General features: G+C 42.8%; 1 protein-coding gene across 3 annotated transcripts; it reads right to left on the reverse strand.

The window, feature by feature from the left end:
• Positions 1-31,587: 31,587 nt before the first annotated feature.
• LOC125507942 lies at positions 31,588-50,971 on the reverse strand. Of its 3 annotated transcripts, none has more exons than XM_048672477.1 (36): positions 50,561-50,966; positions 50,314-50,401; positions 47,519-49,743; positions 47,065-47,179; positions 46,011-46,769; positions 45,615-45,915; positions 45,041-45,516; positions 44,334-44,460; positions 44,130-44,254; positions 43,352-44,022; positions 43,117-43,234; positions 42,914-43,030; positions 42,620-42,714; positions 42,056-42,207; positions 41,456-41,511; positions 41,153-41,366; positions 40,240-40,656; positions 39,870-40,147; positions 39,665-39,750; positions 39,499-39,585; positions 37,001-37,262; positions 36,491-36,913; positions 36,293-36,389; positions 34,939-35,249; positions 34,722-34,832; positions 34,440-34,607; positions 34,165-34,293; positions 33,975-34,064; positions 33,773-33,879; positions 33,503-33,651; positions 33,046-33,119; positions 32,880-32,975; positions 32,623-32,745; positions 32,428-32,511; positions 32,204-32,344; positions 31,588-32,085 (listed from the first exon to the last, which is right to left on the reverse strand). In XM_048672477.1, the coding sequence occupies exons 1-36, from the start codon at positions 50,836-50,838 to the stop codon at positions 31,750-31,752; spliced, it is 9,486 nt and encodes a 3,161-aa protein (XP_048528434.1). In that variant the 5' UTR covers positions 50,839-50,966; the 3' UTR covers positions 31,588-31,749. The 3 variants fall into 3 exon arrangements, 2 of the variants coding, with proteins under 2 accessions (XP_048528434.1, XP_048528433.1); XM_048672476.1 differs by having other exon boundaries at positions 41,153-41,372; XR_007283152.1 differs by lacking the exons at positions 31,588-32,085; positions 32,204-32,344; positions 32,428-32,511; ... (7 more) ...; positions 34,440-34,607; positions 34,722-34,832 and having other exon boundaries at positions 34,989-35,249; positions 36,083-36,389; positions 41,153-41,372; positions 50,561-50,971.
• Positions 50,972-72,089: the final 21,118 nt, after the last annotated feature.

Here is a 72,089-nt window from a genome sequence, read left to right on the forward strand (position 1 = left end):
CGAAAAAGTAAATAAGCGAAGAACAATATATGAAAAGCTCGTAGGCAATGGATCGGTGATGGAGAATTATGCCGGATGAGATCTATCATGTAACAGTCATAACATAGGGTGACACAGAACTAGCTCCAGTTCATCAATGTAATGTAGGCATGTATTCCGAATATAGTCATACGTGCTTATGGAAAAGAACTTGCATGACATCTTTTGTCCTACCCTCCCGTGGCAGGGGGTTCCTATTGGAAACTAAGGGATATTAAGGCCTCCTTTTAATAGAGTACAGGACCAAAGCAATAACACATAGTGAATACATGAACTCCTCAAACTACGGTCATCATCGAGAGTGGTCCCGATTATTGTCACTTTGGTGTTGCCGGATCATAACACATAGTAGGTGACTATAGACTTGCAAGATAGGACCAAGAACTCACATATATTCATGAAAACATAATAGGTTCATATCTGAAATCATGGTACTCGGGCCCTAGTGACAAGCATTAAGCATAGCAAAGTCATAGCAACATCAATCTCAGAACATAGTGGATACTATGGATCAAACCCTAACAAAACTAAGTCGATTACATGATAAATCTCGTCCAACCCATCACCGTCCAGCAAGCCTACGATGGAATTACTCACGCATGGCGGTGAGCATCATGAAATTGGTGATGGAGGAAGGTTGATGATGACGATGGCGATGGATTCCCCTCTCTGGAGCCCCGAACGGACTCCAGATCAGCCCTCTCGAGAGAGTTTAGGGCTTGGTGGCGGCTTCGTATCATAAAACGCGATGAATCCTTCTCTCTAATTTTTTTCTCCCCGAACACGAATATATGGTGTTGGAGTTGAGGTCGGTGGAGCGTCAGGGGGCCCACGAGGCAGGGGGCGCGCCCAAGGGGTAGGGCGCGCCCCCCACCCTCGTGGACAGGGTGTGGGCCCCTGACGTGGATCTTTCTTCCAGTATATTTTATATATTCCAAAAATAATCTCCGTTGATTTTCAGGTCATTCCGAGAACTTTTATTTCCGCACAAAAATAACACAAGGGCAATTCTGCTGAAAACAGCGTCAGTCCGGGTTAGTTCCATTCAAATCATGCAGGTTACAGTCCAAAACAAGGGCAAAAGTGTTTGGAAAATTAGATACGATGGAGACGTATCAACTCCCCCAAGCTTAAACCTTTGCTTGTCCTCAAGCAATTCAGTTGATAAACTGAAAGTGATAAAGAAAAACTTTTACAAACTCTGTTTGCTCTTGTTGTTGTAAATATGTAAAGCCAGCATTCAAGTTTTCAGCAAAGATTATGAACTAACCACATTCACAATAACATTTAGGTCTCAGGTTTACTCATATCAATGGCATAATCAACTAGCGAGCAATAATAGTAAATCTTGGATGGCAACACTTTCTCAAAACAATCATAATATGATATAACAAGATGGTATCTTGCTAGCCCTTTCTGAGACCGCAAAACATAAATGTAGAGCACCTTTAAAGATCAAGGACTAACTAGACATTGTAATTCATGGTAAAAGAGATCTAGTCAAGTCATACTCAATGTAAACTAACAGTAATGGATGCAAAGGACAGCGGTGCTCTCCAATTGGTGCTTTTTAATAAGAGGATGATGACTCAACATAAAAGTAAATAGGTAGGCCCTTCATAGAGGGAAGCAGGGATTTGTAGAGGTGCCAAAGCTCGATTTTGAAATAGATATGAATAATATTTTGAGCAGTATACTTTCATTGTCAACATAACAACCGAGAGATCTCGATATCTTCCATGCTACACATATTATAGGCGGTTCCCAAACAGAATGGTAAAGTTTGTACTCCCCCTCCACCAACAAGCATCAATCCATGGCTTGCTCGAAACAACGAGTGCCTCCAACTAACAAGAGTCCCGGGGAAGTTTTGTTTGCAGTTATTTTGATTTGATTTGCATAAAGCATGGGACTGGGCATCCCAGTGACCAGCCATTTTCTCGTGAGTGAGGAGCGGAGTCCACTCCTCTTGAGAATAACCCGCCTAGCATGGAAGATATAGATAGACCTAGTTGATACATGAGCTATTTGAGCATACAAAACAGAATGTTTATTTTAAGGTTTAGAGTTTGGCACATACAAATTTACTTGGAACGACAGGTAGATACAGTATATAGGTAGGTATGGTGGATTCATGTGGAATAACTTTGGGGTTTATGGGATTCGATGCACAAGCAGTATTCCCGCTTAGTACAAGTGAAGGCTAGAAAAGACTGGGAAGCGACCAGCTAGAGAGCGACAACAGTCATGAACATGCATTACAATTAGTCAACACCGAATGCAAGCATGAGTAGGATATAATGCACCATGAACATACATATCGTAGAGGCTATGTTGATTTTGTTTCAACTACATGCGTGAACATGTGCCAAGTCAAGCCACTCGAATCGTTCAAAAGAGGATACCACCCTATCATACCACATCACAACCATTTTAATAGCATGTTGGCACGCAAGGTAAACCATTATAAGCTCCTAGCTAATTAAGCATGGCATAAGCAACTATAATCTCTAATTTTCATTGCAAATATGTTTCTTTCGTAATAGGCTGAATCAGGAACGATGAACTAATCATATTTACAAAAACAAGAGAGGTCGAGTTTATACCAGCTTTTCTCATCTCAATAAGTTCATCATATAATCATCATTATTGCCTTTCACTTGCACGACCGAATGGTGTGGATAATAATAATAGTGCACGTGCATTCGACTAAGCTGGAATCTGCAAGCATTCAATTCAAGAGAGAAGACAAGGTAATTTGGGCTCTTTGTTAGATCAACAATAATGCATATAAGAGCCACTCAACATTTTCATTATGGTCTTCTCCTCTCGACCCCCAAAGAAAAGAAACAAAGCTATTTACACGGGAAAGCTCCCAACAAGCAAAAGAAGAATGAGAAATCTTTTTGGGTTTTCTTTTTAATTACTACTACTATAGGCATGGAAAGTAAACTAGCTAAAAGCTACAACTAATTTTTTGTTTTTCTTAAGGTTTATCAAACACACAAGAAGAAAGCATAAAAAGGGAAATAAACAAGCATGGATATTACAATGAAAAAGTATGAGCACCGACAACTAGCATGAGTGTGTGAACATAAATGTAATGTCGGTGAGAAATACGTACTCCCCCAAGCTTAGGATTTTTGCCTAAGTTGGTCTATTGCCACGGCTGGCCTGGCGGATATCCAAAGTTGTAACTGGGGTCGTACTGAGAAGGAGCCTCGGGTTGCCACTGGTTGGCAATCTCCTCCGGATCCCACTGGTAAACAGACTGTCGTGAAGGATCAAATTGTGGTTCCGGCTCTGGCTCTGTAGCTGATGTGGGGTTTCGGTGGGCGTGAATGGCCTCTGGCGGAATAAGGTACTTGCGTGCAGATAAGTCAAACAAGGAAGGAGCAGGCAAAGTGATAGTCTCAGGGTGATTTTTTTATCAAAAATCAGCTTGTATTTAAGCATCTTTTCCTTATTCTTAACGATAAAATCATGTGCTACCATACTCTTATAGTCTAGAAAAACAGGAGGCAGCAACTTTTCCTCTTTCTCATAATGTCTAATAGGTATGTTAAAATGTGCAGCGAGGCGCGAGGCGAAGATACCTCCCAAGATGGGGCCCTTAGTACGGTTAAGATTTAACCGCTTTGCAACGATAGCACCCATACTAAATGTGTCATCACGGAACAAGGCATGGCACATAATAACAATATCAGGGGCACTAAGGTTGCCACAGTTTCCGTGACCAATCAAGAATCTACTAGCAAATATTGCAAAGTAACGTAGAACGGGAAAATGTATGCTAGTAATCCTTGCACCGGAAACCTTCCTAGTTTCCCCTACAGCAATCATATCAATAAACCCTTCCACATCACTACGATGTGGTTCTTCTATGCTGCCTGTAAAGGGTATCTTACAGACCCGGCAGAAATCAAAAAGGGACATCTCCTTATACTCATCATATAAATAGAAATCCACTGAAGGTGGCGACCTCCTAGCATGGAAATAAAAATTTTGCACAAAAATATTGGTGAGTAAGAGATACTGTTCACGTTGGTCGTGGAGGAAGTCGGTGAGGCCTGCATTTTTAGCCAACTCATAAAAATCATCATAAATCCCGGCTGCTCTCAAGAAATCACCACAAGGCCATTCACACGACCGAACTTCCGTGGTGCGAGGGAGATTATATTTGGGCCTCTTATCATCCTCACTTTGCTTATCCTTCGAGCTTCGGCTTGATGAGCCCCTCAAAATCCTCTTCATCTTTTTCTGAAAATTTCTGAAATTTTTAGCAACTTCAAAATAAAAGTGAACCAAACTCAACAAAATTGATAGCAACTACTCCTACAAGTGCCTAGAGGATATATCATGCATTAAAACTACTTTTGACCATATAAATTTGACATGCAAGCTCAAGAACATGGTCACCTAAGCAGCAAAAAAATGCAATGAATAAAGCACTAGAACAAAAACTATTTGGACCACTGGAGGAGTCACATACCAAAGAACAATCCCCCAAAGCAGTTTTGTGAATGGAGCTTTGAGCTAGGAGATCGAAAATGGCAGCAAGATGAGCTAGAACTCGTGCTTGAGCTGTTGGTGATTTTTTTTGGGAGGAAGAAGGAGTGTGTGGTGGCTGGAATAAGTGGAGGGGACCCACGTGGGGTCCACGAGGTAGGGGGGCCCAGGGGGGTGGGCGTGCCCTCCGCCCTTGTGGGCACGTGGCTGCTCCCCCTGTTGTGTTTTTAGTGCCAGATATTCTCAAATATTCTAGAAAAAATCATATTTAATTTTCAGGGCATTTGGAGAACTTTTATTTTCGGGGTATTTTTTATTGCATGGATAATTCAGAAAACAGACAGAAAATACTATTTTTGCTTTATTTAATATAAATAACATAAAGTAAAAGGAGGGTACAGAAAGTTGTGTTTTCTAACTTCATCCATCTCATGCTCATCAAAATGAATCCACTAACAAGGTTGATCAAGTCTTGTTAACAAACTCATTCTGAATTGCATGAAACCGGAGAAATTTCGAATAACACTAGGTTACCTCAACGGGGATATGCACATCCCCAACAATAAGAATATCATATTTCTTCTTGATAGTAGGAAGAGGAAATTCAAAACCTCCAATAGTAATTGTTGAAATTTTTCCAATAGAATTGATACTTTGGACTTAAGGTTGTTTCCTCGGAAAGTGTACCGTATGCTCATTACCATTAACATGAAAAGTGACATTGCCTTTGGTGCAAGCAATAACAGCCCCTACAGTATTCAAAAAGGGTCTTCCAAGAATAATAGACATACTATCATCCTCGGGAATATCAAGAATAACAAAGTCCGTTAAAATAGTAACGTTTGCAACCACAACAGGCACATCCTCACAAATACCGACAGGTATAGCAGTTGATTTATCAGCCATTTGCAAAGATATTCCAGTAGGTGTCAACTTATTCAAATCAAGTCTATGATATAAAGAGAGAGGCATAACACTAACACCGGCTCCGAGATCACATAAAGCAGTTTTAACATAGTTTCTTTTAATGGAGCATGGTATAGTTGGTACTCCTGGATCTCCAAGTTTCTTTGGTATTCCACCCTTAAAGGTATAATTAGCAAGCATGGTGGAAATTTCAGCTTCCGGTATCTTTCTCTTATTTGTAACTATATCCTTCATATACTTAGCATAAGGATTCATTTTAAGCATATCGGTCAAACGCATACGCAAAAAGATAGGTCTAATCATTTCAGCAAAGCGCTCAAAATCCTCATCATCCTTTTTCTTGGATGGTTTAGGAGGAAAAGGCATGGGTTTCTGAACCCGTGGTTCTCTTTCTTTACCATGCTTCCTAGCAACAAAGTCTCTCTTATCATAACATTGATTCTTTGATTGTGGGTCATCAAGATCAACAGCAGGTTCAATCTCTACATTATTATTATTGCTAGGTTGAGCATCAACATGAACATCATCATTAACATTATCACTAGTTTCAGGTTCATTACCAGATTGTGTTTCAGCATCAGAGATAGAAATATCATTGGGATTCTTAGGTGTCTCTACAACAGGTTCACTAGAAGCATGCAAAGTCCTATCATTTTTCTTTTTCTTCCTCTTAGAAGGACTAGGTGCATCAACATTATTTCTCTGAGAATCCTACTCAATTCTCTTAGGGTGGCCCTCAGGATACAAAGGTTCCTGAGTCACTTTACCTCCTCTAGTTGCAACTCTAACAGCAAAGTCATTATTCTTACTATTAAATTCATTGAGAAAATCATTCTGAGCTTTAAGTACTTGTTCTACTTGAGTGGTAACCATAGAAGCATGTTTACTAATAAGTTTAAGTTCACCCTTAACACTAGCCATATAATCACTCAAGTGTTCAATCATATAAGCATTATGTTTCAATTGTCTACCAACATAAGCATTAAAATTTTCTTGTTTAACAATAAAATTATCAAACTCATCTAAGCATTGGCTAGCAGACTTATTACGAGGAATATCACCTTCATCAAATCTGTAGAGAGAATTTACCTTTACTACATGTGTCGAGTTATCAAGACCATGTGTTTCTTCAATAGGTGATGAATTAAGACCATGTATTTCTTCAACATGAGGTAAATTCTTAACATCTTCAACTTTAATACCTTTTTATTTCATAGATTTCTTTGCCTCTTGCGTATCTTCAGGACTGAGAAATAGAATACCCCTTTTATTTAGAGTTGGCTTAGGAGTTGGTTCAGGAAGTGTCCAATTATTTTCATTAGTCAACATATTATTCAATAGTAATTCAGCTTGATCAATAGTTCTTTCCCCGAAAACACAACCACCACAACTATCCAGGTAATCTCTGGAATCATCGGTTAGTCCATTATAAAAGATATCAAGTATTTCATTTTTCTTGAGAGGATGATCAGGCAAAGCATTAAGTAATCGAAGAAGCCTCCCCCAAACTTGTGGGAGACTCTCTTCTTTGATTTGCACAAAATTATATATTTCCCTTAAAGCAGCTTGTTTCTTATGAGCGGGGAAATATTTAGTAGAGAAGTAATAAATCATATCCTGGGGACTACGCACACAACCAGGATCAAGAGAATTAAACCATATCTTAGCATCACCCTTTAATGAGAACGGAAATAATTTAAGGATATAGTAGTAGCGAGTTTTCTCGTCATTAGTAAACAGGTAGCTATATCATTTAATTTAGTAAGATGTGCCACAACTGTTTCAGATTCATAGCCATAGAAAGGATCAGATTCAACCACAGTAATTATATTGGGATCAACTGAGAAATCATAAACCTTATCAGTAATGAAGATAGGTGAAGTAGCATAAGCAGGATCATATTTCATTCTAGCTTTCAGAGATTTTTCTTTCAGCTTAGCTAATAGTTTCTTAAGATCACTTCTATCATTGCAAGCAAGAAAGTCTCTAGCAGTTTCTTCATCCATAACATAACCCTCAGGTACAATAGGCAATTCATATCTAGGGGGAGAATCTTCATCATCACTTTCATCAATATTATCAGTTTCAATAATTTCATTCTCTCTAGCCCTAGCAAGTTGTTCATCAATAAATTCACCAAGTGGCACAGTAGTATCAAGCATAGAAGTGGTTTCATCATAAGTATCATGCAAAGCAGAAGTGGCATCATCAATAACATGCGACCTATCAGAATCAATAGCATGTGTAGGTGTCGCAAGTTTACTCATAACAGAAGGTGAATCAAGTGCGGAGCTAGATGGCAGTTCCTTACCTCCCCTCGTAGTTGAGGGATAGATCTTGGTTCTTTGATCTTTCAAGTTCTTCATAGTGATCAATAGATATAAATCCCAAGTGACTCAAAGAATAGAGCTATGCTCCCCGGCAACGGCGCCAGAAAATAGTCTTGATAACCCACAAGTATAGGGGATCGCAATAGTTTTCGAGGTTAGAGTATTCAACCCAAATTTATTGATTCGACACAAGGGGAGCCAAAGAATATTCTCAATTATTAGCAGTTGAGTTGTCAATTCAACCGCACCTGGAAACTTAATATCTGCAACAAAGTATTTAGTAGCAAAGTAATATGATAGTAGTGGTAACGATAGCAAAAGTAATATTTTTGGGTTTTGTAGTGATTGTGACAATAGCAACGAAAAAGTAAATACGCGAAGAACAATATATGAAAAGCTCGTAGGCAATGGATCGGTGATGGAGAATTATGCCGGATGCGATTGATCATGTAACAGTCATAACATAGGGTGACACAGAACTAGCTCCAGTTCATCAATGTAATGTAGGCATGTATTCCGAATATAGTCATACATGCTTATGGAAAAGAACTTGCATGACATGTTTTGTCCTACCCTCCCATGGCAGCGGGGTCCTATTGGAAACTAAGGGATATTAGGGCCTCCTTTTAATAGAGTACCGGACCAAAGAATTAACACATAGTGAATACATGAACTCCTCAAACTACGCTCATCACCGGGAGTGGTCCCGATTATTGTCACTTCGGGGTTGCCGGATCATGACACATAGTAGGTGACTATAGACTTGCAAGATAGGATCAAGAACTCACATATATTCATGAAAACATAATAGGTTCAGATATGAAATCATGGCACTCGGGCCCTAGTGACAAGCATTAAGCATAGCAAAGTCATAACAACATCAATCTCAGAACATAGTGGATACTAGGGATCAAACCCTAACAAAACTAACTCGATTACATGATAAATCTCATCCAACCCATAACTGTCCAGCAAGCTGCTACCTCTTGAGCACTTGTGTTGGTTTTCCGTTGAAGAGGAAAGGGTGGTGCAGCAAAGTAGAGTAAGTATTTCCCTCAGTTTTTGAGAACCAAGGTATCAATCCAGTAGGAGGCTACGCGCGGGTCCCTCGCACCTGCACAAAACAAATAAATCCTCGCAACCAATGCGATAAGGGGTTGTCAATCCCTACATGGTCACTTACGAGAGTGAGATCTGATAGATATGATAAGATAATATTTTTGGTATTTTTATGATGAAGATGCAAAGTAAATTAAAAGCAATGAAAATAACTAAGTATTGGAAGATTAATATGATGAAGATAGACCCAGGGGCCATAGGTTTCACTAGTGGCTTCTCTCAAGAGCATACGTATTTTACGGTGGGTGAACAAATTACTGTTGAGCAATTGACAGAATTGAGCATAGTTATGAGAATATCTAGGTATGATCATGTATATAGGCATCACGTCCAAGACAAGTAGACCGACTCCTGCCTGCATCTACTACTATTACTCCACACATCGACCGCTATCCAGCATGCATCTAGAGTATTAAGTTCATAAGAACAGACTAACGCCTTAAGCAAGATGACATGATGTAGAGGGATAAATTCATGCAATATGATAAAAAAACATCTTGTTATCCTCGATGGCAACAATACAATACGTGCCTTGCTGCCCCTACTGTCACTGGGAAAGGACACCGCAAGATTGAACCCAAAGCTAAGCACTTCTCCCATTGCAAGAAAGATCAATCTAGTAGGCCAAACCAAACTGATAATTCGAAGAGACTTGCAAAGATAACCAATCATACATAAAAGAATTGAGAGAAGATTCAAAGATTGTTCATAGATAAACTTGATCATAAACCCACAATTCATGGGTCTCAACAAACACACCGCAAAAGAAGATTACATCGAATAGATCTCCACAAAGAGGGGGAGAACTTTGTATTGAGATCCAAAAAGAGAGAAGAAGCCATCTAGCTAATAACTATGGACCCGTAGGTCTGAGGTAAACTACTCACACTTCATCGGAGAGGCTATGGCGTTGATGTAGAAGCCCTCCGGGATCGATGCCCCCTCCGGCGGAGCTCCGGAACAGGCCCCAAGATGGGATCTCATGGATACAGAAAGTTACGGCGGTGGAATTAGGGTTTTGGCTCCATATCTGATCATTTGGGGGTACGTAGGTATATATAGGAGGAAGAAGTACGTTGGTGGAGCAACAGGGGGCCCACGAGGGTGGAGGGCGCGCCTGGGGGCTAGGCGCGGCCCCCTACCTCGTGGCCTCCCTGTTGGTTGCTTGACATAGGGTCCAAGTCTCCTGGATCATGTTCGGTGAGAAAATCACGTTCCCGAAGGTTTCATTCCGTTTGGACTCCGTTTGATATTCCTTTTCTTCGAAACCCTAAAATAGGCAAAAAAACAAAAATTCTGGGATGGGCCTCCGGTTAATAGGTTAGTCCCAAAAATAATATAAAAGTGGATAATAAAGCCCAATAATGTCCAAAACAGTAGATAATATAGCATGGAGCAATCAAAAATTATAGATATGTTGGAGACGTATCACAAGCCTACGATGGAATTACTCACGCACGGCGGTGAGCATCATGAAATTGGTGACGGAGGAAGGTTGATGATGACGATGGCGACGGATTCCCCTCTCCGGAGCCCTGAACGGACTCCAGATCAGCCCTCCCAAGAGAGTTTAGGGCTTGGCGGCGGCTCCATATCGTAAAACGCAATGAATCCTTCTCTCTGATTTTTTTCGCCTCGAACACGAATATATGGAGTTGGAGTTGAGGTCGGTGGAGTGTCAGGGGGCCCACGAGGCAGGGGGCGCGCCCCCCACCCTCGTGGACAGGGTGTGGGCCCCCTCACGTGGATCTTTCTTCCAGTATTTTTTATATATTCCAAAAGTAATCTCCGTTGATTTTCAGGTCATTCCGAGAACTTTTATTTCTGCACAAAAATAACACCATGGCAGTTCTGCTGAAAACAGCATCAGTCCGGGTTAGTTCCATTCAAATCATGCAAGTTAGAGTCCAAAACAAGGGCAAAAGTGTTTGGAAAAGTAGATATGACGGAGACGTATCACATGTGCAAAACTGGCTTGCACCCATTGTATATGAACGTAGAGCTATCACACCCGATCATCACGTGGTGTCTCAGCATGAAGAACTGTCGCAACGGTGCATACTCACGGAGAACACTTATACCTTGAACTTTTAGTAAGGTATCATCTCATAATGCCAACGTTGTACTAAGCAAAAATAAGATGCATAAAAGATAAACATCCCATGCAATCAAAATATGTGACATGATATGGCCATCATCATCTTGTGCCTTTGATCTCCATGACACCATGATCTCCATCATCTTAATCTTTATCAACGGCAGACTAAGGCATAGCCTAGTGGTGGGAAGGGGCTGATGCCTCCCACCCACCCAGGTTCAAGGCATGGTACTTGCAATTTGGGTTTGTTGCACCAATTATACTGTAAGGGGTTCCCTTACAGTATTTCTATCAAAAAAATCTTTATCAACGTGTCGTCACATAGTCGTCTCGCCAACTATTTCTTTTGTGACTATTGCTATCGCATAGCGATAAAGTAAGCAATTATATGACGCTTGCATCTTATGCAATAAAGAGACAACCATAAGGCTCCTGCCAATTGCCGATAACTTTAACAAAACATGATCATCTCATACAACAATTTATATCACATCACGTCTTGACCTGATCACATCACAACGTGCCCTGCAAAAACAAGTTAGACGTCCTCTACTTTGTTGTTGCAAGTTTTACGTGGCTGCTACGGGCTTCTAGCAAGAACCGTTCTTACCTACGCATCAAAACCATAATGCAGTATAGTGATTGCTTTTTGATCTTCAGAAAGAATCTTGTTCATTGAAACTGATTCAACTAAAGTTGGAGAAACAGACACCCACTAGCCACCTGTGTGCGAAGCACGTCGGTAGAACATGTCTCGCATAAGCGTACGCGTAATGTCGGTCTGAGCCGCTTCATCCAACAATACCGTTGAATCAAGAATCAACTAGTGACGGCAAGCAATATGTATATACCCACGCCCACAACTCCTTTGTGTTCTACTTGTGCATATAACATCTACGCATAGACCTAGCTCAGATGCCACTGTTGGGGAACGCAGTATTTCAAAAATTTCCTACGATCACGCAAGATCTATCTAGGAGATGCATAGCAATGAGAGGGGAGAGTGTGTCTACATACCCTTGTAGAACGAAAGAGGAAGCGTTAAAAACGCGGTTGTTGTAGTCGAACGTCTTCATGATCCAACCAATCAAGTACCGAACACATGACACCTCCGCGATCTGCACACGTTTAGCTCGGTGACGTCCCTCGTACTCTTGATCTAGCTAAGGCTGAGGGAGAGTTTCTTCACAACGACAGCGTGGTAATAGTAATGATGAAGTTACCGGCGTAGGGCTTCGCCTAAGCACTACGACGATATGACCGAGGTGTGAAAATATGGAGGGTGGCACCGCACACGGCTAAAAGATCAACTTGTGTGTCTATGGGGTGCCCCATATAAAGGAGGGGAGGAGGAGGAGGGCTGGCCACAAGGGGCGCGCCCAAAGGGGGGATTCCTACTCCTAGTAGGAGTAGGTTTCCCCCTTTCCTAGTCCAAGTAGGAGAAGAAGGAAGGAGAGGAGAGGGAGAAGGAAAGAGGGGGGTGATGACCCACAAGTATAGGGGATCTATCGTAGTCCTTTCGATAAGTAAGAGTGTCGAACCCAACGAGGAGCAGAAGGAAATGATGAACGGTTTTCAGCAAGGTATTCTCTGCAAGTACTGAAATAAGTGGTAACAGATAGTTTTGTGATGAGATAATTTGTAACGAGCAACAAGTAACAAAAGTAAATAAAGTGCAGCAAGGTGGCCCAATCCTTTTTGTAGCAAAGGACAAGCCTGGACAAACCCTTATATAAGGAAAAGCGCTCCCGAGGACACATGGGAATATCGTCAAGCTAGTTTTCATCACGCTCATATGATTCGCGTTCGGTACTTTGATAATTTGACATGTGGGTGGACCGGTACTTGGGTGTTGTTCTTACTTGAACAAGTATCCCACTTATGATTAACCTCTATTGCAAGCATCCGCAACTACAACAAAAGTATTAAGGTAAACCTAACCATAGCATGAAACATATGGATCCAAATCAGCCCCTTACGAAGCAACGCATAAACTAGGGTTTAAGCTTCTGTCACTCTAGCAACCCACCATCTACTTATTACTTCCCAATGCCTTCCTCTAGGCCCAAATAATGGTGAAGTGTTATGTAGTCGACGTTCACATAACACCAGTAGAGGCTAGACAACATACATCTCATCAAAATATCGAACGAATACCAAATTCACATGACTACTAATAGCAAGACTTCTCCCTTGTCCTCAGGAACAAACATAACTACTCACAAAGCATAAACATGTTCATAATCAGAGGGGTATTAATATGCATATAGGATCTGAACATATGATCTTCCACCAATTAAACCAACTAGCATCAACTACAAGGAGTAATTAACACTACTAGCAACCTAGTAGCACCAATCCCGGACTTGTAGACAAGAATTGGATACAAGAGATGAACTAGGGTTTTGAGATGAGATGGTGCTGATGAAGATGTTGATGGAGATTGCCCTCTCCCGATGAGAGGAGCGTTGGTGATGACGATGGCGATGATTTCCCCCTCCGGGAGGGAAGTTTCCCCGGCAGAACAGCTCTGCCGGAGCTCTAGATTGGATCCGCCAAGGTTCCGCCTCGTGGCGGCGAAGTTTCGTCCCGAAAGGTTGCTTCTTATTTTTTTTCTCGACGAAAGACTTCATATAGAAGAAGATGGTCATCGGAGAGCCACCAGGGGGCCCACGAGGTAGGGGGCGCGCCCTAGGGGGGGGGCCCCCCACCCTCGTGAGAAGGGTGTGGGCCCCCTGGTCTTCATCTTTGGTGAGGATTTTTCATTATTTATTATAAGGTATTCCGTGGAGTTTCAGGACTTTTGGAGTTGTGCAGAATAGGTCTCTAATATTTTCTCCTTTTCCAGCACAAAATTCCAGCTGCCGGCATTCTCCCTCCTTATGTAAACCTTGTAAAATAAGAGAGAATAGCCATAAGTATTGTGACATAATGTGAAATAACAGCCATTAATGCAATAAATATCGATATAAAAGCATGATGCAAAATGGACGTATCAACTCCCCCAAGCTTAGACCTCGCTTGTCCTCAAGCGAAAGCCGATAACAATAAATATGTCCCCATGTTTAGAGGTAGAGGCATCGATGAAAATAAAATACGGACATGACGGCATCATGATTATTCTCATAACAGCAACATATATAGATATTGTCATATGATTACTTATGTTCAAGTGATAATCTATTCACGATGCAAAAGTATGAATCAGAAACCTTATTGAGAACCAACAAACTATGACCTCAGTCATTGAAGCAATTGCAATTTATCATAACATCAGAAAGAGTCTATGTCAGAGCTAAAAAGCAAATCCACATACTCAACTATCATCTAGTCCTTCATAATTGCTAACACTCCCGCAATACTTGTGGTTACGGAGTTTTAATCGGACACAGAGAAAGATAGGGGCTTACAGTTTCGCCCCACAACCTTTTACCTCAAGGGTAATGTCAACAATAATAACTCATGCCCCCTACATCCAATTAGATATATTTATCAGGTTCTTTCCAACATGCTGGGCTTGCCAAAGGATAAAATGAAAAAGGGAGAGGTGAAGATCACCATGACACTTGCATAAGGTAGAAGATAATAATAAAAGATAGGCCCTTCGCGGAGGGAAGCGGAGGTTGCCATGCGCTTTTATGGTTGGATGTACAAAATCTTAATGCGAAAGAACGTCACTTTATATTGCCCCTTGTGATATGAACCTTTATTATGCAGTCCGTCGCTTTTATTACTCCCACATCACAAGATCGTATAAAGCTTATTTATCCCACACCAATCAATCATACATATTTAGAGAGCAATTTTTATTGCTTGCACCGATGACAACTTACTTGAAGGATCTTACTCAATCCATAGGTAGATATGGTGGACTCTCATGGCAAAACTGGTTTAAGGGTATTTGGAAGCACAAGTAGTATCTCTACTTGGTGCTGAGAATTTGGCTAGCATGAGGGAGAAAGGCAAGCTCAACATGTTGGATGATCCACGACAGCATACTTTATCTCAGATATAAGAAAACATAACCCATTACATTGTCTTCCTTGTCCAACATCAACTCTTTAGCATGTCATATTTTGATGAGTGCTCCCAATCATAAAAGATGTCAATAATAGTATATTTATATGTGAAACTTCTCTTTCCTTATTACTTCCTATTAATTGCAATGATGACCAAAGCTATGTTTGCCAACTCCCAACAACTTTTAATCATCACACTCTTTCTATGTGAAGTCATTACTATCAATAAGATCAATATGAACTTTTGTTTCTTTTTATTCTTTTTCTCTTTTCTTTTATTTTATTTGGGATCATGGCAAAAATAAGCAAGCCCTTGACTCAATCACTAATCTTTATTATATAGCTCATGGACTCGATTACATAGAGAGATCATAAAGCAAAACTCAAAACTAGATCATGCCATAAACTTTATTCTACTAGATCAAAATACTACTAATAGGATCGAACTAAGAAAACGGTAAAGATAGGAGTTGTGATTGTGATACGATACCGGGGCACCTCCCCCAAGCTTGGCAGTTGCCAAGGGGAGTGCCCATACCCATGTGATTATATATCCTTGGTTGGTGAAGAAGGTGGACGTGTTGTTGATGATGCAGGCTTTTCATCCATCTTCCAAGGCATAGGTTCACCATCATAGAAGGATGATCGAGTCTCCGGAATCCTCGAATCTGCAGCCAAACTCATTCTTTTGAATCTATATTCATACTCACAGTTTTGGTTTTGCAGGTCATAGATTTGGGCTTGGAGGTGCTCGATCTTCTCATGTAGCTTGAAGATGGCCTCCTCGGTGTTCTTGGCATCCGGCTTGTAGTTGTTAGTGAACTCTGCGAGCACCATGTGGCTAGCATCGATTCCACGCTCCACCATCCCCTGGCACTTGAAAACTTGTTGCTCCATTGCTTCGAACCTCGCCTCCACGCTTCCGGTTCCCTTTGGTCCCTCAGCATCGCGGATGTGCAGCAACCCATCACGCATCTCAATGGTTTGAGGGTGTCGCAGCACCTCCATGAGGTAGGGGTTGATGACCTTCTCGAAGAACTTGTCCTTGGAAGCACTTGGGGACGTCATGATAACCTAGATCTGTCAGAAAAACAGCTCAAAACAAAAACAGGAATTTTTGCGTGATACGGGAGTCAAAACCCCCGGGAGATTATATAATGAATTTTTACCGACTAAAATACTTATCGTGCAAGAAAACGGAGTCCGAAAGGCACACGAGGAGCTCACGAGGTAGGGGGCGCGCCCTCCACCCTCGTGGGGCCCTCGTGTCCTTCCCGGGCTGCTACTTAATTTTCTATTTTTCTAAATATTCCAAAACAGAGAAATATTGCCTTAAAAATTGTTTTGGAGTCGGTTTACTTACCGTACCACATACATATTCCTTTTCGGAGTCTGAAACGTTCTGGAAAGTGTCTTTTATGTACTCCTCCGGGGTTATGGTTTCAATAACATTGGTTTCAACATTTATGGGATTACCTGAGATATAATGTTTGATTCTTTGACAATTTACCACCTTCGGATTTGTGCCTTCGAAGTTGTTGATTTTTATGGCACCGGAACGATAGACCTCCTCGATAACATAGGGGCCTTCCCATTTAGAGAGAAGTTTACCTGCAAAAAATCTTAAACAAGAGTTGTATAGCAATACATAATGAGAAAATTCCTTATTTGACACTATCTTAAAATCTGCTTCCTTATTTGACACTGGAAAAGTTTTTCTTCCCTATTTGACACAAGTTCTAAATTTTATTCCCTATATGACATTTTCGTCCATTTTGAGCCTAAATGACACCTAAAAAGACTCTTTTGCCCCTTATGTGGTATGTGTGTGGGGGGCAATAGCACACACATGCAGCATCAATGCGAAGGCAGGAGCACACACGCAGCAACACATACACATGCACCAACACACACGCACGCAGCACACACCCACATACACACACACATGCATCAGCAGCACACACGCAGGCAGCAGATAGGCACGCAACAGCACACACACGCGCACACGTACACACGCAGTAGCAAACACACACGCAGCAGCACACATGCACACACACATGCAGCAGCAGCACGCATGTGCGCGTGCACCCACACACGCAACAGCACACGCATGCGCGCACACATATCGCATGAGGGGCAAAATCGTCTTTTCAGGTGTCATTTAGGCTCAAAATGGATGGAAGTGTCGTATAGGGAATAAAATTTAGGACTAGTGTCAAATAGGGAAGAAAAACTTTTCAAGTGCCAAATAAGGAACTAGATTTTAAGACAGTGTCAAATAAGGAATTTTCTCATACATAATCACCTACATTAAACTCACGCTTTTGTATCCTTTTGTCATGCCATCTTTTAACCTTTTCTTTAAACAACTTGGCATTTTCATAAGCTTGGGTTCTCCATTCATCAAGTGAGCTAATATCAAATAACCTCTTTTCACTGGCAAGTTTGAAATCATAATTGAGCTCTTTAATAGCCCAATAAGCCTTATGTTCTAGTTCGAGAGGTAAGTGACATGCTTTTCCATATACCATTTTATAAGGAGACATACCCATAGGATTTTTATATGCAGTTCTATAGGCCCATAATGCATCATCAAGTTTCTTGGACCAATTCTTTCTAGACCTATTGACAGTCTTTTGCAAAATTAATTTGAGTTCTCTATTACTCAATTCTACTTGACCACTAGACTGTGGGTGATACGGAGATGCAATTCTATGATTGACGTCATATTTAGCAAGCATTTTACGGAAAGCACCATGAATAAAATGTGAACCACCATCAGTCATTAAATATCTAGGGACTCCAAACCTCGAAAAAATAACTTCTTTAAGCATTTTAATAGAAGTGTTATGATCAGCACTACTAGTTGGAATAGCTTCTACCCACTTAATAACGTAATCAACAACAACTAAAATATGTGTATATCCATTAGAGGCAGGAAAAGGTCCCATATAATCAAAGCCCCAAACATCAAACGGTTCAAAAACAAGTGAATAATTCATAGGTATTTCTTGACATCTACTGATATTACCAGTTCTTTGACATTCATCACAAGATAGGACAAACTTACGGGCATCCTTGAAGAGAGTAGGCCAATAAAAACCGGATTGCAGTACCTTATGTGCAGTTCTATCTCCCGCGTGGTGTCCTCCATAAGTTTCGGAGTGGCACTTGCGTAGGATCTGTTCCTGTTTATGCTTAGGTACACAACATCTAATAACACCATCTACTCCTTCTTTATAAAGATGTGGGTCATCCCAAAAGTAATGTCTCAAATCATAGAAGAACTTTTTCTTTTGTTGGTATGTGAAGCTAGGTGGTATGAATTTAGCAACAATGTAATTAGCATGATCATCATACCAAGAAGTACTACAAGAAGTACTTATGACATTTAATTGTTCATCAGGAAAGCTATCATCAATAGGTAGTGGGTCATAAAGAACATTCTCTAACCTAGATAAGTTGTCTGCAACGGGGTTCTCAGCTCCTTTTCTATCAACAATATGAAAATCAAATTCTTGTAGCAAGAGAACCCATCTAATAAGTCTAGGTTTAGCATCTTTCTTCTCCATAAGATATTTAATAGAAGCATGATCAGTGTGGATAGTTACTTTAGAATCAACAATATAAGGTCTGAACTTATCACAAGCAAATACAACTGCTAAAAGTTCTTTTTCAGTAGTAGCATAATTTCTTTGAGCATTGTCTAGAGTCTTACTAGCATAATGGATAACATTTAATTTATTATCAACTCTTTGCCCTAGGACAACACCTACAACATAATCACTAGCATCACACATAATTTCAAAGGGTAAATTCCAATCAGGTGGCTGAACAATAGGTGCAGAGACTAATGCTTTATTAAGTATTTCAAATGCTTCTACACAATCATCATCAAAGACAAATGGTATATCTTTTTGTAATAAATTAGTCAGAGGCCGAGAAATTTTTGAGAAGTCCTTAATGAACCTCCTATAAAATCCGGCATGACCAAGGAAACTTCTTATACCTTTGATGTCCTTGCGGTGGATCTTTTTTTTTCTCTGCCAGGAACCAGATTTGAACTGGCGTTGTTTATCTACATCTATCCCAATACGCATCTTTTCAATAGCATCAACCTTGGCTTTACCAACTTCAATATCTCTTTCAGAAACTTTATGCCCCAGCACAATACCTTCGTTAACCATAAAGTGGCACTTTTCCCAATTCAAGACAAGATTAGTTTCTTCACATCTCTGCGAAACTCGATCAAGATTGCTCAAGCAATCATCAAAAGAAGATCCATAGACGGAAAAGTCGTCCATGAAAACCTCACAAATCTTTTCACAAAAGTCAGAGAATATAGTCATCATGCATCTTTGAAAGGTAGCAGGTGCATTACATAAACCAAAAGGCATACGTCTATAAGCAAAAGTACCAAAAGGGCATGTAAAAGTAGTCTTTGATTGATCTTTAGCCGACACAGGTATTTGAGAGAAACCAGAATAACCATCTAGAAAGCAGTAATGTGTATGTTTGCATAATCTTTCTAGCATTTGATCGATAAAAGGTAATGGGTAATGATCTTTCTTAGTAGCCTTATTTAATATGCGGAAATCAATTACCATCCTATAACCTGTAATAATTCTTTGTGGAATCAATTCATCTTTATCATTAGGAACAACAGTAATACCTCCCTTCTTAGGGACACAATGAATAGGACTTACCCACTGACTATCAGCAATGGGATAAATTATACCTGCCTCCAGAAGCTTTAGTATTTCTTTTCTTACCACTTCTTTCATTTTAGGATTCAGACGTCATTGAGGATCACGAAGTGGTTTGGCATCTGCTTCCAAACTTATTTTATGTTGACATAGAGTGGGACTAATGCCCTTAAGATCATCAAGAGTATATCCAATAGCAGCACGGTGCTTCTTCAGAGTTTTCAATAATCTTTCTTCTTCATGCTCTGAAAGGTTAGCACTAATAATAACAGGATATATCTTCTTTTCATCAAGATAAGCATATTTAAGATTATCAGGCAACGGTTTAAGCTCAAACACGGGATCACCCTTAGGTGGAGGGGGATCCCCTAGGATTTCAACAGGAAAATTGTGTTTCAGCATAGGTTCCTGTTTAAAGAATACTTCATCTATTTCCCTTCTTTCATTCATAAACATATCATTCTCATGGTCTAGCAAGTATTGTTATAAAGGATCACTAGGAGGTACAGCAATAGAAGCAAGACCAATAATTTCATCCTTACTAGGCAATTCTTCTTCACGGTGTTGTTTACTAAATTTAGAGAAATTAAATTCATGAGTCATATCATCTAAGCCAATAGTAACAACATCCCTTGTGCAATCTATGGTAGCATTAACATTATTTAAGAAGGGTCTACCAAATATAATGGGACAAAAGCTATCTTGTGGGGAACCAAGAACAAGAAAATCAGTAGGATATTTAGTTTTCCCACACAAGACTTCAACATCTCTCACAATTCCCATTGGTGAAATAGTATCTCTATTAGCAAGTTTAATTGTGGCATCAATGTCTTCTAACTCAATAGGTGCAATGTCATGCATAATTTCGTTGTATAAGTCAATAGGTATTGCACTAGCACTAGCACCCATATCACATAAGCCATGATAACAATGATCTCCTATTTTAACAGAAATAACAGGCATACCTACAACAAGTCTAGGTTTATCTGTATCATGGGCTTTAGCAATTCTAGCAGTTTCATCATAGAAATAAATAACATGCCCATCTATATTATCAGACAAGAGATCTTTAACAATAGCAATATTAGGTTCAACTTTAACTTGCTCAGGAGGTGTATATGTTTTAATATTGCTTTTACGAACCACAGTTGAAGCTTTAGCATGATCCTTTATCCTAACAGGGAAAGGTGGTTTCTCAACATAAAGTAGGAACAATAGGATCATTATAAGTGACAGTCTTTTCTTCAACTTTAATAGGTGCAGCTACTTTTACTTCTATGGGAGGATGATATTTAAACCACTTCTCCTTAGGTAGATCAACATAAGTAGCAAAAGATTCACAGAAAGAAGCTACTATCTCAGAATCAAGTCCATATTTAGTGCTAAACTTACGAAAAATATCGGTATCCATAAAAGACTTAACACAATCAAACTTAGGTGTCATACCTGACTCCTTACCATTGTCGAGGTCCCAATCTTCAGAGTTGCATTTAATTCTATCCAATAAATCCCATTTGAATTCAATAGTCTTCATCATAAAAGAGCCAGCACAAGAAGTATCGAGCATGGTGCGATTATTTTCAGAAAGTCGAGCATAAAATTTTAGAAGAATTGTTTCTCTTGGAAGCTCATGATGGGAGCATGAATATAACATTGATTTAAGCCTCCCCCAAGCTTGAGCGATGCTTTCTCCTTCGCGAGGCCAAAAATTATATATATAATTGCGATCACGATGAACAGGATGCATAGGGTAATACTTTTGATGAAACTCCAATTTCAATCTTCTATAGTTCCATGATCTTGTATCATCACATAGCCTATACCATACCAATGCGTCTCCCTTCAAAGATAAAGGGAAGACCTTCTTCTTAGCAACATCATCGGGTATACCTGCAAGCTTAAATAATCCACAAACTTCATCCACATATATTAGGTGTTCATCAGGATGCTTTGTTCCATCTCCTGTAAAAGGATTAGCTAGCAGTTTTTCTATCATACCCGAAGGATACTCATAAGGAATTTCATTTTCATATTCATTTTCAATAGGTTCAGTAGGTTGAGGAGCAACTCTTTGCTCTACTGGTCGGGGTGAAGATACCCCGAACAAGCCCCTCAGAGGATTACTTTCCATAGTAACAAGTGACAGTAAATTTCAGCACACTATATAAATTTTTCCTTACCAAATTCCACCTACCAAAGGCGCTTCACTCCCCGGCAACGGTGCCAGAAAAGAGTCTTGATGACCCACAAGTATAGGGGATCTATCGTAGTCCTTTCGATAAGTAAGAGTGTCGAACCCAACGAGGAGCAGAAGGAAATGATAAACGGTTTTCAGCAAGGTATTCTCTGCAAGTACTGAAATAAGTGGTAACAGATAGTTTTGTGATGAGATAATTTGTAACGAGCAACAAGTAACAAAAGTAAATAAAGTGCAGCAAGGTGGCCCAATCCTTTTTGTAGCAAAGAACAAGCCTGGAAAAACTCTTATATAAGGAAAAGTGCTCCCGAGGACACATGGGAATATCGCCAAGCTAGTTTTCATCACGCTCATATGATTCGCGTTCGGTACTTTGATAATTTGACATGTGGGTGGGCCGGTACTTGGGTGCTGTTCTTACTTGAACAAGCATCCCACTTATGATTAACCTCTATTGCAAGCATCCGCAACTACAACAAAAGTATTAAGGTAAACCTAACCATAGCATGAAACATATGGATCCAAATCAGCCCCTTACGAAGCAACGCATAAACTAGGGTTTAAGCTTCTGTCACTCTAGCAACCCATCATCTACTTATTACTTCCCAATGCCTTCCTCTAGGCCCAAATAATGGTGAAGTGTTATGTAGTCGACATTCACATAACACCACTAGAGGCTAGACAACATACATCTCATCAAAATATCGAACGAATACCAAATTCACATGACTACTAATAGCAAGACTTCTCCTTTGTCCTCAGGAACAAACGTAACTACTCACAAAGCATAAACATGTTCATAATCAGAGGGGTATTAATATGCATATAGGATCTGAACATATGATCTTCCACCAATTAAACCAACTAGCATCAACTACAAGGAGTAATTAACACTACTAGCAACCTACTAGCACCAATCCCGGACTTGTAGACAAGAATAGGATACAAGAGATGAACTAGGGTTTTGAGATGAGATGGTGCTGATTAAGATGTTGATGGAGATTGCCCTCTCCTGATGAGAGGAGCGTTGGTGATGACGATGGCGATGATTTCCCCCTCCGGGAGGGAAGTTTCCCCGGCAGAACAGCTCTGCCGGAGCTCTAGATTGGATCCGCCAAGGTTCCGCCTCATGGCGGCGGAGTTTCGTCCTGAAAGGTTGCTTATTATTTTTTTTTCTCGATGAAAGACTTCATATAGGAGAAGATGGTCATCGGAGAGCCACCAGGGGGCCCACGAGGTAGGGGGCGCGCCCTAGGGGGGGCGCCCCCCACGTTCGTGAGAAGGGTGTGGGCCCCCTGGTCTTCATATTTGGCGAGGATTTTTCATTATTTATTATAAGGTATTCCATGGAGTTTCATGACTTTTGGAGTTGTGCAGAATAGGTCTCTAATATTTGCTCCTTTTCCAGCACAAAATTCCAGCTGCCGGCATTCTCCCTCCTTATGTAAACCTTGTAAAATAAGAGAGAATAGCCATAATTATTGTGACGTAATGTGAAATAACAGCCCATAATGCAATAAATATCGATATAAAAGCATGATGCAAAATGGACGTATCAGGGGGCGCCGCCCCCTCCCTAGTCCAATTCGGACCAGCCCATGGGGGGGTGCGGCCTCCCCTTGTGGCCCTTCTCTCCTTTCCACTAAGGCCCATGAAGGCCCAATACTTCCCCCGGCGAATTCCCGTAACTCTCTGGTACTCCGAAAAATACCCAAACCACTCAGAACCTTTCCGATGTCCTTATATAGCCTTCCGATATATCGATCTTTACGCTCGACCATTCCGAGACTCCTCGTCATGTCCGTGATCTCATCCGGGACTCCGAACAAACTTCGATCATCAAATCACATAACTCATAATACAAATCATCATCGAACGTTAAGAATGCGGACCCTACGGGTTCGAGAACTATGTAGACATGACCGAGACACATCTCTGGTCAATAACCAATAGCGGAACCTGGATGCTCATATTGGCTCCTACATATTCTACGAAGATCTTTATCGATCAAACCGCACAACAATATACGTTGTTCCCTTTGTCATCGGTATGTTACTTGCCCTAAATTCAACCGTCGGTATCATCATACCTAGTTCAATCTCGTTACCGACAAGTCTCTTTACTCGTTCTGTAGTGCATCATGCCGCAACTAACTCATTAGTCACATTGCTTGCAAGGCTTATAGTGATGTGCATTACCGAGAGGGCCCAGAGATACCTCTCCGACAATCGGAGTGACAAATCCTAATCTCGATCTATGCCAACTCAACAAACACCATCGAAGACACCTGTAGAGCATCTTTATAATCACCCAGTTACGTTGTGATGTTTGATAGCACAATAAGTGTTCCTCCGGTATTCGGGAGTTGCATAATCTCATAGTCATAGGAACATGTATAAGTCATGAAGAAAGCAATAGCAATAAACTAAACGATCATAGTGTTAAGCTAACGGATGGGTCTTGTCCATCACATCATTCTCTAATGATGTGATCCCGTTCATCAAATGACAACACATGTCCATGGTTAGGAAACTTAACCATCTTTGATTAACAAGCTAGTCAAGTAGAGGCATACTAGGGACACTCTGTTTGTCTATGTATTCACACATGTACTAAGTTTCCGGTTAATACAATTCTAGCATGAATAATAAACATTTATCATGATATAAGGAAATATAAATAACAACTTTATTATTACCTCTAGGGCTTATTTCCTTCATCTGTCTCATGCCTGTCCTGCTAGCCACTGAGGTCAGGCGGCCGCCTGTTGAGGCCGCCTTTGACGTAGACACCCTCAGCTTCACCTTCTCTGTCAAACTAAGCAATAGTCGCTCCACCTCTGGCATCGTGGTGGTCGGCCCTGCCAGCATGCGGCCGCCTTTGACATAGACACCCTCAGCTTCACCTTCTCTGTCAAACTAAGCAATATTCGCTCCACCTCTGGCATCGTGGTGGTCGGCCCTGCCAGCAAGGATCACAACCACTTTCTCTGCTTTGACATCACCATGGGGAAGATCGAGCATCACACCTGCAGATCCATCCTTTTCAAGCTTTGGCCTAAAACTCTCTCAGGGGAGTTTTGTTCCCGCACCCTACCCTTGCTACCCTCAATAGAGTGCAAACACCCGCCCAAAGCTTTTGTCCCAAATTCGATGATCCCCGATGTTGGGCCGCTCCTCACGCTCACGGGTGAAAATCAAGTCCTAGGCTAGAGAGGTCACTAGCCCAAATTAGAGCACAAGACCATCAAGTAATGATCTCCAGGCCAATTTGCACTAGGCCCATTCAGCCAGTGCCCGGGCCATTTGTTGGCCTGTTTCCAGTGGGCTTTCTCTCACCAGTCGCATATACTGATATGAAGCACGGTGCTTGTGCTATCCTGCCACTCGAAGTTGCAACCAGATTCTACAACTATCGTGCTCCATCCCTTCCACCATCCACTGCCAACCAAAAGAATCACCCACCCACCCTTCAGCTCCTGGATCCCCTAGCGGCGGCCACACACGTTGACCCTCCTGCACCGGAGAGAGCCCTGGGGCCGCCCCAGACAGTCGTGCCCCTGGCGACTGCGTCTGAGCCTCCACAAGCAGCGGATTTGGCCCCGCGTGCCTCCTCCCGCCGGAGCTCCCGGATCCAGCAGCTGTATGATGGCGCCCGCATTGATCCTGTCAAGCGCCGCCTCCAAGTGCAAGGCTGCTGTCAGCCCGACTGACGGCGAGGGCAACCACCGTCGCTCCTCGGGGCGGAGGAAGAGGAGCAAGGCCCTGAAGGCGGCCTCCATCATCGAGCTGCCACTCCAGGGCACCCCGAGGCCGCTCACCAGGGGAAAGGCGAAGCTGCTCGCCCGCCGCTGCGACCTCAACTTCGACGTGGTTTATGCTGACGCATCAGCGTCCTCCTATGCTGAATCAGGTGGAGCCTCTGGTTCCTCTGAGTCTACCAGGTCTGCTCATGAATAATCCTTCCGGAAAGTCGAATCGCAACGTGCCCTGCGTCCCCATGGTAGGTAGAGCCTACCCCAAGGGTTGTTCATCTCTGCATAAGTGTTGTATCGTTGTCTATCATACTAGTGTTTGGTCCTTCTGGACCCTGTATCTGCATTGTACTGCATGTCTCCCCTGCATTAGTTGTTGCTGTCCAAGCTCTGTATGCTCTTTTGAGAAAATTTCCAATCAATTCAATCAAGCTCCCTTGTTGAGCCATCTCACCAAGCCTGCTGTTTCTTCTATAGTTGATTGTTTTTCTTTCTATGCGGATTGCTAATTGGAATGTTAGGGGACTTGGTGACTCTGACAAATGCTCATTAGTCAAAGATGCACTCTTGTCTTGCCGATCGAACGTTATCTGCCTGCAGGAGACTAAATTGCAGGTGGTGGACAAGATGAAGGTAACATCCTTCCTCCCCTCAAACCAAAGATCGTTCATTTACATGCCGGCTAACGGCACAGCAGGAGGTTTACTCGTGGCCTGGGATGACAGCGTGATACATGGTTCATAGATAGTAAAACACAGGTTCAACATAACAGTCAGTTTCCAATCTAGAAGTAGCAATGACAGCTTTGTTCTCTCCACTGTCTATGCCCCATGTGAAGAGGAAGAGCGGGATGATTTCTTTGCGATCATGAATCAAACAACCCAGCAGGTAACAGGGCCTTGGATCATCTTAGGAGATTTCAACATGTACATGTATGCGCATGAAAAGTCACAAGGAAGGGAGAACTAGGCACTGATGGACAGATTTAACTCATGGATTAGAGAAAATGCCCTCGATGACATTGATATCATGAACTGAAGCTTCACTTGGTCCAACAAGAGAGAAGAGCCAACCCTAATCAAGCTCGATCAAGTCCTGGTTAATGCAGAATGGAACCTGGGTTTTCTCAACACAACAGGTGCTGCCGTACCTGTGACAACATCAGATCATGTGCCCATTAGTGTGGAATTCTCAAGGGAAACATCCAAGAGCCCTTTTTTCAGGTTGTAAAATCACTGGATGCACATACCAGAATTCAAGGACTTAATTAGCCAAAGTTGGGGAAAAGGAACCAGAACCTTTGCCTCAATTTCAACCTTGCTCAATTTCAAGCTAAGAAGAGTGAGGGCTATAAACCGAGCCTGGGAACACACTAAACCACCGATGCAGAATATCCTTGCTAACTGTAAACATGTTGTCCAGTACATGGATGCTGTTGAGGAAAGGAGGCCCCTCTCGAGGATGGAGATGTCACTCAGAAATCATGCCAACTTAAAAGCACAACAGATGATTTTGTGGTAGACTAGTTTTTGGAGGAGAAGAGCAAAAATAAGAGGCTGTACCTTGGGGGATGAGAATACCAAGTTTTTTCATGCAGCTGCCAATTGTCAGCATAGAAAAAACAAAATCAAGCTTCTGGTTAAAGATGGTATGGATTTCTTCAGGGATCAGGACAAGCTTACAATCGCAACTGATTTCTTCACGACTATCTTTGTATAGCACTCGGCTTCGATGCCAACTCTGGTCCCCTCTCACCTTTATGATCCAGTTGATCTAAGTGCCCTAGATGTGCCTTTCACTTGGGGTGAAACTATAGCTGCAATTCGAAGTGCACCGAACAACAAGAGCACTGGGCCGGATGGCTTCACATATGAATTCTACAAAAGTTTCCTTGGTCCGTTAAAGGAAGATCTGCTGAGGTTTTTCCAAGAATTCCATGAGCATGGCAGTGACCTGCATGGCATCAACACTGCCAACATTGTGCTGCTTCCGAAGAAAGAAGATCCAATGGATATTAAGGACTTCGGGCCAATCTCTTTAGTCCATAGTATTCCGAAGCTTGCCACCAAGGTACTAGCCGTATGGTTGCAGCAACTGATCCAGCGCCTCATTCACCCCTGCAATCTGGATTTCTTCGAGGGCGTTGCATTATAGAAAACTTTGCACTGGCAGCCAAACTAGTGCAACAAGCCAGGAAAAGGAAAGCACCAATTATTGTACTGAAACTTGATTTCCAAAAAGTGTTTGACAGTGTTAGTTGGGATGCTCTCAGACAAATTTTTACAGCAAGAGGCTTTGGGAGCAGATGGACCAGGTGGGTGGATGATATCCTGACAACTAGTTCCTCCAGAATTCTTGTTAATGGCATTGCTGGCGAAAGGATCATTTCAAGGTGTGGGCTAAGGCAAGGGGACGCCCCGTCGCCATACATTTTCATTTTGGTTGCGGATGTTTTACAACAATTGTGTAAGAAGGAGTACTAGGAGGGGAGCCTTAAGCACTCGCTTGGAGCCGACGGGCCTTTTCCAATCCTACAATACGCGGACGATACGCTGATCTTACTGAAAGGCAACGTCCAACAAGCGGGTATCATCAGGCAGATTCTGGATGCTTTCAACAACTTCACTGGATTAAAGATCAATTATCACAAGAGTACTTTTATTCCAATTGGCCTAGAACAACAAGTTTGTTAGGATATTGCTGATGTTCTGCAGTGCTAGATTGCAGCTTTCCCTTGCACCTATTTGGGACTGTCACTTTCCCTGAACAAGATACCGCATAGTCTGTTGGTCCATGTGATACAGAAAGTGGACAAGCGTCTATCTGGTTGGCTCGCACTTTTCTGTCCTGGGGGGGCGTCTCACCTTGATTAATGCGGTCTTGGCAGCGATCCCTAGTTATTTCATGGGCTGTTCCTTATGGCCAAAACAATCTTTGGAGAAAGTTGATCAAATTTTGAGGGGCTTCCTTTGGCAAGGGAAGAACAAGGCCACTGGGGGACAGTGCCTTGTCGCATGGGATGTGGTCACGCTACCAAAGGAGAATGGAGGGCTGGGAGTGCGAGACCTTGCGGCACATAACAAGGCCTTGGTATGCAAGTTCATGGCAAAGGTCCTACAACACGAAGAAGCACCGTGTTATAATTGGTTTGCACAGAGATACTGTCAGAAGGAAATATCCTGGCCCCCTCACAGTCGGGATACTGCTATCTGGAAAGGTTTCAGAACAACCGTACATCTGGTTATGGAAGCTTCCAAATGCAAACTCGGGACTGGTCAGGGAATTGCCTTCTGGTATGACCACTGGCTCGACTGTGGTCGGCTCATGACTGCTTTCCCGACGCTTTTTACCTTCTCTACGGCCCAGTTCTGCACGGTCGCTTCCCAGTTTAGAAATGGGCAATGGAGCCTTCAGCTCCACCCAAACCTCTCTCCCGCGGCAACATAGGAGCTGGAAGTTCTTGACGAAATCTTGAGTAATGTGCAGCCTCAAGATGATGCACCCGACACCAGAATGCCTCTGCTTGATGATAAGAGCCTGAGCACTGCCTATTTCTACAAGCTGCTCACCTTTCGAGGTAAAAAGTACACGCCAGCCAGCTTCATTTGGGACAGAATTATACCACACAAACACCGTATTATCTTCCTACGGATTGCACTCCGGGACAGACACAACACCAGAGATAATATGTTAAGGAAGCATTAGGATAAAATTGTTTCACATAATGGCTGTGATCTATGCCCGGCTGCGAAGACAATGAGCCACATTTTACTGCGATGCAAACTAGCACAAGCGCTATGGTCCAACTTAGGCCTGCAGGAGCTGGCCACATCCTCTACAGAACCGGAAATCTTTCTATGCTCAGAACAACCACGGACACTGCACGACAAGTTATGGCATATTCTCTTCGCGGTGTGTGCGGTCACACTTTGGAATGCCAGGAACGCTCAAGTGTTTGAGGGATCTCTTTGGCAAGAGCGCCAGGTATACAATGGAGTCACTGGGCTGATCAGACTATGAAGCCTGCGTGCCTCACAACATACTAGGCAGAGCCTGTTGAACTGGGCAGCTGCTTTTACTCCAAGTTAGCAACATGTGTTATCCTCCTTTCTTCTATCCTGCACTATGTATCCTAACATAGGACTGGTGATGGCCTGCTGTAGTAATTGTGCAGCGTTAACATCACCTTCATGTAAATGACTCTGGTCATCCGGGTTTATTTTCTTGTGCTAACAACTGGCGCACTGCATATGCGCCACTTGTCGTAGCTTAAGAGGGTTTTTTTTCACCAGCTATTCGTTCAGATATGTTATGTGGATGGATCGGCCACGACACCGGTTTTAGATATGTGGAGTGAGAGCACTCCACATTATCGAATTTTGTAAGTGTGAGTGGTGGCTTTGGGTGGCTTTCGCCCGTTTTGAATGCATAAAGTAGAAAATGCTCTACCTTTTTATTAAAAAAAATGTCCCATGGCAACCACGGTGGCACGAGGCCATGGCCTGCAGAGTGGCATGTGCGGCCTCCGTGACTCCTGCCTCTTGACCTGGCATTTTCGAATGAGTTAAATGCACTGGAGGTCCTAAAAGTTTCATCTGGGTGTCACTTTAGTCCTAATTCTTCCAAAATGCACCTTTAGGTCCTAATTCTTTAGTAAGTGGCTCATCCGAGGTCCTTTTTTCACGAGCGCTTGCTAACCTGCCTGCGTGGCACATTGACCCATGCCACGTCGACAGAGGGCCCAACTGCTTGGCGAGAAAAATACATTGGAGGTCCTAAAAGTTTCTGGGCAGTGTAACTTTAGTCCTACTTCTTTCAAAATGCACATTTAGGTCCTAATTCTATAGTAATTGGTTCACAAGTGGTCCTTTTTTGCACGATCATTCGCTGACATGCTTGGTTGTGCGTTGGCCCGCTGAGGATGCTCCAACGCTCCTCTTCATCACCCGCTTCCCCGTTACCCTGACCATGGCAACATTGTGGGCATGAGAGAGAGAGAGAGATTCGGCAGGGACCAGGAAATGTCAAGAGGGGAGGATTACAAGGGTCTTTTTGTCAAAAAAAAGAGCAACTGCAGCGGCCTCTAAGTTGACGTGGCATGGGTCAACATGTCACGCAAGCAGGTCAGCGAACGATTGAGCAAAACAGGACCTCGGGTGAACCACTTACTATAGAATTAGGATCTAAACGTGCATTTTGAAAGAAGTAGGACTAAAGTGACACTGCCAAGAAACTTTTAGGAACTCTAGTGTATTTTTCTCGCCTGGCGGTTGGGACCTCAGTCGGCGTGGCATCGGTTAACGCGCCACATGGGCAGGTCAGCGAGCGCTTGTGAAAAAAGGACCTCGTATGAACCACTTACTAAAGAATTAGGACCTAAAGGTGCATTTTGAAAGAATTAGGACTAAAGTGACAAAACGACAAAACTTTTAGGACTTCCAGTGCATTTAACTCTTTTCGAATCTCTGCTAGATCTCCTGCCGACCAAACCGGCCGAGACAGCTGACACTGAAGTCTGAACACGTCGATCTCGCGTGCTGCATGTGTGCCGTTCCACTCCAGCTGTCGTACTTACTGATTTTGTTTCTTCAATTTCTCATATTTGCTGATCTAGAATGATCTTGCACCTCCGCCAATGCCGGGAGACGCCAAGGGAAAACCCACCGAAGTCGTGCGGTCGATGAAATCCAACAAAGGGCGGCGTCAAAGTCGAAGATAGATTTTTTTTTCAACTCATGCTTTCAAGAGTAGATTGGAGGATTTATCATTTATCCCCGTTAATTCCGGCGTAGCATCTATACTTTATACATGTGGTATATGTGAGTGTATGCGTTCTTCCTCTCTTTTTTTTTTGAGAAAGTGTATGCGTTCTTCCTGTGATCGACTATAGAAGGAAGAAAAGTTCCAAATTTCAGGCCAAACTTAAAGCTCGACGAGAAAACCCGGATAAAATGTTCCGTGCGCAAAGTATGCACATGCCGGGGCCAAAATTGCTGTACAAAGCTGGCTACACATGGCGGCCAGCGATCGCATCGCATTGCCTGCCTCTGCCTATTCGTCGTCCCTCCTGTCGATGAAGCTCAGGAGGAACCCGCTCACGATTCTCCTGGCGATTGGGTTGGGTATGTGGCGGCACAGCCGGCCGTCCACGTAGGCGACGACGCCTGAAGCCGCGAACCTGCCAACCGTCCACAGCCTGCCCTGCTTAACCAGGGCTCCTCCGCCGGACGACGATTCGCCTTCGTCTTCGCCTCCAGTGAGTTGTCCCTTCACTTTGGTCGTGGCCTCCGCTATGGCCTTGGTGGCCTCCTGGTGCAGCAGGCGCACCGCGAAGCTCACAAACAGGTGCTCGCACAGGGTGAGCACCGTCGGCGCAATCTTCCACTCCTGCAGGCAGCAACAGGTCCACATTTGTTTTCATGTCATGTTCCTCATCTGAGATATAGAATAAGAGAGCCCTCTCTGCCTCGACATTAGCGGTTTAGTGTCAATAGAAGAAACTTACAGGCTCATTTCGCAGACGGCGCCAAGACCGAACCGTAGAGGCGTCTCCTTTCAACAATGCCTTGCTCACGAGAAAGGCCTTCACGTTTTCCACAATTTCATTTATGAGAGCGCTATTCGGTGGTAGATTTTTTAGGAAAACCTGGAAAGGCAAAGTGCCGACGATGATGAGAACATGCGGTGTATAGAGAGCAAAGGCAAACAGACACAAGGAAATGAAGTTACCAGGTCATCAATCACCCTCACACGAAGGTACTCTTGTTTATACATGACATCCAGCATGGCTTGCAGGTACCCTTCGATGTATAGCTGAGCAGCGACAGAGGGCATGTTTAGAAAAAATAGTGTCATGTCGCAGTAAGTTGTGAACATAAGCCATAATAAGCTTCGAAAGTAATAATAATACTAATTAGGCAGAACCTCATCAAGTCCAGGGCTATGATCAAGTTTGATCTTTCTGTCTGGACCACCCTCCATTATAGCCTGCCCTAACACAGATGGCTCCATTGCCAACCTCAACATGCCTCTGTGGAAGCCGGTAACCTACGAAAGAGGAAAATTGCTTTATACTTTTTATTTATGACTGCAAGGCAGAAGTCCAATGTCCTGTGTAATCACATGATTCCTTTCAGAAAAGGGTGGACTTGGCAGGAGAGAGCAGGGATGTACGCCTGTACCATTCCATTTAAACCATTTGTTTCTGCTCCTTTCACAACGCTATCTGAAACTTCCGTGATAGCAGCAAAGAGAGCATTTGAACTTGCAGTTTTAACCTACAGAAGACCCAACATTAGATTAATCCATTAAAGGTCATTGTGGATCCAGCAAGTTTCAGAAGCTCACAGTTTTCCCAAGGTCACCAAGGTACCGCTTTGTTCCACCTGATTTCATATTTTTGCTTATAAACTTAAACATGCCTGCACAAGCCACAAATGAGGAAAGTCACAGAGTATTCTAGAAGAATCAGAAAATAAAGCCATAAATTTATGTCTATATCGAAGTATAAAATAGTCTAATTTTTAGATGAAAAAGATAGATATTATGATGGTGGTTGCCTAAGATAGTCAATGTTCCAACATAGTTCATGCCTCAGAAGAACATGCAAAGTCACGACAGAAAGAACCTCGAATAAACATCACAGTTAAAGTTTTGGCAGCAGACATCATTCAAAATAGGACAGGACCCTATAGATCAGTAAAAGTATCTTCTTAAAAAGAACGTGGATCTTGTTTGAAAGAATAATCCGATGATACTACAATTATCACGAATCTTTCTCCAAAGAACACATAACACATTTTACCTATGGTAAGCCCAGGGAGGTTGAGTGAGCCATCAGAAGGGTCAAAGAAAACATCAAGAACAGATGAAGCCGAGTCGTCAAACATCGAGGCGAAAGATGGAGGAAGCAACGAGCTTCCCTTTGTTACATAGATTGCCCTCAGGACATACCTATTATCAATTACTCCAGATTAGTCTTGTGTTTGGATAACCAAAACTGAACAGATAACACCATAAGAAATGGGAAAAAACAGTACAGCCATAGCTTTTGGACAAATAATCGTTGATGTACCATGAATAATGCTGGGCACATTTTAAAAATAGCTCACGGAATGTAACCAAAGCATGATTTAGGAGAACACCATTGAGCTCCACCGCTGAATTACTTATCTCGGGCACCTAGGAAAAGGAATAGGTAGAACAAAATGATTTTAAAGAACTAAATATGAATTGAGCACCAAGGAATAGTAACTCGAGAGCTGCTTTAGAAGTACCTTTACAACACTGTGCAATAGCGCTCTCAGAGCCTCTTGAGAAGAGCTGTAAGATGTCTGTGATCTTCCAGGACGAAAGCTTGCAATGATCTTTAGACATCAGATTCATAAACAAAACCCAATCATTAACTCAATATTAAAACTATAATGTCACAATCAAAGAAGATAAACAAAAGGAAAAGCAGGGCACCTTAATTGGATGTACTTCAAATTGTCTAAAATAAAATTGTGTGCTCGGTGTACCAGCAGGAGCAAGGGATGTTCTCCAAAATGGTACAAGCTTCATTAACGTTTCCTCATCAACCTTCAGATCAATCGGCTGTGACATCCTTTTTTTCGTTAGAGGGCTTATGATTATGGCATTTTGTAGTGAACAACAAAGGAACCGACTATAGAAACAAAAGAAGTACTCTAAGACCAGAATCTTCCAGGTATTAACAAGATGTAAGCACACTGATTTCATACCTGCAGAATTATGGAACAGTAGTGGACTTGTTTGACACTGGAATTCGATGAATTTAGTACACAAACTATACGAAGAATATTTTCATTGAGAGCATCACCCTGAAGCTTGTTCATCCTCAAAACTGATCCGAAGGAAGCTCCATCCCACTTTTCATCCACGTTTACTGACTGCAAGGATTTCATGTTTCAGAAAATAGAGCAAGTTTTGTTTCCACCCACACACAATCAAGTCAAATGTGGCGATCAGCATCCAGAATTAAAGTTACAAGGATCTATACTTACATAAACTGCAACATCCACATTCTTGTGTCTATCTGTGATAACTGAATCAGCAGATACACGCTGAAATGTTGCCATTAAGATTGTAGAGGGTGACTGAAGCACTTCGTCGCTCTTCGACAAGGAGAAAATTACAAGATAAAATAAATCAAAATAGAACTGCAAAAGTTAGAAATGATATCGTCATGCTCAGGCTGAGTGAACTTAGAAGAGAACAAACCTGGCCCTTATCAAGAAGATGAATACACATATAAGATATTCTGAACTGTGCATGTGCTATAGGCCGTTGAATTTTCTCAGCTTTGGGATTCTCTGCCTGTTCACATATCCGTAGAACTCTGGTTAAACCATCGGCATATACTTCATAGCCAATCTTAAACACCCTCAGTCCAAATGAATCATCAAATCCTTGTTTTTCTGAACTGAGTCCATTACTAAACGAGAAATCCAGATTGAGCCTGCTTCGCATCTTCAAGAATGGCTTCCATGGACTGATCTTATCAATTTTAATTTCACGGAGTGCTGGTGTATCTGTGGAAAATCAATCAGCAGGTTAGAAATATAATTAAAGAACATTGTGAGCAATTAAAAACAGTGTATGAAAGTTGATAGGGCCTCCAACAGTGTATCGGGTTTTCACCCATGCTCCGGTACAATGATGAACTCAAGAAGGGAGAAGTTCTATTACTGAAAAAAAGTTGATGCCCGCATGGGTAAACTAAGGCTCCCTAGTCTGTTGTTCGATCACTTGTGCTCTTCTGCGATTATTCTCTGTATAGTCCCTTTCTCGTAAATATACTGCCAGGGCCTTGTATACAATTTTCCCCTTGAGAAAACGAAAAATGGGCATGGATAAACTCTAGACTAGATGAGCTGAGCCAAGCACGTGCAAAAACCTAAGCACTAGTATGTACTAGAGTTAAGAGAAATATCTCACCAAATAGTGAAAGGCCTCTTAAGACGAGAATTCATGAGAATAACCAGACACATATCAACAACAATGTTTTCTTAACAATGAATAATTGTGTTGCACACCATTCTTAAGCCTTGTTCGGCAACGATCTATGGAGCGGAGCGCGCGGAGCTCGGTTCTAATCGCTCCCTAAATTATAGCCTGCATGCCACTCCGCTCCGAACCGGAGTTGCTGAGCGGAGGGATGCCGAACAGGCAGTTAGATATGGGGTTCATTTGTCTCCAGCATTAGCTTATAAGTAAACAAAAGCATAGATTACTTGGTAGGCATCAATATTGTAAATTGTGATATATTCACACACAATGTGATACGATAGATTGCTAACGTTTTCCACTCGTATAGATATAAAATTCACTTTCCATAAAGTAAGGTTCACAAACATCTGTTTACCATTCAAACACTAACTGGTGGAGTAACTGCTAGCTCGGTGCTCTATTCATTGATATTTCGAATTCGTGCTTTGCAGAGGCATGCAATATTTCAGTGGTGGAGTAGTGCAGCCCTTTGGGGACAGTAATCAGTTTCATAATTACTACAACCGGCAACATAACACATTTATCAACAGAGGTAACTCTTGGGAATTAGGATATAAGAACTTGCCAACAATGCGCACAACCAACTTCCGGGGTAAACTCGAGTCATCCCATGCATACTGTTCTGATTCTTGAGGGCCTAACATATCTGATTCGTCTGAATCCTAGAAAGTCCAGCGAAATTCAAGATTTTATCAATAATGTCACAATACATTGTAGTTCTGCTGATAAGATTATATCAAAGAATCTAGAAATATACACATACCTTCTGGAAATACATGATAGATGCTTTATTCAAGCAATTCTCTACCCGATATGGTAGTGCAACCTTTGGTGGCTTGGTGAAGTGTAGAACAAAAGATGTATTCTCTTGAACAACATCAACAGAAGCAAACTGTTTCAGCTTCCCGTCTTGTAAAGTGTCTTTGTTAATCCCATCTATTACCATATCTTCTGATCTTCTAAACTTCATAAAAAAACGGCCGATTGATGAAACACAAATTGGTCCAGACCAACCATACCCTGTTTCTTTTGGACAAAACTGGATAAAAATGAGTGAATCCTCGGATACATTTTTGTGCTTCTTAAGAAACAAATCAAAGTAGTTTCCTTCTCGCTTTTTTCCAGGTTTCCATGTCTGTAAGGTAGCCCTCTGTTTAGCTTCAATTGTCAATCCATCTATGTCATCCTAGTCAAATGACAACCAAATTCATGAGTACCAAATGAGACTGCAATCACAAACCAGTAAATACTTGTCAGAGCAAAAATGAAACACCTGAACAAGACATTGGCGAACAGCAACTGCAGCAGCAGACTCATTTGAGATCACATATCTTGGCACGATTAATACAACTTGTGATGACACATGCAAGCCATAAATAACAGGTTGTAAAGACATGCCGAAAGCTGCCATCCGATGGGGAAATATATCATCGTGGATCTCAAGAAAAAATTCAGTGAAACCAGATAATGCTTCTAAATCAATAAATGCTTCTGATCCTTTCTCGTCATGCAGGCTTATTCGCAGTTTATTTGACCTGTCATGTGTCAGATTGTCAATTTACATAGTTAAACATGTTTGCAGACTTGGTGCCAGAGAAGGCATAGATAATCACAAACTGCTCTATATAGGCACTACAGATAAACCAAATGAACACAATCCTGGCTTTCCCATACTTGCATTTACATAACCAAATATCATCAAGACATAGAGCAATGTGGCAATCTTTCTAAATCAGAAAAAATACAACAACAACAACAACAAAGCCTTTAGTCCCAAACAAGTTGGGGTAGGCTAGAGATGAAACCCATAAGATCTCGCAACCAACTCATGGCTCTGGCACATGGATAGCAAGCTTCCACGCACCCCTGTCCATAGCTAGCTCTTTGGTGATACTCCAATCCTTCAGGTCTCTCTTAACGGACTCCTCCCATGTCAAATTCGGTCTACCCCGCCCTCTCTTGACATTCTCCGCACGCTTTAGCCGTCCACTATGCACCGGAGCTTCTGGAGGCCTGCGCTGAATATGCCCAAACCATCTCAGACGATGTTGGACAAGCTTCTCTTCAATTGGTGCTACCCCAACTCTATCTCGTATATCATCATTCCGGACTCGATCCTTCCTCGTGTGGCCACACATCCATCTCAACATACGCATCTCCGCCACACCTAACTGTTGAACATGTCGCCTTTTAGTCGGCCAACACTCAACGCCATACAACATTGCGGGTCGAACCGCCGTCCTGTAGAACTTGCCTTTTAGCTTTTGTGGCACTCTCTTGTCACAGAGAATGCCAGAAGCTTGGCGCCACTTCATCCATCCGGCTTTGATTCGATGGTTCACATCTTCATCAATACCCCCATTCTCCTGCAGCATTGACCCCAAATACCGAAAGGTGTCCTTCTGAGGTACCACCTGGCCATCAAGGCTAACCTCCTCCTTACACCTAGTAGTACTGAAACCGCACATCATGTACTCGGTTTTAGTTCTACTAAGCCTAAACCCTTTCGATTCCAAGGTTTGTCTCCATAACTCTAACTTCCTATTTACCCCCGTCCGACTATCGTCAACTAGCACCACATCATCCGCAAAGAGCATACACCATGGGATATCTCCTTGTATATCCCTTGTGACCTCATCCATCACCAATGCAAAAAGATAAGGGCTCAAAGCTGACCCCTGATGCAGTCCTATCTTAATCGGGAAGTCATCAGTGTCGACATCACTTGTTCGAACACTTGTCACAACATTATCGTACATGTCCTTGATGAGGGTAATGTACTTTGCTGGGACTTTGTGTTTCTCCAAGGCCCACCACATGACATTCCGCGGCATCTTATCATAGGCCTTCTCCAAGTCAATGAACACCATATGCAAGTCCTTCTTTTGCTCCCTATATCTCTCCATATGCAAGTCCTTCTTTTGCTCAGAAAAAATACAAAATGAAGAAAATATTCATTTGAATTGACACATCTGCAAAGGTCCACTAAAGCTGTTATGAAGTCCTATGGCTGGAATCAGCTGGTTCCGATTTTCTCAGTCAGTTGCACGAACTACAGTAATTATTCTCTACTGTTTTACATAGAATGCACAGGTTGTTAGAACTAAAGATGGGGGGAACTTAAAACCTTGATAGTCAACTCAGGTCCGGCCAGTTCATGCCTTTTGGACATGGATTACAATAGAGAATGTCCCTTCAGTATATATATTTCCCTGATGTTTTACCAATCCCAAGAAATTATTGCAAAAATAGTACTGTTTGAGTTAGCATTGTTAAGCTTCATGCACTAGCCAATGCAACCAAAAATCCAAACTGATGGAAAGGGCCAGGCAATCCACATATACACTTCAACAGCCCCTCACGTGTGAGGCGGGAAGTCAACACGTGAATAGACTCAGAGGTATGGCTCAAGAGGGCTATACGTGGACACAGAGGGGGCAACAACATTTTTTAGATAAATTGTGAAAACTAGGACTTGAACTCAAGACCTTAGGCGCTGATATCATGTTAAGCTTCATGCACTAGCCAACACAACAAAAAGTATGAACTGATGGAAAGGGCTAGGCAATCCATCAACAAGCATTATGACAGCACAACAGGTAGCAATCAAGTACGGAAATTATTGACAATTTGCAGAGACACTATGATATAAACCCGGAACTAAATGAATGTTATACCAGCTCTAATGGATTGCCTTTTGTGCCTGAGCTACTGGATTACATCAAGGATTAACAAACAAATGAACAAAACTCAGGGTGATTGCTTGCTTACTTTGTAAACCAGGAGCTCATTGACATTGAGGGCAAAATACAACCATTCTGTGGAGGAAGATTAATATTGCCTTTTCCAATTTCAAACCTGCAATAAATCAGCACCATATGAGCAACTCTGCAAGAATGCTTACCAATTATTTAGCATTACATTCAGCATCACATACGCGGGTAGTGGTTTTTGACCAGAAGCTGTGCACAGCAAGGGGTAGTCACTTGTATTTTGTAGTGTATATCTTGTGAAAAGAGCAACCTGAACAATCAAAAGATCAGTCATCAGGTACATCATTTTGATATCATCAAATTTTGTAAAGCATGCAGTATCAGCAGATATCACTGGAAAGTGAAAAACATAACGTCGCCTCATTCTACCTCCAGCAAGCCTTTCTCCTGACGCAACAGTCTTAAAGAAGAATGAAACTTCCCAGGAACAAACTCTAATTCTAGATCAAGGAATTGAGCTCGAGCTGTCTGCTTTTGCATTCTCTTGGCCCAATCGGCACTATTAGCTGCCTTGGACTTTGAACCATATGAAATTAGTGTGACTGAAAAATTAAACATGGCAGGATTCACATAGAAATAAGCGCTTGAACCACTTGTAATTGTTGCCTCCTTTCCAATGAGGCCAAAATTATCGTCTCTGGTATTCTCTACAATATCATAGTACAAAACACTAAGTTAACATAGCATTTCTTTTGTTTGCTTTCTTCAACAGTTAAATGCTAATAGAATAAGACTTTACCCGGTTTGGAGTCAGTCAGAAGCACATGTATGTCTGTCTGCAAGAAATTGTACACTTGAACAGTCGGGTATATAAAAATTTCTCTTTGCAGCTGTAATGCCACTGATGCACTCCTGCCAGACACACGAGTACCATTTGTAGGCTGCAAAGGCACATCTCTAGCCAGAGTATGAATCAAAAAATAAAGATCCGTCACATGCTGACCATCAACGGAAACAGGGCAACTCAAAGAACTGAAAGAAGACTTCATGGAATCAATACTGAAGGCTTTTCTTATGTTGTAATTAAGTTTTTCTATAACACCAGATATGCGAACTGCTTTTTCACCGGTTATGTCTTCTGACCATTGGAATAAAGTTGCATGGCTCAGATTTGAGTGTTCGGACATCTCAGGTCTAATTGACAGCATAAAATTTCCTGAAATTCGAGAACAATAGTTAGAGAAGTGCCCCTCGGAGCTACAGAAATAAAGAAGAAACATATTTGGTTGTTCGATAAAAGGTGCAACCGTAAGGAATTGAACTACGTACAACACAAGATGGCATATTTCGTGGGGATGAGTATGAAGTTCACTACGCATGCATTATCCATATCACGCTACTATGTAAGTCATAAATGAAAGTTACGACCACTGTCCAGGGCAGTATTATTGTTAGAATGCACAACAGAAACCATTGCACAAATCATATTAAGAAAGCAGACGGAGACTCGCAAAAAAAGGAAGTTAATGTCTGAAACAGACCCGATAGTTATAGTTTGGACAAAGGAAATTTACCAAATTATATAGATATTAAGAACATTTTATCACCTCATTCCTACATATTTTCTTACACACCAATGCAGTAAGTCATGAGATATTAGATCACACATAGCAGATGATAATGTTATGCCAAGGAAAGGTACAGTTACTTGCCAAGGGCTAGAGACATCAGCGCTTTTTTGGATCCTCCAGATAAATTCATAGCGTCAAGTACTCCAGTAGATTCATCAACCATGTCACCGCTTCGAACTGTGACAAGCGCAGCCTCTTCATTCTCATTTTGTGGCCTCTGAAACCGAAGTTCAAGGGGAAAGTCACTCTTATTATATATCCTCAACAAAGGTTGGACTGAAAGCGATAGACCTTCCTGCAACTAGTCAACAATTAACAATGAGAAAACACGATCATGAAATATTCAGTGGCTAACATAAAATACAGAAGCATTTGCTTTCCTACCACAGAATTCTGGGACACCTTGACCACAACAAATGGTCCAGAGAAGCGTCTTGAATCTACAGTGCTCAGAGGAACAAAAACATCACAGTAAAATACAGTAATCACTCCACAAATAAAACTGAAAGTAACTGTTAGAAGCCTAGAACATGGCTTGCCAGTCAGACTTCCGAGTCTAACAAGACAAGACAATAGAATATATACATTCCCAGTTCTTAAATGGAGAACCCATTGCCTTCAGAATGGATTGGTATCATGTATATCAAATTTTGTTAAACAGAACAAGTATATCAGGGTACAAGAGTGTCCTTGTGTACAAGTCCATGAGCAACTTTCCTTGGAAATACATGTATAAACTCTTTAAGCTGAGGTATACCACAAGATTATACCAGGAATATAGCGTTGTGTGTAAACAAGACATAGTTAATTTTAACACTGCTTATCTGAAACAAATAACCATAATCCTCTACAAGAAGAGTTCAAAGATAAGAGTCTTTGAATCAAGCAACAAAAGCCTTGAAACTAGACGATTTACAGAACAGAAATCTAAAATCCAACCCTGTGGTGTTGAACTTTGATGAATATAGTTGTGGAAAGAAGTACCTTTGAGAGACGATGCTAGGGTTCTCCATGCGTAGATGCCAGACTCATGGAGAGGAATATTGATTGGAGCAGTTGAAAATGCCCCTTCCTTGAATAAAGAAATAGAAACTAAGCTCTGATCATGTGGGCGATTATCATCAAATACAAAATTCCTGTAGTAGAAGGCAACATAAGAAGAACGTGAGAAAATAACAAAAGAGCATTGCAATAATAGAAAAGGAACCAAAACTATTACAAATACTTTAAAAGGGCGTGAAAGCCAGACTCATCAGTGCGGAAACAGTGAAGGACAATTTAAAGGCACCAAAAACTTTGGTCAAGAGCTGAATGTCTATTCTGAGAATCAGCACAAATGAGGTTCTAAATATCGAAAGACTAAAATCGCAAGCATGCTCTATAAATGTTACTCCATCTGGCTTCCTAAACCTACACCACATTTTATGATTAAACACCTGCAGGACTATTTTAGTCATACACCATTTGTTGGTGACAATGTACAGAATGTATACCTTGCTAAGATGCTGAAAAAATAAATTGTTTAGATAAGCAACAAAATGAACAGACCTCAAGAAAACTGAAGTCGACTGTTGTCCAGGAACTATTGCGTCCCCATTATTTTGAAAATGACATACAAGTGCCAGCCTTGAGTTATTCTCTATCTGCAGAAGTAATGGGTATATGCTCATAGAACAGTAAACTAGAATCCACTATGAAACTAAAATCAGAAGCATTGATGCATGGTGCAACACATAACCTCTGAAACAAAGTCTAGCATATGGTAAGCCCCAAAAATCATCAATCAAACATATCATTTCCAAGACTGTAACAATATTTATATAGAACAGTTCAAGTTCAAACCTTGCAGCAGTTAGGAAAAATAGCTGAGTTTCTCACAGCATATGGACCCATCAAGCCTAACTTCCCGACCAAATAAAGCAGCATGTCAACTGAAAGCTCATTTATGAAAATATCCACCTGCAAGAATGAAGGAGATGCAAAATCATGTTACAGAAAAATAATTTTGACTAGTTCAAAATAGGCATATTAATAAAGAATTGAACCTGCTTTAAATGAAAGAAGAAACGCAGTGGGGTCCTGCTACGTCTAGTAACTGAATCTTGGTTGAAAAATCTAAATCGTAAGAACACATAGGAAGTGATAGGTGAGATAAGGTCCTCCCTGTATGTAAGATAGAAATAACTCAGATTCCAATCTCCAACTCAACATTGAAAAAACAACTAAAAACAGCATTAGTCAACATAGCAATGACTATTGAGAATTTAGCACAACACATACCACATATTTTTGCGGGCATCGAAGTACTGCCCTGAAACTTTGAATGAACTTAGAATCCTGATCTTGGATGGGTATATTTGTGTGACAACACGGATATCATTTATGCAGTTTTGGACCAGTGGAAAAACATCACCAGTATCAAACACTTCATGCGTAATGGTAAAAACAATCTTATCAATACTGATGGTTATATGTTGTGAACTTGCAACAGTTTCCAACCTATCCATTACAGCAGAAGGCAACTCATCTTCCACATCCAAATAAGAGTTACCATCCAAGTTCATATTGGGAACAATGAGCCTTGCAACATCAGAGAATAGAGATTCATCCAAAATCTTCAACTTAAATGGATTTCCTGGCTTTTTCACAAACTCCAGTAGACCATCCACAAATGCAATGCCATAATTGTTTTTCTTGTTCACAAGATGGTAAGAACTACTTGAAATAACCTTGCAAGAATTACCATCATCTTCGTCATCCTCAAAACTATCAAACCCGAGAGGAAACAAGCTCCACAGTGAACAAGGCTTGTCAACAAATGAAGAAATTTCAACCAAATCTGATCCTTGGGAGAAACTAAGGGCCAGCTCTTTGCCTTCATCAGTTTTTGCACATAAAGATAAAAGAGAAATATATGGTGTGTCTGACCCCCATCTCTTATGGTGTTTCACCTGAAAATAGGTCAAAATGATTTTACACCCGTGCACATTTTCTACATCATCCAGTCAGCTGAATATTATTAGTGAGAAATTCATAACTGTATTATAGGTACAAATACCTTAAATAATGCATGTTCACCAGCAAGGGAATAATGGTATGCACCGACCACTTGATACTTCATTCCAATATTTTTGACTGATACATACATCTGTTGATCAAGATCTCGTATAGCCACAATTGCTCCTATTGTGACAGTAGTACATGGGTTAGCACAGTGAATTTAAGTGACAAGAATCAAGTTGATGTCATTAAGGATAACTACCATCAGGTATAGTACAATCTATATTATCCAGCTGTTCTTGCTGAGTGGTGTCACCAATCTGTATTTCCTTCTGAGTTGCAGTAGAACTCAGCATTCCATGGAAAGGAGCAAGTAATGACGAGATCATCTGCATAGATCCAGATAGTTAACTCATAGAAGAAAATGTGTTGTATATTGTATGAAAGGTAAACCCTAGACAACCTTAAATCGCAGTATAGAATGATAGGATGATCAGAGATTTCATACTGCAATGGATGAATTTCCATGTTCCTTGCAGGACATATTATATCCAAAAGTGTGTATTTGTCAAAGAAGTGGATACAAATGGTGTATATTCGCAAAAGAAGTAAATTTGATGAGAATAACTATTAAAAAAGTAATCCTGGTTAAGTGGAGCAAATTACACACAGCTGTAAATAAGGTGCTAGCCTATAATATGACATGCTTCAAGGAACAATAGGATAGCAACAGTGGCAATATACAGGTATAACCATGGAGCTTCAGTGTTGAACACAAATTTGACCAGAACTTCCAAATTCATTTTCTACAGGATCTAAAACAGGATGCTGAAGGGCTATCTCATAATTTAGCACTAGCAATTCCTATAAATTGTAGAGAAAGCACAGAAGAGCAGGAACATCTAGCTAGTATTGGTAATAAAAAAAACTACCAACTCCAAAAGATGGCAGGTAAGATTGAGAAATCACCTCAATGCTTGATAATGATATTGTCACCTCCAAACCAGAAACAAAACCGTTTCCACAATAATCACCACTTAAACACATCAAATTAGAATCTCTATCCAATTGTTTTTTCTCTATCTTAAGAGAAGTAGAGAAATGGCTGAGGATATAACTCTTATGTGAAGAAAATTCAAGTGTATGGCCTGTTGAACTTTCTAATGTAGAAGTTGAACTTGCAGGAGCATCACGATCATGGGTAACACCATTATCCGCTTCTATAAATGGAAGATATTCTTGAATTTCAGACTGAGATGTAAGAACAGTAGACTTTCTGGACCGAAAACGGGGTGCTGGCACATCTCTCAATTGTTCATGGGCACTCTTGGGCATACTACTAATAGTGGAGACTGAAAGACACTTCACCTCAAACAAAATCTTCATGCCAAAATTCAATAGTTGAAAACTTGCGTCAACTTCGAGAGTTAATCCCTGATATGTACCTAAGTGCATGGAAAGAACATTAAATTATCTGAAAAAAACAGGTTAAATTCTCTCCTTGGCAGTGCATTAAAGTGAATGAGTTTATAAGCTCAGTTACCAGGTTCATCCGCAACAGCAAGTGTAATAGAAATCCGAGATAAATCAATATCTAGACATTTGATAGCATTCAAATGGGATTCCTCACTTTGTGAATGAACACCTAAAGACACCGGTGATACTTCCCCCTGTGTATAACCGTTGATCACATTAGGGTCACTTTTTGCAGAGACTGAAGTTACTGATTCTTTGGCTAAATTTGAAGTTGCCCACACTGGGAGATCCATAAGCAGCCAAAAATAAATTTTGCAACAGAAAACAAGCTTAGCTAAGAAAATTGTTTCAAGAAAGATCAAGCCACCCTGCAAATCAAAGTTATTGAGAATGTCTTAGTATTAAAATAACCAGAAAAGGTGTTACTTGGGAACAATTGAGAGAGAATATTGATTTCTCTAACCTGGATTTTGCATTTGAAAATTTGAAGATTATCATCGATCAACAGAGAGATTTTCTGTCTACTGGGTTGATTGACTTCAGTTAAATAGTTGTGAACCCTATAGTCTCCAATATAAACCTCTGTAAATTCAATTTCAATAGAATAGCAAATTCCCAAAGAATCAGAAACACGACCACTTCTAGATTCATCTTCCATTTTCACAAGGGTCAAGCTATCTTTAGTGGGCCCAGCACGCAGATGGAAGGTGCATTCTGTTATAATGAACTGGTTCTTGTTATACGGTAAACTACTAAGCATAGTTGTGTATTCAACTTGGTTCTCGAATACCACAGACTGAATTCCGGATAAACTAACAAGGATGTCTGTACATTGTCCACCAAGCAGAAGTTTCAAAGAAGAACTTCTGATGCAGAACCCAACACCCAAAGCTAACATATCATGCAATTCCTGTGTTGTTATTCCCTCAAATATAGGAGAGCTGCTGATGTAGTTTATGGTGTTGTTGACAAAGACGGCAGGATTCGGAAAAAGTCCACCACGTGAAGTACTAAAGATGATGTATGTTGGTTCCACTTCAACTATGAGTTCTGTATGAGAGTCAATTGATTCTTCCTGGGCAATACGATCAATGCCAAGATCTCTTGTGCTCCCCACCACAGTTTTATTGCAGAACGATGCTAGCCTTCCAATAAAATCTTGGGAATACTTAACATTAACCAAGTCAGAATTCAATGCCACCAGATGCATACTTTCAATAAGCTGTAACGATGGCATACTGTTACTGACCACAACAACGGGCATAGGATAGAATACCAAGCACAGAAAAATTAACAGCAATGGGAATAGAACTAGTTTTTTATTTGTCATTTATAATCTGGAATCTGACATGATTCTGCATCCAAGTCGTGCACAATTCAGCTCTTGTATGACTACACATCTAACAATTGCCACAAGTAACAAAATATCATAGGTCACTATGTTTACTGAAAAAATTCTACAAAATGTCCTTAGATTCCATAACGTTGAAAAACTTATAACTTGTGCACGCACAAACCTGGCAAACAGTAAACAATTCATCCATGTAGAACAAAGCTATGCAACCAACAATTCCTCCTCCTAAGTTCATTGACAGAATGTTTCTGTCTGCGAAGAAGGAATGCACATACTTCCTGGAAGGTGCACATAGAAAAGGATTGTCAACAGAAAAATCTTTGACGAAACACACTCGACTCATGATAATTCAGGCCATGGCAGCTAATTTTTGATTTAAGAGTTAATTGTAAAAATGCTGAGCTTCAAGTGTTGAGGAACAATTTTAAAATATATAAAAGAAACTAACAGTATATTCATTGCAATTTCTTGGAATAGACGCTATTTCACACAACTCTTAAGAAAACCATTTAAACCCAATGCCTCATACTAGACCCCAAAAGTAACAGTTCAGATGATGTACTAAATCAAAATATTTTCAGATTCATAAGTCCATGAAAATGAAGATTAAATTATACCTGCCTGTTGACAGTTGGAAATTGGCCGACATTGGTCCAAATACATGACACTGATGATTGGTCTCTAAATTATCTATCAGGAGAGTTAGATTAGCCAATTTGAAGTAAGCATCCAACTCAATATTCTCTGGATAAACATGTCTTGCACTACTTCCGGTTGCAGGATAAACAGGTTCTTGCACCTCCTTCATGCAAAATGTACTATGTGATTCCTTGACATGTGAATTAGATCTCGGTGGAGTAGATAGAGATGCTGGCCACATGGCACATTCAACATATGCCAGACTGAGAACTATGCAGGATGTCCTGCTATTCATCCGAGAAAATAGGGGCACATACTTATTTTTGCAATTTTGCAACAAATTGTTTTTATCAAAGGATAACCGGATACTGGGACCAGCAATCAGTGCTTCAATCTGGAGGGTATTTCCTGGAATAGCATCTGACATCACAATATTCATTATCTGAGTGAATGATCTCAGTTTATCAAGAACTCCACTTGCAGGTGTTATAGAGGCACCAGGAATCGGAAGGTTTGGTATATTTCTGTTTAGCTCTTTCAGATGTTTGTAATGCATGAACTGTCTATGCAGCATATAGGTAGATGAAGCACACTGATAATCCAAATCAAGGTTTAGTTTACCGACTGTAAATCTGCATTGGTGAAACCCACTTATATTTTGGTAAGGATCAACAACGTATGATTTGACTTCAAAAATAACAGAAGGCTTTTCATGATGTATCACACCAGATTCATTGTATAAATTGCTGATTAACATCCATTCCCTCCACAGTTTCTCCATACCACTCCGTAGAACAGCAGTGGACGAACCATCACTGTGGGGAAATTCATCAGATTGTTTTTCGGAAAATGGGTGCATACTGGCAGAATCACTCCAGAGGATCATCTTTGAATCAGTGTCTTCGGCAAACTCTGCAGTTTTAAAAGATGAATTCCTCCCAAGTGTGTTGCTATTATCCGCTCGTGACAACTTCGGCACACCAGCGAGAAAAACCTTCAGTTCTCCAGCAACAAAAAACAGCGATTGTGTGATGCAACCAGCTGAGTAAAGTAAGCATGATGATTTTATCACCAAATGTATCGAAGGTAAATCACTGTGATAACTCTTGCTTCCATTGTTTAACTTTTTCATGCCGATGGAGTGATCAGCAATAGGTAACAGGATTACAGAGAGTTCTCCAAGGTGAATTCCGAGCTGAAACTCCATGTCTGAATCATGAGAGAAACCAGGAAAAATGTGTGCACGGGATCTACATGTTTTGTTTCCAGAATCCCTAGCTCTGAACACTGACCAGAATGCGAATACAACAAACCTCCATAAATATAAAAAAGGAGAGAGAATTTTCATTATGGAAGAAACCAGAAGCGTTTTTGATGATTCTTGTTTGTTCTGTTGCTGTGATATGGCAAGTTTTGAACGGGCAGCACGTCGTGCTCTAGCAATAGCTTCTGCAGGAACTTTCTCCTCCAACTCAAGAACAATTACCCAATGATCTCTGATAGCTCCCAACATTTTCCTGTTCCTTGACACCCTACCACAATTCTTCTTTATCACCTTGTCAGAGGGATATCCGACTAATGATAACAACAACACATAAGCATGAACATAGTGCTGCCAATAAGTAGCACAGCTTAAGGCCTTGCTTAAAGAAAATCTGTGGCCTACTATTGGACTGTCAAGCTTTTGCATAGCAATTTGCCAGAGCTCCCTACCACTCCTAGTCTTGTAGTGTTCCTTTTGACTTGTAATGTCCAAAATCACCATCAACGAAGGAATAGCTTTTGGTGAAATTTTGCAGCATGCACTGGGAACATGGATGCTAAAAGCAGCAAGTTGGAGATTATCCAGTCTAGCACAAGCAGATAAGCCTGTAAAAGATGCAGTGCAATCTGTACAATCATTCTCCTTCATCACAAACTCAAAATCATTACATTTAACAAGAAGGTGATTCTTCTTTATTGATGATATAGAAGAGCCAACTAATCCTCTGAACAGAGAACTGCGAGAAACAAGCTCAGGACCTAACTGTAAGTCAGTTGCCCTCAATACCAAAACATGGGAGCCATCAAGATACCGAACTTGTATTGTGATATCATCAATCCGCACCTGACTACAGTTTAGAAGTACACTGGCAAATCCCGAGGTAAACTTATCTTCCAGGGAGCTAACTAGACCTTCAATCATCTCATGCAATATTTCACCCTAACAAATAGTACAAGGCACAGCTTTTGATCAAATTTGTAAGCAAGCATCGTAGTAATATAACTAAAAATATGAGTGCTAGTGATGATTAACACAGAAGGAACTTTGCATACAGAAGCAGTCTGTCTAAATGACTGATTAGTGTAACCTACAAGTACAGAAAGCATTTTTGAAACCCCACAGTTACGTAACCTAACCATAATATACTTAGCATCTATGTATTAGCATTGCACAGATACATCGAGTGGGGTACCATCGGCAGTAAGTACACGCGTTAACTTCTTGCTTCAGCAGTCACATTTTTGTTCCAGCATAATGCAGGTGTGGTACATGTCCTTATCACTAAGGCATGTCGAATTATCACCTCCACTGCAGAGAATTGACAGGAAATACAGAAGCGCTGGCATACATCCCCTAGAAGAAGAGGATCAAAGACTCACAATCAAATGCGAGCATTGGCATGCTAATCGAAACGCAGGTGCTTTGTGATCGACAGTTGTTTCGCATTCTACAGAGATTAGGACTTGAAAATAATTGTGGCTGGGCATAATGCAAGCATGAATTTTGTACCTGAGGGTCAATTGATGCAATCACTCTCTTCTTCTCCTTGGATACCCATTCCTTGATGTCTGGCCGCTGCTTCCGCGGTGCAGGCTCCCTTCAGGATTACAAAAAAATGACGTCAGACCTCAGACAAACACAATGCCATATGTAATGAACACAATGACATCATACGTACCCACTGTCTCCCTGATACTACAGCCGCTACTAATTCATTGCCACGATAGCACGCGGGAGCTGCGGGGCAAGAGGATACCTGAGGGTGAGCGAGACGTCGACACCGCGCAGGACTGCGGCGAGCGCGGGGGCGCCCCAGGGCGAGACGGCGAGCTCGACCTCGGCGACGGCCGCGCGGTCGACCCTGGCGGGGAAGGAGTCCGGCGCGGAGAGCGCCGCGGCGCCGAGCTGGAGCCCACGCGCGACGGCGCGGGAGCGGAGCGGGCCAAGCTCCACCCGCAGCTCCGCCGGGTCAGCCACCAGCCACGGCCGGAGCGCGGCCAGCAGCCGCGAGCGCGCCGCGTCGGCGAGGCCCATACGGGGATGGTTTAGGCCCGGGATTCCATGGATGAGGAAGCGCAGAGCGGAGGATGCTTCGGAGGTGAGGTGATCGGGGTTTCGAGTTCGAGAGGCGGGGGTGAGTCCGGATTGGAGCGGTTGGGGGTTTGGGGGGCCGGGGAGGTTTGTCGGCAGGAAGGCGATGTTTTGGATCATTTGCTGCCTCGCCTAGTTTTTTCTATAGACAAGTTCATTTTAGAATTCTGTTATGGAAAATGTTAAAAATATGATGTCCGACGACCAGACTTTCCATGCAAAAACAGATAAAATTGTCATGTTTATGTATAGGATTTGCCATATTATTAGTCATGTAGAGTAAAAAAAATAACATGTTGCATCGAATATGTAGGATCCGACATAGATGGAGTTCATATCAGATTTATCCGTTGTTATAAATTTCACGTTACACACTTAAACTTATTTTTGTTTTGATTCACTGTAGACCTTATCATATGTCAGGCGGACTTAAAAAGCATGAACCCCAAACTGCAAACCTGAGCCCAACATGAAGCATGAAAATGATCCTTTCCTCGAACTCGGTCGGGAAACAAGCTCAAAGCCCGAAAGCTCGGTCCAGATGTTGCTTCCTATTTTGCACACGTGTAGACTTGACTCGAAAACCAGTCGTCTAAGCAATTTCAACTTATGCAATGTCAATTTTTAGGCTACCCAATCAGCTTATGTAATGTCACCGGTTTTCGACATAGCTTTGCACTTATCCATGCGCTTAACCTCCTCCTTATCTATCTTCAGGATCATGGGTACCTACGGGGCCTAAAAACGAGAAAGAGATAATAGCTTAATTCACTTTGATACATAAATATATTTGGCCTCGAAGTCAATAGCAACAATCCTGTGCACAAGTGCATGGCTCAACAAGGCTATACTTCAACTTATAACCCCAGTGGACTACACACATATCACAGATGAATCACAAAAAAAACATTGTATCATAAATACTAAGGATGAGGAAGGCTACTGTAACACCTCGGATGTAACTTGCCTTATCTGTATTACAACTCTTGCCATTTCGGCACTAAGTTATGATATTTCCTCGTTGTCGGGTTTTTGTCTTCGTGCTGTTTTGTCTTTGTCATGCATCTCATATCATGTCATCATGTGCATTGCATTTGCATACGTGTTCGTCTCATGCATCCGAACATTATCCCCGTTGTCCGTTTTGCATTCCGGCGCTTCTATATCCTCCTGTGTCCCTTTCTATCTCTTTTCGTGTGCGGGTGTTAAACGTTATCGGATTGGACCGGGACTTGTCATGCGGCCTTGGTTTACTACCAGTAGACCACTGTCAAGTTTCGTGCCATTTGGACTTCGTTTGATACTCTAACGGTTGCAGCTCAACACCCCTCCAAAGTGGCCCAAAACCCACCTAAACCTCCTCCATTATCTAGGCCGTTTGATCACGATCGCGTGGCCGAAAACCGCACCTCATTTGAAGCTTCCTAGCTTCCTCTACCTCTATAAATAGACCCTCCACGAAATTTCCGGATCAAACACACCCTAACCTAGCTCCTCTCCCTCTCGCCCGCGCCGGACATGTCAGTTTCCGCGCCGGACAAAACCCCGCCGCCAACCGCCGTGTGACACGTGTCCCCGCGCCCCACATCGCCGCTCTCTCCGCCGTCGTCCCGCAGAGGCCCGTAGCGGGCCCCCGGGCCCATCCGCCGCCGCCCGAGCCGCAGGGGCGCGCCGCCCGTCTCCTCTTCCCGCAGCGGCGAGCTCCGCCACCGGCGCTGCCCTGCCGCCAACTCCGGCGACCTCGCCGCCCCGCCCGTCGCCGAGCTCCGGCGACTCGCCGCGCCGCACGGCACCGGCGACCTCCTCCGCCGCACGCCCGACTACCGCCGACGCCGCCCCCGTTCACCTCGGGCCCGGATCCGGCCCCGGCGACCTCGTCTCCGGTCGGCGAATCTCGGGCGCCGCGCGCTGCTACAGTACCCCGGCGGATCTGGATCTGAGAGGATCGATTGACTTTTTTCTCCCCGAAACCCTAGTTTTCTATGCAATCTTTGACATGCCATAACTACATCACCGTTGCTCCGATTCGTGCGTGTAGCATATCAAAATGTTCGTCTCGATGAGTACTTCATTTCATCTCATTGCATCATTTCCATTTGAGCTCATCTTGATGCCCTAAATGCTGTTGGAAGAGGGCTATGTGATGTTAGTTTCAGATCCATATCAGCATTTGCTCATTTGTCATTTTTGCCATGATTAATGTGTGCATGCTATGAACTTGAGCCCTACACGTGTTTTGTAGTATGCCATGCCATCTTTACAGGGGTGTATGCCATGTATTTTTGTAATCTTTGTGGTGACTAGCACAAGCATGCAAATTAGCTTACCTAATGTTGCTGATTTCAGGGACTTAGAAATATTCTAGTCTCTGCTCTGTCCTTATTTTTATGTCATGTGTTCATGTTGTTACCTAGTGATCCGTGCATCTTTTGAGCATGATCAGTAAGGATGTTTTGTAGGTATTGTGGTGCTCTATCCATCCATGTCCTTGTTTGCATTTATGGAGCACCCTAGCTTGAGTCAATCGAGCTCTACTTTTGCTATAAAATGTTCCTGACAGATTGTTAACGTGTTTAGCAATTTTGCTGAGCATGTTGTAGTTGATCCGTGCATGCTATGTTGTTGTTCTTGTCATGTTTCGCTTCTATGCCATGCCTACTTTCTGGGTGTATGCTTAGTTTATCATGCAATGCCTCGTAGTGAGTGCATCGAGCTCGTAAACATGCCTACTCGATATCTGTTTTGCCATGTTCCAGTTTTTCACTAAGTCTGAATCTGTTAACGACAATTGCTATGTTCACGTGGTTGCAATTGTATTTTATGATCCCTTTTGGCTTATGGTCAGTAAGGGACTTTTGTTGTATGCTTTGCGTAGCTTCATGCCATGCTTTGCTTTGCCATGATATGTTCCTGTAGCATGTAGTTATCTTGCTCTAAACATTGCTTCCTGTTGTTAAATTCCTGACATGCTGTTAATTTCACTAATTCTGAAACCTGATATCTTTTGCACTTTTGGCATGCTTGTTTGAACCTGCTATTGAGTGATTTAGCCGTAACTCAGTGTTCATATTTTGTCAAGAATCTTGAGTGGATCCCTGCCATGTATTTTGTTGTCATGTTGGAGTGCTGTAGCATGTTGTTCTTGATGCATTTAGATGGTCTCGTGCTGTTAATCGCAGCTCGGTGCCATATTTGTTTTGCTTGTCATTTACAAACCGTGCATCCGATTCCAGTGATCTTTATATCGATTTCGACCGAAATCAACTCCTCTTTCCAGTGGCACTCTTGGATTTACAAGTTGAGGCCAGGTTCAATCATTCCTTTCCAAATCATGCATATGCATCACATATCGCATCCCGCATATCATACCATATTTGCATCATGTTGTTTGTGCATTGCACGTGGTTGATTGTTCTCCCTTTGCTTCTGTTTCTTGCTTTGGGTAGAGCCGGGAGACGAGTACGTAGACGAGTACGTAATCGAGGATCCCGTTGAGTACTCTTATGAGGATCAAGTCAACTCAGAGAACTTTGCAGGCAAGATGACCATACCCTCGAAATCACTTCTATCTTTGCTTACTAGATGCTCGCTCTTTCGCTATGCCTATGCTACGATACCTACCACTTGCTTATCATGCCTCCCATGTTGCCATGTCAAACCTCTAACCCACCTTGTCCTAGCAAACCGTTGTTTGGCTATGTTACCGCTTTGCTCAGCCCCTCTTATAGCGTCGCTAGTTGCAGGTGAAGATTGGAGTTTGTTCCTTGTTGGAACTTATTCATTGTTGGGATATCATAATATTATCTTGTTTATCTTAATGCACCTATATACTTGGTAAAGGGTGGAAGGCTCGGCCTTATGCCTGGTGTGTTGTTCCACTCTTGCCGCCCTAGTTTCCGTCATACCGGTGTTATGTTCCTTGATTTTGCGTTCCTTACACGGTTGGGTTATAATGGGAACTCCTTGACAGTTCGCCTTGAATAAAACTCTTCCAGCAATGCCCAGCTTTGGTTTTACCATTCGCCACCTAGACTTTTCCCTTGGGTTTCGCGGACTCGAGGGTCATCTTTATTTTAAACCCCCCGGGCCAGTGCTTCTCTAAGTGTTGGTCCAACTGAGCGATGTCCGGGGCTACCAGGGGCAACTCTGGGCTGGCCTACCTGACGTCTTGCTCATCCGGTGTGCCCTGAGAACGAGATATGTGCAGCTCCTATCAGGATTTGTCGGCACATCTGGGTGGTGTTGCTGGTTTAGTTTTACCATTGTCGAGATGTCTTGTAACCGGGATTCCGAGTCTGATCGGATTGTCTTGGGAGAAGGAATATCCTTCGTTGGCCGTGAGAGCTTGTGATGGGCTAAGTTGGGACACCCCTGCAGGGATTTGATCTTTCGAAAGTCGTGCCCGCGGTTATGGGCAGATGGGAATTTGTTAATGTCCAGTTGTAGAAGACTTGAACTTAACTTAATTAAAATGAATCAACAGAGTGTGTGGCCGTGATGGTCTATTTTCGGCGGAGTCCAGGAAGAGAACACGGTCTCGTGTTATGCTTGATCGTAGGTTGTTCTAGGATCACTTCTTGATCATAGTTCTTCGACCGTGCCTTTGCCTTCTCTTCTCGCTCTCTTTTGCGTATGTTAGCCACCATATATGCTATTCGCTTGCTGCAGCTCCACCTCATACTTTTACCCTTCCTATAAGCTTAAATAGTCTTGATCGCGAGGGTGTGAGATTGCTGAGTCCCCGTGACTCACAGATTACTTCCAAAACCAGATGCAGGAACCGATGATGCCATTCCAGGAGATTCGAATAAGCTCAAGTGGGAGTTCGATGAGGACTCAGGACGTTACTACGTGTCTTTCCCAGATGATCAGTAGTGGTGCCCAGTTGGGGCGATCAGGGACTATGTTGCATTTAGGGTTTATCTTTATTTTGGTTCCGTAGTCGGACCTTGAGTGTACCTGGATGAATGTAATGTTATTTATGCTATTTGTGTGACGTGGCGAGTGTAAGCCAACTATGTATCCTTTTCCCTTAATGTATTACATGGGTTGTTGTGAAGATTACCTCACTTGTGACATTGCTTTCAATGTGGTTATGCCTCTAAGTCGTGCTTCGACACGTGGGAGATATAGCCGCATCGAGGGCGTTACAAGTTGGTAATCGGAGCCTTCCCCGACCTTAGGAGCCCCCTGCTTGATCGAATCGCTGGCGTTGTTGAGTCTAGAAAAATGTTTTGAGTCATTTAGGATTATATATATTGGAGAGTAGGATTCTTTTTACTCCTCAGTCCCTTCGTCGCTCTGGTGAGGCATCCTGACGTAGAGTTTTGACTCTTCTCTTCTCAAATTTCACTAAAAAAATTTAGGATCACGCGGGTATCTTGGAATCGTTCCAATGGTTTTGTGACGAGAACATTGTTCTTGGTGCCTCCTGACATTTAGGGGTTGTGGCAGTGTCCCGTGGAGTTGAGCTCCGAGGTGTTGTCGTCACAATTTTATCGTTGCAATTTTGGGATACCTGAGTTTTGCCGACATCGAAAATCTCTTTTATGCAGTTGTTGGTGAGATAACCTCGACGCCACCCAGTACTGGGGCGGGATTTCGGGAGTATTGCCATAACTCGTATAATGGATGCTTTTCGAAGGTTGAGGTAAAGGATTTCCGAAGGTTTCTTGGTTATGTGTTCAAGGATGGATACAGCTGGATGTAGGATTTGCTAGCTTTGGGTGAGATATTATGCTTCCCCTGTATCCGCGACACCTGATTGCATAACCAGAAAGGTTCGGGAGTTTCATAGGTGGGAATTCTTGTAGCTCTAGTATTTTCTTCCATGAATATTTGGTTTGTGATTGGGTAATCCTCACCAAGTATTTGTTCATGTCCGTACCTTGTTTTATTCTTCTACCTCTATCTAAGTGGCTTCTCAATTTATGGAAATGTGACCATTTCAATTGGAATTCATTAGTTCATTTTGTTCAAATGTGAAGACTATATGTTGCAATTTAGATCCATTTGATTCAGCTTGATTATATGTCTGTCAAGATGCTAATGGATGTCACCCTCTTCAGGATGGCTCCTCCAACGCACACGACTCCGAATCCTGATCCGCCACCACCACCTCCACCTCCGGAGACATGGCAAGCTGTGATGGCCGCTACTAATGCAAACACGCGGATGCTTTTGCAAATCTTGCAAGAGCGCAACCAAGGGAATCATGGACATGGCAACAATCAGAATCAGTTTGCTACAATCAACCAGTTCCTCGCAAACCAGCCAAAGACCTTCAGCAACTGTGTTGAGGCAACAGACGCTGATGATTGGCTCGTGGATATCGGCAAGCATTTCGAGTGCAGCAACGTCAGGCCTGAGGACTTTGTCAAGTTTGCTTCGTTCCAACTCAAAGACCAAGCTGCAGAATGGTTTCAGCAACACAAAGATTCCAGAGGAGACCGTGTGATTACCTGGGATGAATTCCGTCAAGACTTCAAAGCTCACCACATTCCTTAGAGTGTTGTTGAGAGCAAGCGTGAGGAATTCCGCAACTTGAAGCAAGGCAGCTTGTCTGTTTACCAGTACAACATGATGTTTCAGAAGCTCGCCCGTTTCGCTAAGCAAGACGTCCCTGACGAGAAGAGCATGATATATCAGTTCAGAGGTTGCCTCGGAGAAGATCTTCAACTAGCTCTCGTGCTCTTTGAGACGAAGAAGTATGATGAGTTTTACAACATGGCACTGAAACAAGAGACTGCTCAGCTGAAGTGCGATGCTTCCAAGAAGCGAGTCAGAGATGCGACTCCTTCTTCCTCAACTCAAGTGGCAACTAAGCAGCAAAAGTATTGGCTGCCTCCTCCTCCGTTCTGTCAGCCTTATCAGTAGAAGAGCAAAGGTGGCAGTGGATCTTCCCACCCCCCCAACCCAGGCTTTCAGAACAAGACTTCGTCTCATGCTCCAAGATCAAGTGCTCCGTATCACCGTCCGCTCTCGGAGGTCACGTGCAACAAGTGTCAGTAGAAGGGTCACTATGCCAACAAATGCTTCAATCAGAGGCGTCTTCCTCCTCCTCCTCCTGTGATATCTGCCAGTACCGCAGTGGTCAAGCATAATCCCAAGCACGCCAAGGTCAACATGATGAATGCAGCTCAGGCAGAGGACTCGTCAGATGTGATCATGGGTAACCTTCCTGTTAATGATATTCCTGCAAGAGTTCTTTTTGATATTGGTGCATCTTTGTCATTCTTATCGAAGACTTTTGCATCCATGCATGATGTGCATACTTTTGATTTGCCTAAGCCGATAGCGGTTTCTTCTCCGGGTTTGTTCATGAACACCAAAATGATGGCTCCGGATGTTACTATCACGTTGGGCGACTATAAGTTTCTGTCTTCTCTAATGGTCCTTGGTAACTCGGATATTGATCTTATTCTCGGAATGGACTGGCTTTCTAAGCATAACGCTCACCTTGATTGTGCTGCCAGACAAATTCAATTGACACATTCGTCTGAGGATGTAATCGTCTTTGCCACTCGGGATGATACCATCCGACTGTTTTCTCTCAATGAGAAGGGCGAGCTGGATTCCATCTCTCAAATTCCAGTCATTTGCGAATATCAAGACGTCTTTCCAGAAGAGCTTCTAGGAATGCCTCCGCACCGGCTAGTTGAATTCGTCATCGATCTTGAGCCTGGCACGGAACCTGTTTGCAAACGTCCTTACAAGCTTGGACCTGAAGAGTTGAAGGAGCTGAAGAAACAACTCAAGATTCAAGAGCGTATGGGTCTCATCTGACCTAGTTCTTCTCCGTGGGGTTGTGGAGTTCTTTTTGTGAAGAAGAAGGATGGAACAGACCGACTTTGTGTTAACTACTGTCCATTGAACAAGAAGACCATAAAGAACAAGTACCCACTTCCCAACATCAATGAACTTTTTGAACAACTCAAAGGTGCTCAAGTATTCTCCAAGCTTGATCTCCGTATGGGCTATCATCAGATTCGCATTCGTGAAGAAGATATCCCTAAGACAGCGTTCAGAACAAGCTATGGTTCATACGAATACACTGTCATGTCTTTCGGCCTTGTCAATGCTCCGCCAACATTCTCTCGCATGATGAACTTCATCTTCAACGCCTACACAAATGACTTTGTCTTGGTCTACCTCGATGACATTTTGGTCTTTTCCAAGAACAAGGAGGATCATGCCAAGCACTTGCATTTGGTGCTGGATAAACTCAGAGAACATCAGTTCTATGCGAAGTTTTCAAAGTGCGAGTTTTGGCTCGATGAGGTTCTCTACCTTGGACATATCATCTCCGCCAAGGGCATAGCTGTTAATCCTAAGAAGGTGTCTGCAATTGTGAATTGGGAACCACCTCAGAATGTGAAGCAACTCCGCAGCTTCCTTGGGCTCGCAAGCTATTTTTGAAGGTTCATTGAGAACTTCTCTAAGATCGCGAAGCCTCTTTCCAACCTTCTCCAGAAGCACGTGAAGTACGTCTGGTCTCCTGAATGTGACATCGCTTTCAACACCCTAAAAGAGAAGTTAGTCACTGCTCCAGTTCTGACTCCTCCTGATGAATCCAAACCGTTTGAGGTCTTCTGTGATGCTTCTCTTCAAGGTCTTGGTGCAGTATTGATGCAAGAGAAGAAAGTTGTGGCCTATACCTCTCGCTAGTTGAAGCCCAACGAAAAGAACTACCCCACTCATGACCTCGAGTTGGCGGCAGTTGTCCATGCTCTTTTAACTTGGAGACATCTCTTATTGGGAAGAAAAGTGGACATCTTCACTGATCACAAGACTCTCAAGTACATTTTCACTCAGCCAAATCTCAACCTCAGGCAGACTCGTTGGGTCGAGATGATTCAAGAGTATAATCCGAGTATCAAATATACTCCAGGTAAGGCCAATGTAATTGCTGACACATTGAGCAGGAAGGCTTACTGAAACAGTCTGATTCTCAAGCCCTACCAACCCGAGCTTTGTGAAGCTTTCCGCAAACTCAACCTTCAAGTTGTTCCTCAAGGTTTCCTCGCCAACCTCCAAGTCTCTCCTACTTTGGAAGATCAGATTCGTGAGGCTCAACTTCTTGATGCTATGGTGAAGAAGGTGAAGATTGGGATTGCCAAGAGTCAACCCAAGTACAAGTGCTATCGTCTTGATGACAAGGATACTCTATTCTTCGAGGATCACATTGTTGTGCCCAAAGGTGACCTTCGTAAAGTCATTATGAACGAGGCTCACAATTCACTCCTCTCTATTCACCCTGGAAGTACAAAGATGTACCATGACCTCAAGCAGTCGTATTGGTGGACCCGAATGAAGCGCGAGATTGCTCAATTCGTGAATGAATGTGATGTCTGCAGAAGAGTGAAAGCAGAACACCAACGACCAGCTGGTCTCCTCCAACCTCTTGCCATTCCAGAATGAAAGTTTGACCATATTGAGATGGACTTCGTGACTGGATTTCCAAAGTCCAAGTGTGGTAATGATGCTATCTTCGTTGTCATCGACAAACTCACTAAAGTGGCTCAATTTTCTTCCTATCAAAGAATCTATCACAGCAGCTTAGTTGGCAGAGCTATATACCTCCAGGATTGTCTCTCTGCACGGCATTCCGCAGTTGATATCTTCAGATCATGGCAGCATCTTCACCTCTAAGTTTTGGGATTCTTTTCAGAAGGCCATGGGCACCAACATCCGATTCAGCACAACTTTTCATCCTCAAACCAGTGGCCAAGTCGAGCGAGTCAATCAAATTCTTGAAGATATGCTCAGGGCTTGTGTCATCTCTTTCGGTATGAAGTGGGAAGATTGTCTTCCATATGCCGAGTTTTCCTACAACAACAGCTTCCAAGCGAGTTCGGGCAAGGCCCCATTCGAGATTCTCTATGGTAGGAAGTGTCGTACTCCTCTTAACTGGTCAGAGACTGGTGAACGTCAACTTCTCGGAAATGACTTGATCACAGAGGCAGAAGAAATGTGCAAAGTCATTCGGGATAATCTCAAAGCCACGCAATCGCGCCAGAAGAGTTACTATGATAGAAAGCATCGTGACTTGACTTTCGAGATCGGAGACCATGTCTACCTCCGCGTCTCTCCGATGAAAGGTACTCGTCGCTCGGTATCAAAGGGAATCTTGCCCCTAGATACGTGGGTCCTTTCAAGATCATCAGCAAAAGAGGCGATCTCGCCTATCAACTTGAGCTACCGTCCAACTTTGCAAATGTGCACGACATGTTTCATGTCTCTGAACTCCGCAAGTGTTTCAAGACTCCTGACCGCACCGTCAACTTCGAAGACATTGATCTCCAAGAAGACCTGTCTTATCGGGACCATCCCGTTGCTATTCTTGAAGAAACTGAGCGCAAGACTCGCAACAAGTTTATCAAATTCCTCAAAGTCAAGTGGTCACATCATTCCGACCGTGAAGCTACCTCGGAACGCGAGGATCACCTCCGTTCTGAGTACCCAGAGTTTTTCCAGTCCTAGATCTCGGGACGAGATCCTTTCGAAGTGGTGGAGTGTTGTAACACCCCGGATGTAACTTGCCTTATCTGTATTACAACTCTTGCCATTTTCGGCACTAAGTTATGATATTTCCTCATTGTCGGGTTTTTGTCTTCGTGTTGTTTTGTCTTTGTCATGCATCTCATATCATGTCATCATGTGCATTGCATTTGCATACGTGTTCGTCTCATGCATCCGAGCATTTTCCCCGTTGTCCGTTTTGCATTCCGGCGCTCCTATGTAACACCTCGGATGTGATTTACCTTATATGTATCCCAACTCTTGCCGTTTCCGGCACTAAGTTATTTTATTTCCTCGTTGTCGGGTTTTTGTATCCGTGTTGTTTTGTCTTTGTCATGCATCTCATATCATGTCATCATGCGCATTGCATTTGCATACGGGTTCGTCTCATGCATCCGAGCATTTTCCCCGATGTCCGTTTTGCATTCCGGCGCTCCTACGTCCTCCGGTGGTTCTTTCTACCTCTTTTCGTGTGTGGGTGTTAAACGTTTTCGGATTGGACCGATACTTGCCAAGCGGCCTTGGTTTACTACCGGTAGACTGCCTGTCAAGTTTCGTACCATTTGGACTTCGTTTGATACTCCAATGGTTAACCGAGGGACCGAAAAGGCCTCGTGTATGTTGCAGCCCAACACCCATCCAAGCTGGCCCAAAACCCAACCAAAAACCCCTTCATCACCTAGGCCGTTCGATCACGATCGCGTGTCCGCAAACCGCACCTCATTTGGAGCTTCCTAGCTCCCTCTACCTCTATATATAGACCCCCAATTTCCAATTCCCGGATCTTCTTTTCGAAACCCTAGTCTCTCCGCTCCTCGCGCCACCGGACACGTCCGGAGCGGATCGGACGTGTCCGCCCGCCGCTGCCAACCAACCAGGCAACGCCACCTGTCCCGGGAGGGACCACATCACCGCCTCAGCCCCGCCGGCCCGCGAGGCCCAGGCCGGGCCCTCCCGTCGCCCGACCGGGCCCTCCCGTCGCCCGACCGGGCCCGAGGTCCCGCGCGCCTCGCCGCCCGTCCTCGCCGCTGCCGCCGCTGTCGAATTCCGGCCGCGCCGCCCAAGTCCTCGCCGCCCTTCGCCACCTCGCCGTCCGGCCGGCCTCCTCTCTCCGGCGACCTCATCTCTGGCCGACGATCCTCGAACTCCGCGCCCTGCTACAGTATCGGCCCGACTGGATCTAGATCTGGAACTTCGAGGGTTGACTTTTTCCCTCAGAAACCCTAATTTTTATGCAACTTTGACATGCCATAACTCTGCATCCGTAGCTCCGATTCATGTGCGTAGCATATCAAAATGTTCGTCTCGACGAGTACATCATTTCATCTCATTGCATCATTTTCATTTGAGCTCATCTTGATGCCCGAAATGCTGTTGGAAGAGAGCTATGTGAGGAAAGTTTCAGATCTGTTTCAGCAAATGGCATTTTGTCATTTTTGCCATGATTAATGTGTGCATGCTATGATCCTGAGCTCTACATGTGTTTTGATGAATGCCATGCCATCCTTACAGGGGTGTATGCCATGTATTTTTGTGATCTTTTTGGTGACTAGCACAAGCATGCAAAGTAGCTTACTCAATGATGCTGATTTCAGGGACTTAGTTATTCACTAAGTCCTTGTCCTGTTTTTGTTTTTATGTCATATGTTCATGTTGTTTCCTAGTGATCCGTGCCTCTTTTCATGCCACTTTCTTATCATGCCTCCCATATTGCCATGTCAAACCTCTAACCCTCCATGTCCTAGCAAACCGTTGTTTGGCTATGTTACCGCTTTGCTCAGCCCCTCTTATAGTGTTGCTAGTTGCAGGTGAAGATTGGAGATCGTTCCTTGTTGGAACTTGTTTATTTGTTGGGATATCACAATATTATCTTGTTTATCTTAATGCACCTATATACTTGGTAAAGGGTGGAAGGCTAGGCCTTATGCCTGGTGTTTTGTTCCACTCTGCCGCCCTAGTTTCCGTCATATCGGTGTTATGTTCCCGGATTTTGCGTTCCTTACGCGGTTGGGTTATAATGGGAACCCCTTGACAGTTCGCCTTGAATAAAACTCCTCCAACATGGCCCAACATTGGTTTTACCATTCGCCACCTAGCCTTTTCTTTTTCCTTGGGTTTCCGGAGCCCAAGGGTCATCTTTATTAAACCCCCGGGCCAGTGCTCCTCTGAGTGTTGGTCTAACCCAGAGCACCGTGCGGGGCCGTCCCTTGGCAACTTGGGTTACATTGGCTTCCGTACGCTTAGCTTATCCGGTGTGCCCTGAGAACGAGATATGTGCAGCTCCTATCGGGATTTGTCGGCATAGTGGGTGGTCTTGCTGGACTTGTTTTACCATTGTCGAGATGTCTTGTAACCTGGATGCCGAGTTTGATCGGATTGTCTTGGGAGAAGGAATATCCTTCGTTGACCGTGAGAGCTTGTGATGGGCTAAGTTGGGACTCCCCTGCGGGGATTTGAATTTTCGAAAGTCGTGCCCGCGGTTATGGGAATATGGGAATTTGTTAATGTCCGGTTGTAGAAAACCTGAAACTTAACTTAATTAAAATACATCAACCGCGTGTGTAACCGTGATGGTCTCTTCTCGGCGGAGCCCGGGAAGTGAACACGGTGTTGGAGTAATGCTTGACGTAGGTTATTCTAGGATCACTTCTTGATCATAGTTGTTCATCCGTGCTTTTTCCTTCTCTTCTTGCTCTCATTTGCGTATGTTAGCCACCATATATGCTAGTCGCTTGTTGCAGCTCCACATCATACCTTTGCCTTACGCATAAGCTTAAATAGTCTTGATCGCGAGGGTGTGAGATTGCTGAGTCCCCGTGACTCACAGATTCCTTCCAAACCAGATGCAGGGACCGATGATATCGCTCCAGGTGATGCGATTGAGCTCAAGTGGGAGTTCGATGAAGACTCTCATCATTAGTATGTGTCTTTCCCAGATGATCAGTAGTGCTGCCCAGTTGGGGCGATCGGGGACTTTGTCGCATTTGAGGGTGATCTTTATTTTGGTTCCGTAGTCGGACCCTGAGTGTATTGGATGAATGTAATGACTTATTTATGTATTTGTGTGATGTGGCGAGTGTAAGCCAACTATGTACCTTTCCCCTTTATTTATTTACATGGGTTGTTGTGAAGATTACCTCACTTGCGACATTGCTTTCAATGCGGTTATGCCTCTAAGTCGTGCTTCGACACATAGGAGATATAGCCGCATCGAGGGCGTTACAAATTGGTAATCAGAGCCTTCCCCGACCTTAGGAGCCCCCTGCTTGATCGAATCGTTGGCATTGTTGAGTCTAGAAAAATGTTTTGAGTCATTTAGGAATTATATATATCGAAGAGTTAGGAATTCTTTTTTACTCCTCAGTCCCTTCGTCGCTCTGGTGAGGCATCCTGACGTAGAGTTTTGACTCTTCTCTTCTCAAATTTCACTAAAAAAAAATTTTAGGATCACGCGGGTATCTTGGAATCATCCCGATGGTTTTGTGACGAGAACATTGTTCTTGGTGCCTCCTGACATTTAGGGGTTGTGGCAGTGTCCCGGGGAGTTGAGCTCCGAGGTGTTGTCGTCACAATTTTATCGTTGAGATTCTGGAATACGTGAGTTTCGCCGACATCGAAAATCTCTTTTATGCAGTTGTTGGTGAGATAACCTCGACGCCACCCAGTACTGGGGCGGGAGTTTGGGAGTATTGCCATAACTCGTATAACGGATGCTTTTCGAAGGTTGAGGTAAATGATTTCCGAAGGTTTCTTGGTTATGTGTTGAAGGATGAATACAGCTGGATGTAGGATTTGCTAGCTTTGGGTGAGATATTATGCTTCCCCTGTATCCCCAACACCTGATTGCATAACCGGAAAGGTTCGGGAATTTATAAGTGGGAATTCGAGTAGCTCTTAGGATATCTTTCCGACAGATGTATGATATGAAATTGGGGTTCGACGTCTAGTGGTCCGCCTATCCACAGTTGGTTTTACAGTGGTCTCGTTGTGTCTTAAAGAGTCCTTGGCTATGCTGACTCGGGGACGCTTCGTATGTCATGTACACTGCCTTGTACTTGATGGGGCTGTACGATCGAGGTCGTGTAGGCCCCACCACAAAAACTTCAGATGAAATCTCTATCATATGTTTGTTCCGGCTTATTCTGCAAGCCAATCCTTTGTTTTGCTTTGAGTTGTGGTATTCGAGTTGCTTCGAAGTCAAATGTTGATTCCATACCTTCCCTAAGCGGTGTTCTCATACTCCTATGTGAATGCAATCCTTCTTGATCTTCGAGCTTGCCTTCTCAATTTCTTCTGAACCGGTGTGCTTCTCGTCAAGTGGATCCATTCATTTTCGACATTCGCAAGATCCAATCCCAGTTTTTCATCAACGTTGTTCGTTTCATCCGTCGTTAAGTTGACTTTGTTTTCCCTCCCTCCCACCCTTTTTCTTCAAGGACTCAGAGTTCTTTATCAGTATCCATCTTATGGATGTGAAGCCTCTCCATTCTTTTCCGTCAATGTTCTTACCCGGTGATGCTCATGAAGATTCTAACGGAGCCTCAAGTTCATTATTCTTCATTCTTTTCTTCTCCGGTGGATCCAAGTCAAGTTTTGTTGATCATATCTTTTTCCTTGTTTCTATGTCTTCTCTTACCGGTGCACCCCTTATCATTCACTTCTCGCTATTCATTTGTTCTGGAGTGCTCAAGTTATCTCAAAAGGCTCATTTTGTCATTCAAGATCCGTTCAACCTATCCCGAGGTTGTTATCTCATTCAAGCCATTTTAATTCAACCGGTGCAATCTCCTTCTCAAGTAATCGTTCAACGGTGTTTCTTTTGAGTGGGCCCTAACCCATAGGTCTTTTCCCAAGATCTTACCTGACTCTTCTAATTTTTCCGGAGCTTCTCGAATTCTTTTCTAAAAGTTTGACGTAAGAATGAGTTATCATCAGTCAAATGCCTTTCTCCAAGATCTTTCATTTCTTTTCATCGTTGGCTCAACCTCTTTGCTTTTGATTCTTCCGGAGTGTCTAAATAATTCATGGTGGTGTTTCTCATCGTCATTCTCTGCATTTGAAGACCGAAGAAGAGTTTTACCTCCATATCTTATCCGTTATCTCAGAGATTCGTGGTTCTAGTTCAAGGCCATCCTCTCATAATTGTTTTGATTGTGAGAATTCCTTTCACCTATCTGGAGTCCATCAATTCAGGTTTATTCATTCTCAGCTTTCAGTTATCATTCTCCAACCTACCGGTGCTTCTTTCAAATATCCTCTTCTCAGTTCGTGATCTCTTCGTTCTCATGTATCTTAACTCTCTAATGTATGTTCATTCATTTGCTAATTCTTATCGGTGATTCATCCTTTTACTTCATTCATTGTTCAATTCTTACGGTGGTTCTTCCAGGATTCTCTTCCGCTGTTATCTTATCAATTCATTCGTCGTTCCAATCATACCGGTGGTTCGTTGAAGACCTTCTCAAGTTTGCGCTATATCTATCTTAAATCCTTTCTACGAGAATAAGTAGTATGCCAATTCCATTGCTTGTCATCAATTTGAATTGGTGAAGGATAAGCATAATGTAATTCTTATTCTTGTTTCATCAAGTTTATTCAATTTCTTTTTCCGGAGTGGTCCATCATATCACATTCTTAGTTCAAGATGCTTTATCTTTTCTTTTCCCGGAGTTCCAAGCTCTCATCGTCACGGAGATCCATCTAAATCATTACAAGGTTTCACTTTATGTTTTCAACTTCTCTTTTTTTCGTTATCCTTTTTGTTACCGGAGTTCTTCATCAAGGTTCTACATGATGGTTCATCAAGGATTTAATTTCCTTCTTGAAGTGTTCATCAACATTCTTTTCAGAGGAGCTCAAGCATTCTTCATCTTGCAATCCGGAGTGCAATTCTTCCTACCGTACCATTGGAGGTGGTATTATGTCATTCTTGATAATTTGAGTTCATGTTTCATGATTCACATGTTGTTAAGAATAAGGTATTTTAAATCCATCAATCTCTTCGTTGGAGTTATCTTGTGTCATGTTTCACCTAAAGCCTTACCTAAGGTTTGTTGCTATCTATGGTGCTTATAAATGATCCAAGTTCTTCATTTATCCTTCCGGTGAGATAAGTTTATCGTCTCCTTGTTCTTATCAATCCAATTCTTTTTCTCGTGAGTGGCAAGTTGTCACCTCATAATTTGAGATGTATTCCATAAGACCATATCAAGATTATTCTTTTCGTTGTTGGTTTTCCAACAACTCTGTTCTAGCATTTGTTGTAAGCGTGCTCTCTCAAGATCTTGTTTCCCTTCGTTCATTCCATTCTTACTTTTGTTCCGGAGGCATTGTGTTGCTACTCTCTTCAAACCTTCTTCTTGTTCTTGTCAGGATCTTGTTCTTTTCATGCTTATCCATTTAACCGGAGTGTGGTGCCATTTTTGCTCAAGTTCTTTTCGCCTTATCAAGCCTTGCATCTCTTTTCAACCGGAGTGTTGTCCTAATTTGTTCTTTCTTGTTCTTCTTTTTTCTAACGGAGACTGTCAACTTCGTTTATCTCTAATGTATTCTTTTCTCGAGTTGATTTAACCTTTCCAAGGTTCTTTGGTTTCACTCGTTTGTTAAAGGAAGTAACTTAGCTTTACCTCTCCTCTTTCTCTTCCGTTGTCCCTCCGGTGCCATTCTAGATCTCGGGACGAGAACCTTTCATAGTGGTGGAGTGTTGTAACACCCCGGATGTGATTTACCTTATATGTATCCCAACCCTTGTCGTTTCCGGCACTAAGTTATTTTATCTCCTCGTTGTCGGGTTTTTGTCTCTGTGTTGTTTTGTCTTTGTCATGCATCTCATATCATGTCATCATGCGCATTGCATTTGCATACGGGTTTGTCTCATGCATCCGAGCATTTTCCCCGTTGTCTGTTTTGCATTCCGGCGCTCCTATGTCCTCCGGTGGTCCTTTCTACCTCTTTTCGTGTGTGGGTGTTAAACGTTTTCGGATTGGACCGATACTTGCCAAGCGGCCTTGGTTTACTACCGGTAGACCGCCTGTCAAGTTTCGTACCATTTGGACTTCGTTTGATACTCCAACGGTTAACTGAGGGACCGAAAAGGCCTCGTGTGTGTTGCTGCCCAACACCCCTCCAAGCTGGCCCAAAACCCACCAAAAACTCCTTCATCACCTAGGCCGTTCGATCACGATCGCGTGGCCGCAAACCGCACCTCATTTGGAGCTTCCTAGCTCCCTCTACCTCCATATATAGACCCCCAATTTCCAATTCCCGGATCTTCTTTCTGAAACCCTAGTCTCTCCGCTCCCCGCGCCGCCGGACACGTCTGGAGCGGATCGGACGTGTCCGCCCGCCGCCGCCGACCAACCAGGCAACACCACTTGTCCTGGGAGGGACCACATCGTCGCGTCAGCCCCGCCGGCCCGCGAGGCCCAGGCCGGGCCCTCCCGTCCCCCGACCGGGCTCGAGGTCCCGCGCGCCTCGCCGCCCGTCCTCGCCGCTGCCGCCGCCGTCGAACTCCGGCCATGACGCCCTCCGCCACCTCGCCGTCCGGCCGACCTCCTCTCTCCGGCGACCTCATCTCCGGCCGGTGATCCTCGAACTCCGCGCCCTGCTACAGTACCGGCCCGGCTGGATCTGGATCTGGAACTTCAAGGGTTGACTTTTTCCCTCACAAACCCTAATTTTTATGCAACTTTGACATGCCATAACTCTGCATCCGTAGCTCCGATTCGTGCGTGTAGCATATCAAAATGTTCGGCTCGACGAGTACATCATTTCATCTCATTGCATCATTTTCATTTGAGCTCATCTTGATGCCCGAAATGCTGTTGGAAGAGGGCTATGTGAGGAAAGTTTCAGATCTGTTTCAGCAAATGGCTTTTTGCCATTTTTTTCCATGATTAATGTGTGCATGCTATGATCCCGAGCTCGACATGTGTTTTGATGAATGCCATGCCATCCTTACAGGGGTGTATGCCATGTATTTTTGTGATCTTTGTGGTGACTAGCACAAGCATGCAAAGTAGCTTACTCAATGATGCTGATTTCAGGGACTTAGTTTTTCACTAAGTCCTTGTCCTGTTTTTGTTTTTATGTCATATGTTCATGTTGTTTCCTAGTGATCTGTGCCTCTTTTGAGCATGATCAGTAAGGATGTTTTGTTGATAATGTTGAGCTCTTTCCATCCATGTCTTTGTTTGCATTTATGGAGCACCCTAGCTTGAGTCAATCGAGCTCTACTTTTGCTATAAAATGTTCCTGGCAGATTGTTAACATGTTTAGCGATTTTGCCGAGCTTGTTGTTGTTGATCCGTGCATGCTATGTTGTTGTTCTTGCCATGTCTAGCTTCTATGCCATGTCTTCTTGATGGGTGTATGCTTAGTTTGTCATGCAATGCCTCGTAGTGAGTGCATCGAGCTCGTAAAAATGCCTACTTGTTAATCTGTTTTGCCATGCTCCAGTTTTTCACAGTCTGAATCTGTTTATGTTTTTGCTATGTTCACATGCTTGCCATGGTATTTTCTGATCCCTTTTGGCTCATGGTCACTAAGGGACTTTTGTTATATGCTTTGAGTAGCTTCATGCCATGCCTTGTTTTTCCATGATATGTTCCTGTAGCATGTAGTTTTCATGCTCTGAAGTTTGCTTCCTGATGATAAATTCCTGATATGCTGTCAATTTCACCAAGTCTGAAACCTGTTATCTTTTGCTCTTTTGCCATGCTTGTTTGAACCTGCTATTGAGTGAATTAGCTGTAGCTCAGTGTTCATCTTTTGTCAAGCATCATGAGTGCATCCCTTCCATGTATTTTGTTGCTATGTTTGAGTGCCGTAGCATATTTTACTTGATGCATTTAGATGGTCACTTGCTGATTATCGCAGACCGGTGCCATATTTGTTTTGCTTGCCATTTCCAAACCGTGCATCTGATTGCGGTGATCTTTATATCGATTTCAACCAAAATCATCTCCTCTTTCCAGTGGCACTCTTGGTTTTCCAAGTTGAGGCCAGGTTCATTCATTCCTTTCCAAATCTTGCATATGCATCGCATACCGCATCCCGCATATCATACCATGTTTGCATCATGTTGTTTGAGCATTGCACGTGGTTGATTGTGTTCCTTTTGCTTGTTGTTCTTGTTTGGGTACAGCCGGGAGACGAGTATGTGAACGAGGAGCCTGTTGAGTATGCTTACGAGGATCAAGACAACTCTGAGAACTTTGCAGGCAAGATGACCATACCCTCGAAATCACTTCTATCTTTGCTTGCTAGATGCTCGCTCTTTTGCTCTGCCTATGCTACGATACCTACCACTTTCTTATCATGCCTCCCATATTGCCATGTCAAACCTCTAACCCTCCATGTCCTAGCAAACCATTGTTTGGCTATGTTACCGCTTTGCTCAGCCCCTCTTATAGCGTTGCTAGTTGCAGGTGAAGATTGGAGATCGTTCCTTGTTGGAACTTGTTTATTTGTTGGGATATCACAATATTATCTTGTTTATCTTAATGCACCTATATACTTGGTAAAGGGTGGAAGGCTCGGCCTTATGCCTGGTGTTTTGTTCCACTCTTGCCGCCCTAGTTTCCGTCATATCGGTGTTATGTTCTCGGATTTTGCGTTCCTTACGCGGTTGGGTTATAATGGGAACCCCTTGACAGTTCGCCTTGAATAAAACTCCTCCAGCATGGCCAACATTGGTTTTACCATTCTCCACCTAGCCTTTTCTTTTCCCTTGGGTTTCCGGAGCCCAAGGGTCATCTTTATTAAACCCCCGGGCCAGTGCTCCTCTGAGTGTTGGTCCAACCCAGAGCACCATGCGGGGCCGTCCCTTGGCAACTTGGGTTACGTTGGCTTCCGTACGCTTAGCTTATCCGGTGTGCCCTGAGAACGAGATATGTGCATCTCCTATCGGGATTTGTCGGCACAGCGGGTGGTCTTGCTGGACTTGTTTTACCATTGTCGAGATGTCTTGTAACCTGGATGCCGAGTCTGATCGGATTGTCTTGGGAGAAGGAATATCCTTCGTTGACCGTGAGAGCTTGTGATGGGCTAAGTTGGGACTCCCCTGCGTGGATTTGAACTTTTGAAAGCCGTTCCCGCGGTTATGGGAAGATGGGAATTTGTTAATGTCCGGTTGTAGAAAACCTGAAACTTAACTTAATTAAAATACATCAACCGCGTGTGTAACCGTGATGGTCTCTTCTCGGCGGAGTCCGGGAAGTGAACACGGTGTTGGACTAATGCTTGACGTAGGTTGTTCTAGGATCACTTCTTGATCATAGTTGTTCGTCCGTGCTTTTGCCTTCACTTCTCGCTCTCATTTGCGTATGTTAGCCACCATATATGCTAGTCGCTTGCTGCAGCTCCACATCATACCTTTGCCTTACCATAAGCTTAAATAGTCTTGATCGCGAGGGTGTGAGATTGCCGAGTCCCCATGGCTCACTGATACGTCTCCGTCGTATCTATAATTTTTGATTGTTCCATGCCAATATTATTCAACTTTCATATACTTTTTGGCAACTTTTTATATTATTTTTGGGACTAACATATTAATCCAATGCCCAGTGCCAGTTCCTGTTTGTTGTATGTTTTTGGTCTCGCAGAATATCCATATCAAACGGAGTCCAAACGGGATAAAAACGGATGGAGCTTATTTTTGGAAAATATGGAAA

Source organism: Triticum urartu, chromosome 5, assembly GCF_003073215.2.
Source record: "Triticum urartu cultivar G1812 chromosome 5, Tu2.1, whole genome shotgun sequence".
NCBI classification, from domain to species: Eukaryota; Viridiplantae; Streptophyta; class Magnoliopsida; order Poales; family Poaceae; genus Triticum; species Triticum urartu.

Excerpts from the sequence above, each read along its gene's own strand:
- LOC125507942 (XM_048672476.1), bottom strand. The coding sequence starts at position 50,838 with ATGGGCCTCGCCGACGCGGCGCGCTCGCGGCTGCTGGCCGCGCTCCGG. Across the intron at positions 33,880-33,974 it reads TATTGCACAGTGTTGTAAAG|GTGCCCGAGATAAGTAATTC; the intron begins GTACTTCTAAAG and ends TCCTTTTCCTAG. Across the intron at positions 32,086-32,203 it reads GCCGTCTGCGAAATGAGCCT|GAGTGGAAGATTGCGCCGAC; the intron begins GTAAGTTTCTTC and ends TGCTGCCTGCAG.